Raw genomic sequence first — 69597 nt, forward strand, 5'->3', positions numbered from 1 at the left:
GTACATAAAGATTTGACACTCAAAATAAGTACACAAAAAACAACATTAAAAGGGTTATCTTTCACCTTTCATAATTTTTTTTTATAGTGCTCGTTATAGTAAGCACTATAATTTTATTTTATTTGTTATGAGATGAAGCACTATGATTTATAAGATTGCTTTTAGCATATATATAACGACTAATAGAATGAGAAAGGGTGGAACTTTTTTGTAACTTAAGCTTAATTACATTAATATTATAGATTAATTTATTATACAGAATTACAGAAAGTGAGAAGGTTTTCTACAAACCAAAAGAGTTACAACATAAAAGAAATATTGATAAGATTTTTTCTACAAATCAAGATAGTTACTATATCATAAAAGTTGACACTATCCAACTCATACATACAATTGTTAACCCTCTACATAGCAAACAATTATTATCATTAATTCTATCTTGTCATCATACATATTCATGTCTTCTATCTAGCTCAATCCAAAAAAGTCTGAAAAAAAGTTTGGAATGAAATTAATACCACAACAATATATCAAATTCTACAATTGTACAACTATATTTTTTAATTTTATGACAACTTGCTAAAGTTCCCGATGTCATAACTTGTATTCAAACATGCACCTGCCACTTCAAGCTTAAATGTTACCCTTTACATGTTGCGGTAGCAATCGACCACTCCATTTGCACGCCTCAGAAAGCTACACCAAACATGAATTGGTAGGTGCTTAAATTAAAATAGTAACATCATACGTTGATTATTATGAAAAAAAGGACACAAAATGAAAATACAAACCTTTGATTATTATTCTCCTGCAATACACACACCTCTCAAATTGAAAGTACACAAACTCATATCTACCAAGGGATTGTTCATAAGGCGCGCACACACACACACACACACACACACACATATATATATATATATATATATATATATATATATATATATATATATATATATATATATAGTCAATTAATGCCACGTTTTAATTTTTTGTGGGAATTGAAAGACTAAGAAGATTTTTTTATAGGAAAATAGTAAAAAGGTTGCTAATATTAACCACTCCATTTGCATGCCTCAGAAAGCTACACCAAACATGAATTGGTAGGTGCTTAAATTAAAATAGTAACATCATACGTTGATTATTATGAAAAAAAGGACACAAAATGAAAATACAAACCTTTGATTATTATTCTCGTGCAATACACACACCTCTCAAATTGAAAGTACACAAACTCATATCTACCAAGGGATTGTTCATAAGGCACACATATATATATATATATATATATATATATATATATATATATATATGTTCTGGTAAAAAACAAGGGGGTTTGTATTATTGATTAAATGGTGTGATTACACTCAGTTCAATCCCAACAACCCTGGGAGTTTAATAAGTCAGAATTCGATCCTCCTTTACAGATGAAAATATGAAACTATTTATAGACTATTAAAGTCTTCTTCTCCAAGCTAGGGTTCCTAAAAATCCGGTCTTTAGCATCTTCTTCGGAGGTATAGCGTGAAAATAGGGATGAAAAACCTTGGTCTCCAAGCTATGGCGGTTGCGGGGAGTTGGTTTCTTCCTTCCCAAGTCAGTTGCTAATACAGGGAAGGAAAAGATATTTATAATAATACGGGATTCAGCTTCTGGGCGTTGCCTCGCTATCGTTAGTCACGCCCTGGGCTTCGTGTCGCCTAATTGGGTGTTTGGGATTTATTTGATTTGGGCCTTGTTCCCTTTCTGGTATTCATTGGGCTTGTTGGCTATATCCTGAAGTCCATTGCCCGGTCCACAGCCCCCCAAGTACGAAGTCCGAAGGAGTGAAGTACTTAAGTGTTGATTCGAATTTTCCCTCTCAATACCCTGGCGCGAAATTACATCCTCTCCCACTTCTTGGCGCACGTTCCTCCGTTCGTGTGTAATTTTCATCAACCGTCTCCCCACTAACTACTGCCACGATGAGATTTCCTTACCTATAAATGAAGCGTTCAGCGCCCCGATCAATTCATCCCTTGTTGTTCGCTGATATTTTATACTTCTTTTCAAAATTATGTCTCCCAAAAATCCTCCTTTTGAATGCGGTCAGTCTCCCGCCTCTCCGGTTATCAAGCGGCTCCGTCGTATGCTGACCATAAATACTGAAGACCTGATGGAGGATTTTGGCGAATTTTCTGAATTCGTCAAGGAGCTTAACGACTACTGCTGGAGGTTGACCAAAGAGGAGAAACGCTTTCTCGATAGTGTCTTGCGCCTGGAAAAGGAGTTAAAAGCTAATGCCTCCTTTGTGATTGCTGTGGAGAATGTTAAGGAATGTCACTTTGAAGTCACCGAAGCTGTTGATAGCCAGATAGAGATCACGAAAGAGACCATGGGTGTGCAAGAGGAAATCTTAGGAATATGCTTTAACGAGGAGCGGAGAGTGGACGATCGTCTGGCGCTGCTGAACAAGGAGATGAAGCCGCTGGTGAAGAGGAAGAGGGCTCTCCAAGGCGAGATTAGGGACGATGTTGCTAAGCTGATTTCCAGGCGCCATTCTTTGATGGACCTTTTAGACAAGCAGAACGAGCTGAGAGAGGATCTGAAGCCCATTGAAGAAAACATGGTGAAGGCGAAGAGGGTGAAACGGGCGCTGGAGGAAATGCACCGTCTCGCCGTCGCCGACGCCGGTGAATTGGGGAGTTCTACCATGCCATGAAGTCTTTACTTATTTGCTCTTTTATGTCTTTTTCCTATGTTTGTAATTTGTTTCCGTATCTTTGAACCTTCGTTATTTTCATTCTGTTTTTTGTTTCCGTTGTATTGTCTACCTTGAAAAATTTGAATATTAAGCAATTTCCTTTCCTTACGTGTTGTTCTTTTGTTCCTTTTAGTACCGCCTCCCTTTGCAATCTTCCATAACTAAAATGGGTCAAATTTTTAACTCCTTGGAAACGTAAAGTGACATTTCTCGAGACAGTCAAAAGTTGGTGGTTACGACCGTCCAAACATTTATTGCTATCGTTAATAACGATGTTAAGGTTAAAAGTTGACTATAAATATCACCTGATAAAACTCAAATTTATATCAACTTGTTTTGAATCATCACGATGGAAAAGAACAATGCCAAAATACCTGCTACTGAGAAGTCTCAAACTCAGCGAAGGAAGAAAAGGGTAGAGGTGTCTACCTCCAACTCCACCCGCTCCCGAAGGTCTAAGGATGTCAAAAAGGTGGAGGTTATCGTTCTTTCCTCGGATACCTCCGATTCTGGTAGTGGCGATGAGGATTACGTTTCGTTTCTGGAGACCTATGTTCCTCCTGAGCTTCGTGCTTCTTCGCCCAGTGAGGAAGAGGGGTCCCGGGTCACCGTGGAATCCAAGATGACTTTCCCTGAGCCTGTGCAAAAGGATTCGGAGTCTGATTGATAGGATTTTAGGATTTTTCCATGTAGCCTTGGTTTCTTCTCGTTGTACTTTTTATTTGCTGCTAATAATAAAGATTTTCTTTCTTGCTTTGAGTAGAATGCATTACTTTTATTTTTTCTTGATTTTTTGGCTTCTTCTCGTTGGGCGTTGTTTTGGATATCTTCGCCGCGCCCCACGGGCGAATCAAACTTTTTCGGCGAGATAATTTGTCCTGGCGTGGCCCTTCCTTTAAAGGCGTTATAATTAGTCGTCTCGCCTATAGGCGTTGTAATTAAACATCTGACGATAAATTTTCTATGATTTACTCTTGGGATGTGCGCTTTGACACGTACGCGATCCGACGACTCGTATGACACTACTCGTTCGAACCTTATAACTTCGAATCGACGTTAGGACTGAGGTTTATAAATAGGGAGTTTTTGCTCTTTTCCTTCCTTCCATTCCTTTTGCAACTTCTAACCTAGTTCTACCCACTTGTCTTTCTTTTCGTAACTTCGGTAGAGCTTCTTTTCTTCCTCTTCAACCTTCGGTAGGGCTTCTCAATCGTCTTCCTTTAAAGACGTCCGTTCCTCTTGGCTTTGAAGTGTTACCCGTAAGGTATTTTATTTCGTACCTTTACTCTTTTTCTTGATTTAGTTTTGCTCAAAGGAGAAAAACCCTAATTCATAGGTTTAGAGAATGGTTATCCTGAGGGAGTTAGATGAGAATGAGGGGAGAATCTCGGCCTCTTCTCCTGGTTACTTTGAGTGGGCGCGACAAGTTCGCGCCCATTATACTAGGGCAAACGGCGTTCTTAATAGCCGGGGATTTTATTCGGAGTTGTGGGGTTTTGATGTTGGAAGCAGTAGCGATAGTGACAGTGATAGCGATAGTAGTAGCGGTAGTGATAGTGATTGTGTCATAATTTCCCCTTCCTCTTTCACAGGAAAGCGGAAAAACCCTTGCCGAGATCTGGTGGTTGCTGGCTATACTCCCGTCACCATGGAAGTTCCTTCAAAATACACTAGTGCGGAGATGGTGATGAGCTTTAGGAAAGCCGTCAGACTTACAGAGTCCAAACATGAGGAGTCTATCATCACTGAGCCTGTCCGAGAAGATGAGTTTGTCTTTTTTAAGAACGGCACCCCGCCGGATTACTTTTACCTCTACACTGGCGTGATCCAACCTCTAAACCTCTGGCTTCCTTTTACTTCTTTCGAGGCGGAGATGTTGAGGGTTCTTAATGTCGCCCCCACTCAACTTCATCCTAACAGCTGGGCCTTCGTAAAAGCCTTCGAGGTGATGTGCCTAGGTTTTGAACTGGTACCCTCGATTGGTGTTTTCTTCTGTTTTTACCATATCAAGAACCTAAAACCCCAGACTATGGTTTCTCTTAGTAGTCAACCCAATCATCGCCTCATGAGTCTGTATGCCTCCAACTTCAAAGGCTTCAAGGACTCCTTCTTTAGGGTTCGCAGTAGCGACCAACTTCCCGATCTAATGTATGATGAGATAGGAGATCCCTTGTTCCCTTTCTACTGGACTGACAACCCTAGGCTTATAAAGGGAACCATCTTTGAGACTTTGAGTGACTTTGAGCAGGACATTGTCCACTTTCTTGATTCTTTTGCTCTTATGGACACTGCTGATATCCTTAGATGTGAGGGTAATAGCGAAGCTTTGACAGAGTATTTACGTAAGTGATGAACTTGGCATATATGCATATTTCTTTTTATTTTAATGTTGATCTCGCCTTATTACTAACCTGTGTTTTTCTGATTCCTTTATTTTTCAGAAAGAATGAGGACCATTTCGAATGAAGAAAGACTGGCGTTCTTGGCGAAAGCTCGTCAACAAAAAGCCAATCCTGCTGCTGGCGTTGCCGACCCTCTGAAGCAGCTACAAGTGGAAGAGGCTGGAGTTAAAGAGGGACGGAGCAAGAGAAAGCATGATGGGCGCATCCCTGTTGAGATCCCAGGAAAGGCTGCTGCTAAAGAGGGTGTCGTCCCGCCTCCTAAAAAACAAAAAACTGAGAAGACTAGCCAACCAGCTGGAGATGCTGACAAAGGCAAAGGCAAAGCTTCCAGTTCTACTCAGCCTTCATCTGAAGATACTGAAGCCGCTGCTTCTCTTTCTTGGGCTTCCTTCGATCCCCTCGAGTTTATTGAGAGGGGGGTGACTATGGTTGGCGATATGACCCGATTTACTAACACTCCTACTGAAGACTTGAGGAGAAAAGCCTTGGAGTATGAGGTAAAAGGTACTCTTCTCAATTATTTGTTGACGAATCGGCAGGAGCAGGAGGTCCAAGAGGCGAAACGGAAGGTGAAAGTCGTTGATGACCATCTTGCTGACATTGAGAAGAAATATTCCGAGACCAAGACCAAGCTGGAGGAGGATATCAGGAAGCTGAAGGATAGCCAGGAGGGCGAGGCTGAGAGGTTGAAGAAGGAATATGAGGATAAGCTGGCGAAGGTGAAGGAAAGTTATGCCGCCTCCGAGACCAAGCTGAAAGAGAATGATGCTGCTCAAGATGAGATGATTTCTAAGCTTTCTAAAGAGAAAGATGCAGCGGTGTTCTCCGTGGGGACCTTGGGCGAAGAGAAGGAGAGGTTGGAAACTGACGTGAAGGAGCTTCAACTGTATGCTGCCAACCAGTACGAGGAAGGCTTCGCCTATGCCCTTGAGCAAGTCAAGCTTCTTTTCCCAGACCTCGACGCCAAGCGCCTAGCTGAAGCTGATGCGATGAACCAGATTATTGATGGAAAGCTTGTTCCCTATGTACCTCCTAGTGAATGATATGACCTTGTTTGTAATGAATTTAATTCTGCCCTTATGTGGCTTTTGTAACTACTTGTATGTCCCTTCGTGGTTTGAACAATTTACCCTTTATTGGGTTTCTATTAATCCCTTTATTTGCAATAATCTTCATAATTTTGCGGATGAATTTTGCATTACGTTGTGAGGTAACGCCTTCTGTCATTCTCACCTTGGAAACTTTGTCCCTATACCCGTTATAATAATTGTGAATCGATAGAAAATACTTTATACCTGTCATTTGGCGTTATAGTGAATTGCCTTGCTTTGGTTGTGTGTAAGCTTCTTCTGGCGGTGTTGATAATTTCGCCTTTCTTTGCTGTATCTTTTTCTGACGCTCCCTACGGGTAACGCCAAGGCCTTTCAACCTTGTTTTATTTTCTTTTTCTGACGTACCCAACTCGAAAGACTTACAGGTAACGCCAAGGCCTTTCAACCTTGTTTTATTTTCTTTTTCTGACGTACCCAACTCGTAAGACTTACAGGTAACGCCAAGGCCTTTCAACCTTGTTTTATTTTCTTTTTCTGACGTGCCCAACTCGTAAGACTTACAGGTAACGCCAAGGCCTTTCAACCTTGTTTTATTTTCTTTTTCTGACGTACCCAACTCGTAAGACTTACAGGTAACGCCAAGGCCTTTCAACCTTGTTTTATTTTCTTTTTCTGACGTACCCAACTCGTAAGACTTACAGGTAACGCCAAGGCCTTTCAACCTTGTTTTATTTTCTTTTTCTGACGTACCCAACTCGTAAGACTTACAGGTAACGCCAAGGCCTTTCAACCTTGTTTAATTTTTCTTTTTCTGACGTACCCAACTCGTAAGACTTACAGGTAACGCCAAGGCCTTTCAACCTTGTTTTATTTTCTTTTTCTGACGTACCCAACTCGTAAGACTTACAGGTAACGCCAAGGCCTTTCAACCTTGTTTAATTTTTCTTTTTCTGACGTACCCAACTCGTAAGACTTACAGGTAACGCCAAGGCCTTTCAACCTTGTTTTATTTTTCTTTTTCTGACGTACCCAACTCGTAAGACTTACAGGTAACGCCAAGGCCTTTCAACCTTGTTTTATTTTCTTTTTCTGACGTACCCAACTCGTAAGACTTACAGGTAACGCCAAGGCCTTTCAACCTTGTTTTATTTTCTTTTTCTGACGTACCCAACTCGTAAGACTTACAGGTAACGCCAAGGCCTTTCAACCTTGTTTTATTATTCTTTTTCTGACGTACCCAACTCGTAAGACTTACAGGTAACGCCAAGGCCTTTCAACCTTGTTTTATTTTTCTTTTTCTGACGTACCCAACTCGTAAGACTTACAGGTAACGCCAAGGCCTTTCAACCTTGTTTTATTTTCTTTTTCTGACGTACCCAACTCGTAAGACTTACAGGTAACGCCAAGGCCTTTCAACCTTGTTTTATTTTCTTTTTTTGACGTACCCAACTCGTAAGACTTACAAGTAACGCCAAGGCCTTTCAACCTTGTTTTATTTTTCTTTTTCTGACGTACCCAACTCGTAAGACTTACAGGTAACGCCAAGGCCTTTCAACCTTGTTTTATTTTCTTTTTCTGACGTACCCAACTCGTAAGACTTACAGGTAACGCCAAGGCCTTTCAACCTTGTTTTATTTTTCTTTTTCTGACGTACCCAACTCGTAAGACTTACAGGTAACGCCAAGGCCTTTCAACCTTGTTTTATTTTCTTTTTCTGACGTACCCAACTCGTAAGACTTACAGGTAACGCCAAGGCCTTTCAACCTTGTTTTATTTTCTTTTTCTGACGTACCCAACTCGTAAGACTTACAGGTAACGCCAAGGCCTTTCAACCTTGTTTTATTTTTCTTTTTCTGACGTACCCAACTCGTAAGACTTACAGGTAACGCCAAGGCCTTTCAACCTTGTTTTATTTTCTTTTTCTGACGTACCCAACTCGTAAGACTTACAGGTAACGCCAAGGCCTTTCAACCTTGTTTTATTTTTCTTTTTCTGACGTACCCAACTCGTAAGACTTACAGGTAACGCCAAGGCCTTTCAACCTTGTTTTATTTTCTTTTTCTGACGTACCCAACTCGTAAGACTTACAGGTAACGCCAAGGCCTTTCAACCTTGTTTTATTTTCTTTTTCTGACGTACCCAACTCGTAAGACTTACAGGTAACGCCAAGGCCTTTCAACCTTGTTTTATTTTTCTTTTTCTGACGTACCCAACTCGTAAGACTTACAGGTAACGCCAAGGCCTTTCAACCTTGTTTTATTTTCTTTTTCTGACGTACCCAACTCGTAAGACTTACAGGTAACGCCAAGGCCTTTCAACCTTGTTTTATTTTTCTTTTTCTGACGTACCCAACTCGTAAGACTTACAGGTAACGCCAAGGCCTTTCAACCTTGTTTTATTTTCTTTTTCTGACGTACCCAACTCGTAAGACTTACAGGTAACGCCAAGGCCTTTCAACCTTGTTTTATTTTCTTTTTCTGACGTACCCAACTCGTAAGACTTACAGGTAACGCCAAGGCCTTTCAACCTTGTTTTATTTTTCTTTTTCTGACGTACCCAACTCGTAAGACTTACAGGTAACGCCAAGGCCTTTCAACCTTGTTTTATTTTCTTTTTCTGACGTACCCAACTCGTAAGACTTACAGGTAACGCCAAGGCCTTTCAACCTTGTTTTATTTTTCTTTTTCTGACGTACCCAACTCGTAAGACTTACAGGTAACGCCAAGGCCTTTCAACCTTGTTTTATTTTCTTTTTCTGACGTACCCAACTCGTAAGACTTACAGGTAACGCCAAGGCCTTTCAACCTTGTTTTATTTTTCTTTTTCTGACGTACCCAACTCGTAAGACTTACAGGTAACGCCAAGGCCTTTCAACCTTGTTTTATTTTCTTTTTCTGACGTACCCAACTCGTAAGACTTACAGGTAACGCCAAGGCCTTTCAACCTTGTTTTATTTTCTTTTTCTGACGTACCCAACTCGTAAGACTTACAGGTAACGCCAAGGCCTTTCAACCTTGTTTTATTTTTCTTTTTCTGACGTACCCAACTCGTAAGACTTACAGGTAACGCCAAGGCCTTTCAACCTTGTTTTATTTTCTTTTTCTGACGTACCCAACTCGTAAGACTTACAGGTAACGCCAAGGCCTTTCAACCTTGTTTTATTTTTCTTTTTCTGACGTACCCAACTCGTAAGACTTACAGGTAACGCCAAGGCCTTTCAACCTTGTTTTATTTTCTTTTTCTGACGTACCCAACTCGTAAGACTTACAGGTAATGCCAAGGCCTTTCAACCTTGTTTTATTTTCTTTTTCTGACGTACCCAACTCGTAAGACTTACAGGTAACGCCAAGGCCTTTCAACCTTGTTTTATTTTTCTTTTTCTGACGTACCCAACTCGTAAGACTTACAGGTAACGCCAAGGCCTTTCAACCTTGTTTTATTTTCTTTTTCTGACGTACCCAACTCGTAAGACTTACAGGTAACGCCAAGGCCTTTCAACCTTGTTTTATTTTCTTTTTCTGACGTACCCAACTCGTAAGACTTACAGGTAACGCCAAGGCCTTTCAACCTTGTTTAATTTTTCTTTTTCTGACGTACCCAACTCGTAAGACTTACAGGTAACGCCAAGGCCTTTCAACCTTGTTTTATTTTTCTTTTTCTGACGTACCCAACTCGTAAGACTTACAGGTAACGCCAAGGCCTTTCAACCTTGTTTTATTTTCTTTTTCTGACGTACCCAACTCGTAAGACTTACAGGTAACGCCAAGGCCTTGCAACCTTGTTTTATGGTTCAGCGCTCACATCTGAGTTGATCTTTGATAAAGATTCAGAGCTCAAGTTTGAGATAACCATTTTCGTCGGTTCAGAGCCCGTATATATTTTTACATATGCAAGAAGATATAAACTACTAGAATTTTGAAATTCAATGAGCCTCGATAAAAACCCCAGTTTAAAGCAGGGGAAAAGAGTGTCTCATTGTCTTTTTATTCATTTATGAAAACGGTTCTTATACATCATTAAAAATATTGCCAAAAGAAGAGAATGGTTATACTTATTCTTCCACCGGTAACGTGATGCCCCGCGATTAGCTGTAGTAGAACTTTAAGTTTGCTATGTTCCACGTCCTGGGGAGGATTCTTCCTTCCAAGGTCTCTAGACGATATGCTCCTCCTTCGAAAGCTTCTTGCACCCGAAAGGGGCCTTCCCAGTTTGCTGCGAACTTTCCTCCTTTATCCTTTCCCATAGGTCTTTTCAGCACTAGATCGCCCTCTTGGAAACTCCTTTGTTTGACTCTCGTATTATAACGCCTAGCGGCCCTTTGCTTTATGGCGAATTCTCTGAAATGCGCTCTTTCTCTTCTTTCCTCGATCATGTCTAGGTTCTCTTCCAAAGCTCTGTCGTTCTCTTCCTGCGTCGTGGTTTCTCTGCGCCAACTAGGAGGATTTATTTCCACCGGGATCATCGCGTCTGAACCATAGACCATTGTAAATGGCGCTTCTCCTGTCGAGGATTGGGGAGTGGTGTGATACGACCAGAGGATGGGTGAGATATGGGCTACCCAGGCTTCGCCTTTGCTATCTAGCCTCCTTTTTAAGGCTCTTAGTATCACCTTATTTGCTGACTCCGCTTGTCCGTTAGCTTGTGGATGCTCCACTGATATAAAGGTGTTTTTGATTCCTTTGCTTCGACAGAATTCTACGACCTTTTCGCTGGCGAACTGTGTACCGTTGTCGGATACGATATATTTGGGCAATCCAAATCTGCAGATGATTTTCTTCCAATAAAAGATTTTTACCTGTTCCGCCGAGATGCTGGATACCGGTTCTGCTTCAATCCATTTTGTAAAGTAGTCCACGGCGACGATGATCCATCGCGCTTGTTTATAGCCAATCGGAAATGGACCAACGATATCTACACCCCACATGAAAAAGGGCCAGGGGGATAACACTGACTTTAGTGGCTCCCCCGGAACGTGATGCAGGTTGGCGTGTCTTTGACACTTGTCACAGTTTCTTACATACATGGCGGTATCATCATGTATATCTGGCCAATAAAATCCTGCTCTTAATATCTTTCCTGCCAATGCTCTTGAACCGATATGACTACCACACGATCCTTCGTGTACTTCAGACATGATGCGTTTGGCTTCTTCGGTACTGACGCATAAAAGGAGGGGGGATGCAAATCCCCTTTTGTATAGCTTATCACCTATCATTGAATACCATGCCGCCATTTTCTTCAATTTAAAAGCCTTTTCCCTTTCTTTCGGGAGCTCATCCTTTTGGAGGTACCGGATAATGGGCGATCTCCAGTCTTCTTCTTCTATTACCATCATCATCTCTTCCCCGCTGATGCTGGGGGTTTTTATAGTCTCTTGGATAACGGTTCTATGGCTTCCTGGTTTTTTTGTGCTCGCCAGCTTTGACAATAGATCTGCTCTCATGTTTTGTTCACGGGGAACGTAAACTAATTCGAAAGAATCGAAATGCTTAGCTAGGTTTTGAACTCTTTCCACGTATTTGATTAACTGCGGCTCCTTCGTTTGAAACTTCCCTGATACTTGGTTGGTTACCAGTTGGGAATCACTCATGGCCCTTGACTCTTTTACCTCCATATCGCTTGCTAACTTATTCCTGCTATCAAAGCTTCGTATTCTGCTTGGTTGTTGCTGGCTTTGAAGGCGAAACGTAGTGATTGTTCTATCATAACGCCATCTGGTCCTTCCAGTACTATTCCGGCTCCACTTCCTCGCACATTGGAGGCCCCGTCAACTGAGAGTGTCCAAGACGCCGTTTTCTCTGTTGTTGGCGGAGTAGACATTTCCAATACAAAATCAGCTAGTCTTTGTGACTTAATGGCCCCTCTAGGCGAGAAGGTGATGTCAAATTCTGATAATTCAACGGACCATGCTACCATCCTCCCTGCCAAGTCTGGCTTTCGGAGGACGTTCTTGATAGGGTAATCTGTTCTAACAACTACCTGGTGGCTTTGAAAGTACTGCCTTAATTTTCTGGCTGTGACAACTACCGCGAGAGATAACCTCTCTATTCTTTGATACCTTGTTTCTGCTCCCCTCAGGGTTCTACTTACGAAGTATATAGGTTTTTCTTCGCCCTCTATTTCCTGAACTAGAGCTGTACTCATGGCTCTATCCGAAACTGCGAGATATAGGTAAAGGGTGTTACCTGGTAATGGGCGTGTCAAGATGGGTGGTGATGCTAGGAACTCCTTTAGTTGTCTGAAGGCTTCTTCACATTCTGGTGTCCAGGAGAATCTCTCATTTTTCTAAGGGATGCGAAGAAGTGGAAACCCTTTTCGCCCGCGCATGATAGAAATCTGGATAGTGCCGCTATTCTGCCTGTCAAGGTTTGTACTTCTTTCACGGATGTAGGGCTCCTCATGTCTATGATGGCTTGGCATTTTTCGGGGTTAGCCTCTATTCCTCTGCTGGTGAGCATAAACCCTAAGAATTTTCCGGCTTGTACTCCAAAGGAACACTTTGCTGGGTTTAGTCTCATGTTGTACTTTCTTACTGATCCCATGATGTCCAACAGATCATCATCATGGCGACTTCCCTCGGAAGTTTTTACTACCATGTCGTCGATATATACCTCTAAGTTCTTCCCTATTTGCTCGGCAAAAACCCTGTCCATCAACCTTTGGTATGTTGCTCCCGCATTCTTCAATCCAAAAGGCATGACGTTGTAAAAATAGTTGCAGGTGTTCGACATAAAGGCTGTATGGCAGGCGTCTGAGGGGTTCATCTTTATTTGATTGTATCCGGAGTAGGCGTCCATGAAACTCAGCATCTTGCACCCCGAGGCGCCATCGATTAACCTGTCTATGTTGGGTAGGGGATATGGATCTTTGGGACACGCCTTGTTTAAGTCTGTGAAGTCCACGCACATTCTCCACTTTCCGTTGGCCTTTTTCACCATGACGACATTTGCCAACCATGAGGGGTATTTTATTTCTTCGATGAATCCAGCCTCCTTTAGCTTCTCCACTTCTTCCGCTATAGCGACTCGTCTTTCTTCTCCTACCTTTCTCTTTCTTTGGGAGACTGGTTTTGTGCTGGGTGATATTGAAAGTTTATGTGTTATCACCCCTTCGTCAATCCCTGGCATATCTGAAGGCTTCCATGCGAATAGGTCAGCGTTATCCTTCAAGATTTTGATGATTCGTCTCCTCTCCTCGCTGGGCAACGCTGTTCCCAAGCTGGTTGTCTGGTGTGGGTGATCGCCTATTTGAACCTGCTCCAGGTCTTCTATAGGGCTTACCCTTCGATCTTGAAATTCCTCCCTCGGATCCATATCTGCGCTCTCTATGATGTTTATGCCGCCTGGAATTGCGGCTTGTCTTCTTTCGAATTTTCCGCTTGCGCTGGAAGTTCGGTGTCGTATCTTTAAGCTAGACTCGTAGCATTTCTTGGCGAGAATCTGATCGCCCCTTACCGTCCCTACTTCCCCATTATCAAGGGGGTATTTTATTGCTAGGTATAGAGTGGACATGGCCGCCCCCAATGTGTTAAAGGCGGGCCTACCTATAATAATATTATAGGAGGTAAAGGGAGTTTTAACTACCAGGTATCGCACCTTGATAGTTTTGGCGTTGCTGCCTTCTCCAAATGTGGTGAGAAGAGAGGCATAGCCCATTACATCCACTTGTTCGCCAGAGAACCCGACCAGGGTTCCGGAGTATGGTTGCAATTGCTCCTCTGCTAATTGCATGGCCTTGAAAGCTTCCCAGTACATAATGTCCGCTGAACTCCCTGAGTCTATCAGTACTCTTTTTACATCGCAGTTCAAAATTTGGACTTGAATCACTAATGGATCATCGTCATGAGGCGCTACCTCCAACCCATCCTTTGCTGTGAACGCCAAATCTGGCACGTCTAATGGCTGGGGTTGACTCACGAGGTATATTTCCGAGATGGCTCGGCGTACATACCTTTTCCTTGCCGAGCTTGATTCGCCCCCACCTGAGAATCCTCCCGCTATTGTATTCACGGAGATTCTCCCCTTGGGAGGTTCTCTATTTGGCCCAGGAGGGTCCCTTGGCTCCTGTCGGGGGACTTTTGGCACGACAACCCGCCCTTGGGCGGCGTCGTCAATGAATTTGCGAAGGTGTCCGCTTTTTATCAGCTCTTCGATTAAATCTCTTAAGCGGAAGCATTTTTCTGTGGAGTGACCTCTACACCTGTGATATGCGCACCAGGCGTTATCGTCCAGCCCCATGGGGATGTTACTGGTTCTCCTTGGGGGGAGGTTTGCCAAACCAGTGGCCAGAATTTCGTTTAAAACGTAAACTTTTGAGGCGTTTAATGGCGTGAGGTCTTCATTGGCGGGATGGTTCCTGAATTCTCTTCTGGGCGGTTGGCGGTAGGGCTTCCCATGATGCCTCTGCCATGGGTCCCCTTGGTGGCCTCCCGTTTTTGGTCGTGGGTGTTCGGGTGCTCTAGTGGCACGGCCCACGTATTCCTTCTCCTTAACGTCTCTTTGTCTTTTCTCGGCGTTAATTTCTTCGCCCTTTATATAACACTCCGCCCTCTTGTTCACCTCCTGCATTGACGAGGCTGGCTTTTGGGCTAAGGACTCATTGAAATGTCCTGCTCTTAGCCCATTGTGGAAGGCTGCCACGAACATCTCCTGATTTGGGTTTGAGACTTTGATGGTGGCTTCGCTAAATCTGGCGAGGAAGTTACGCAATGATTCGCCATGGTTTTGGCGGATGGAGAAAAGACTGGTTGATGTGACTTTCACGTGTTTCGATCCAGCGAACTGGTGAATAAATTTTTTATGAAAGTCAGCATAACTCTCGATTGAATTCTTTGGAAGGTTCATGTACCAACGTAGGGCGACATCCTTGAAGGTGCCGGCTAGTAGTTTACACTTTAGATGTTCCGGAGCATTGATTATGGCGGTTTGTGTTCCGATTGCCATCAGGTGCTCCTTTGGATCCGTCTTTCCGTCGAAGGTAGGAAGGTGAGGAACCTTGATTGTTTCCACCACTTGGGAATCCCACAAGTGTTGTGCTAAAGGCTGTACGTCCATGACGCCCTCTCCCTCCTCCTCCTCCGAAATCAATTTCGCTTTCTCTTTTTCATTAGTTCTTTCGGCTTCGATGGCCGCAATCTGAGTTTGTAAGCGCCGTATTTCTACAACGGCGGCTTGCAGGGTGTTAACGCTAGAGTTGTCGTTGTTTTCGTGTTCTCCAGCCATGTGAAGATGTTTGATTTTTCGTCTAGTTGCTGTGATAGGCTGGGATCAAATGATTTTACCGCAGCCCCACGGTGGGCGCCAAAATGTTCTGGTAAAAAACAAGGGGGTTTGTATTATTGATTAAATGGTGTGATTACACTCAGTTCAATCCCAACAACCCTGGGAGTTTAATAAGTCAGAATTCGATCCTCCTTTACAGATGAAAATATGAAACTATTTATAGACTATTAAAGTCTTCTTCTCCAAGCTAGGGTTCCTAAAAATCCGGTCTTTAGCATCTTCTTCGGAGGTATAGCGTGAAAATAGGGATGAAAAACCTTGGTCTCCAAGCTATGGCGGTTGCGGGGAGTTGGTTTCTTCCTTCCCAAGTCAGTTGCTAATACAGGGAAGGAAAAGATATTTATAATAATACGGGATTCAGCTTTTGGGCGTTGCCTCGCTATCGTTAGTCACGCCCTGGGCTTCGTGTCGCCTAATTGGGTGTTTGGGATTTATTTGATTTGGGCCTTGTTCCCTTTCTGGTATTCATTGGGCTTGTTGGCTATATCCTCAAGTCCATTGCCCGGTCCAATATATATATATATATAGTCAATTAATGCCACGTTTTAATTTTTTGTGGAAATTGAAAGGCTAAGAAGATTTTTTGATAGGAAAATAGTAAAAGGTTGCTAATATTAAAAGAGTGTACCGTTTCAAAAAATTTACAACTTTTCATATGATTTAGGCCATAAAAGTTAATGAGAAAGTTATTTGGGAGTTACAAACATGCAAGAAACATAAGAGTATACACAATGACAATGTATGTATGTATGTATATAAAAAAAATATGAGTTTTATAGAGATGACACATAAGCATAAGAGTTTTTGTAGAGATGACACATCAGCAAAAAAAAGTTTGCTTTACAATTATATATATATATATATATATATATATATATATACAATTGCTAACCCTCTACATAGCAAACAATTATTATCATTAATTCTATCTTGTCATCATACATATTCATGTCTTCTATCTAGCTCAATCCAAAGAAGTCTGAAAAAAAGTTTGGAATGAAATTAATACCACAACAATATATCAAATTCTACAATTGTACAACTATATTTTTTAATTTTATGACAGCTTGCTAAAGTTCCCGATGTCATAACTTGTATTCAAACATGCACCTGCCACTTCAAGCTTAAATGTTACCCTTTATATGTTGCGGTAGCAATCGACCACTCCATTTGCACGCCTCAGAAAGCTACACCAAACATGAATTGGTAGGTGCTTAAATTAAAATAGTAACATCATACGTTGATTATTATGAAAAAAAGGACACAGAATGAAAATACAAACCTTTGATTATTATTCTCTTGCAATACACACCTCTCAAATTGAAAGTACACAAACTCATATCTACCAAGGGATTGTTCATAAGGCACATATATATACATATATATATATATATATATATATATATATATATATATATATATATATATATATATATATATATATATAGTCAATTAATGCCACGTTTTAATTTTTTGTGGGAATTGAAAGGCTAAGAAGATTTTTTGATAGGAAAATAGTAAAAGGTTGCTAATATTAACCACTCCATTTGCATGCCTCAGAAAGCTATACCAAACATGAATTGATAGGTGCTTAAATTAAAATAGTAACATCATACGTTGATTATTATGAAAAAAATGACACAAAATGAAAATACAAACCTTTGATTATTATTTTCCTGCAATACACACACCTCTCAAATTGAAAGTACACAAACTCATATCTACCAAGGGATTGTTCATAAGGCACACATATATATATATATATATATATATATATATATATATATATATATAGTCAATTAATGCCACGTTTTAATTTTTTGTGGAAATTGAAAGGCTAAGAAATTTTTTTGATAGGAAAATAGTAAAAGGTTGCTAATATTAAAAGAGAGTACCTTTTCAAAAAATTTACAACTTTTCATATGATTTAGGCCATAAAAGTTAATGAGAAAGTTATTTGGGAGTTACAAACATGAAAGAAACATAAGAGTATACACAATGACAATGTATGTATGAGAAAGTGAGAAAGTGAGAAAGTGAAAGTGAGAAAGGTTTTCTACAAACCAAAAGAGTTACAACATAAAAGCTCACATCATACAAAACACAGATACAATTGTTTCCCCTCTACATATAGTAAACAATTACCAGACTATATAAGAGAGATTGAGAAGATTTTTTTCTACAAATCAAGAGAGTTACTACATCATAAAAGTTGACACTATATATCCACCTCATACATAGAATTGCTACCCCTCTACATAGCAAACAATTATTATCATTTTATGTTGTCATCATACATATCTAGCTCAATCCAAAGAAGCCTGAAAAAAAGTTCTGGAATGAAATTAATACCACAACAATATATCAAATTCTACAATTGTACAACTATATTTTTAAATTTTATGACAACTTACTAAAGTTCCCGATGGTATAACTTGTATTCAAACGTGCACATTCCACTTCCAGGTTAAATTTTACACTTTATGTGTTGCGATACCAATCAATCACTCCATTTGCACGTCTCAGAAAGCTACACGAAACATGAACTGGTATGTGCTTAAATTAAAAGAGTAACATCATCCGTTGATTATCATGAAGAAAAAAGGACACAAAATGAAAATACAAACCTTTGATTATTATTCTCCTTCTACAATACACACATCTCTCAAATTGAAAGTTCACACAGTCATATCTACCGATGAATTGTTCATAAGGCACATATATATAGTCAATTAATGCCACGTTTTAATTTTTTTTTGTGGGAATTGAAAGGCTAAGAAGATCTTTTGATAGGAAAATAGTAAATGGTTGCTAATATTAAAAGGGTGCACCGTTTCAAAAAATTTACAACTTATCATATGACTTAGGCCATAAAAGTAAGGGATTGAAAGGTTAAGAAAAATAAGTTAAAAAAAAATAAATTAAAATAACATTAAAAGGGGTGATCTTTCACCTTTCATAACAATTTTTATTTATAATAATAATGCTCCGTTATTAATTATTAATTAGTAGGTGAATCATTCAATTAATTAGTATGTGAAGGAAACAAAAGGAATGTACATAATATTTAGAAAAATTTTGAGTTTTGTGAAGATGACACATAAGCAAAAAGAGTTTCGTCGAGAAAGACAGGCACACCATCAGGTATGACTTCCTTAATCCTACACAAATGGAAAGAACACACAATAAGTATAGCACACTTAAATGTGGCATCATAAACAAATTTATAAAAAAAGGGAAAAAATATTTTACTTTTTGAGACTATTTTCAGCAGGTGACATGGTGGAAAATGGAAGAGGATATCACTATAATAGTCAAATGGAGCAAGGCAATATGCATGGAATGATAGTGAAATGTGTCTAGCTTATAAAGGTGCAAATTGTTTAATGATGTGTGTTATGTTTGGAGGAATGGGAAGGGGCAAAATATTTGATGAGAATGTCAATTAAAATTGATACTTATTTTGTAACTGATATTAGGAATATAAGTTATTTTATTTTATTATGTTAATGATAATAAAATAAGTTACAAAAAGTTATATGAGAGTTAATTACGAAGGATATAAATATACACATAATAATGAATAATAAGTAAGTTAATTGAGGGTTATAGTACACATAAGCATGAATGTAATGAGAGAAGACACATAAGCATACACATAAGCATGAATGTAATGAGAGAAGACACATAAGCATCAACTCTTGCTTAGAAAAAAGAAAAAAATGAGGAGCTTTGTAGTGACGACACATTAGCAAAAAAAAGTTTGCTTTACAATTATATATAGATATTGATAAGGAAAATGCTAAACAGTATCCCGGACACTGTTTAAAAGTGTTATTTTCAATTTAAAAATTTCATTTTTTGGTTTTCTTAACCCGCGTCCCGGGACTATTTATCCATCAACCAATGAAAACAAACTATATAATATAAGGTTTTTTTTTTTTTAAAAAAAAACTGCTCCGATTAATAATTTGGGGGTATTTTCTAAACTATCCCTTCATAAAAGTTGGTTACAAGTTAGTCGTGGGTAGCACATGAAAATCTATTTATCTCACTTATTCTCATTGGTTTATGAATAAATATCCTTAAACTATGAAGAGGTAGAGTAAATCTCAACGTAATATAAGTTTTAGCTAAAAACATGGAACTTTTAGATGTGTCGTGTCGCACCCCAACTCATGAATAACTCCACCTTGAACTCGTATCGTTTTTCCCATGAAAACGTGAACTTTTCCTATAAAATTATAGGGGAACAAATCATCTCCGACAAGAGTGGGCATAAAAACCAAAATACCAAACCAAAAGATTCCAAAGCAAACCAAACTAAATCATCTCCGACAAGGGTTGACATAAAAACCAAAAAACCAAATCATCTTTAACAAAATAAAAAAATAGTTTGGTTCAGTTCACATGCAGTTTTAGTTTTAAACCAAACTTTGCCCACCCCTAATCTCCAACATACATTGTCTAGGGTAAAAATTGTTATTGCGGATGGCTGAAAACTAATTAACCGGAGGCGTGTAATCACTGAACTAAGGAATTATTCGCAAATATTGCGCAACTCCCCCAGAATACAACCGGTTCTTTTCGACGATAAACATGCCGAGGCTATCAAGACACGGGAATATCAACAAGATTGGTAACTCAGGCACTTATTAGAAAATACTTTGTTTTGAGGATTAGATATATGAAACACAATGAGTTTAGGGATATGCATTCATCACTTAGTACTTTTTCCTCTGTTTTTATATATCACATACATATATATTGACCAAGTTATAAAGCATTCTTCTCATGTAATTAAAACAAATCAATTCTTTTTTAATTAGTATTTTCAAAACGGTTATCAAAATAAATAGGCTAATTAGTTGCTATAAAATAGGAACATGTGATGTGAATAGGTTTAAGGTTCCACTAAAAATATGGTATTAGTTATACATGATGCAATGTCCAAAACTAATAAGATATATATATATATATATATATATATATATATATATATATATATATATATATATATATATATATATATATATATATATCCTATTAATGATACCTTATCAAATAAGTAACTAAAATAATTCCCAAGTCAAATTAAATTAATAAATTATAAAAATAAATAACTTTTGAAATATCTCAAATATCCAACAAATCTCAATCACTAATGGAGAGCCAAAATTTTCACTTGACACTCTTCGGTGAAACATATGCTGGGAGAATCTGTTCCAAAATTATAGAAGCAGAGCAAGACTTTAACGTATAATAAAAGCTCAGAAATGTAACAAAGCAATGTCGTTTGTTTTTTCCATTCTCTCCAATCTAACCCAATTTATGTGCACATAAACATTTCATAATTTTCAGGTATTTTGATTTGGCCTTGTTATGCGGTTCCTTGTCCTGTCCTTTATGAATTCATCCATATCAAATTAGAGGCATTGGAAAATGCACTAAAGTAAAAGTGAAGAAAGAAAAAAAAAAGAAAAAAAAAGGTCATGACTCATGAAACAGTGGGCATTTTCTTTTGCTTTTTGGGTAGCCGCGGCATAAAAAAAAAACATAGTACTACACACACAACTAATTAACCCCAAAATAAAGGGATTTTGTCTAAACAAATTGATAGGTCTCTCACCATGCCGCAAGTAAGGCAATTATTTTTGAAACGTTAGATAGTAATGTTTCATAGATCTTATCATATACTGTCAGTATCTAATACTTATCTTTTTAATTCAATCCACTTTCCCTATTCTCTCTCCTCTCAAATCAGATCTGCAACAACAAGATGTGAGGAGAGGAACAACCAAGAAAGCTAAACCACTGCACTGTCACCATGATAATAAGCTCCTGGTTCCTGATGACCCAACTCTTTGACTAATAGAAAATTAGTGCTTCACTCTTTGATTATTGAAAAAACTTAATTTTTTGTTGTGATTTTAGTGGGTTTTGTCTTGGTTGCACATGAATTGTTCTCTCTTGTATAGATATATGAAAGTTTGAATTTTTGTTTTACTGTAAAGCATTTTCTCATTGTAGATTCAAAAGTTTTAGTGTTATTCATTTATAAGTTTTTAGAGCCTCGTTTTTTTTTTTTTTGATAAGCAAAATAAAATATAAGTTAAGAGCCTCATGAAATCACTTAGTTAAGAGTAAGGGTTAGATTGAAATCCAATGGTGAAGGGAAAAAATCGATATTTTCATGGCTAGAGATCTGCATCAAATAGAGATGATATTATGAAAAAACAGCAAAGAATGAAAGTGAAACCAGAACAAGGAGATATGAAACTCGTGAGAAGAAAACAAATGGGAAATAATCAAATGTACCGGTCTGAATTTGAACTTGTAATTTCACATTTCTCCACACTTAAAGTATATGAATTTAGTCATTGGACAACAATTTACAAAAAAAAATAATACACTACTATAAAAGGTCATTAATGTCATTTTAATCAATAATAAATAAAAACATATTCACTAAATAACTTTGTGATTATATGTCAAAAAAAAAAAAAAAACTTTGTGATTTATACATGGAGCACCCTACAATAAAGTTTACATGTTTGGAAGTGGGAACAGGAAAAGTATAAGTACCTGGAAACAAGGTGACAAATTAATTGTCAAGATGTTTTGTCTTAATTTTTTCCTTTGGAAGACCAAACAACATCAACATATAAGAGTAATGGGAAATGGAGAAAAATGATAAAGACGGAAAGGAAAATGCAAGGCAGCAACAAACAAAGGAGAGTTTAGTCAACAACTAAATCAAACCTTTCCTGAATACTAGTACTATATTTTCCATTCAGTGAATTGAGGTATCTTTTGAATGGCCAAGTGCAATGTCATTTTCACATTTTAATTTTACTTCATTAATTGTGGGATAAGGATTATCAAAACCCTGTGAGAAAGAACTCACGTCTAAGTGCACTTATTCTTTTCTAATCCGAGTAGTATAATAGGGACTTTTTTCTCACTACAAGAAAATATAGGATTAGCTACGATGGATTTTGTAGTTAATTCGTAGCTAATCGCTAGTAAAACAGAGTTAGCTACAGATTTGTTGTGAATTAGCTGTCGTATAGGTCGTAGCATGGATTGGGCGGCAAATCACCTATCAAAATATTTCCTAGCTAATTTGCAACTAATATAAAGAATATTCTAGCTAATTCCCAATTAATACCTAGTTAAATAATGTTCAAAAGTTTGTGTTTCCTAACTAAATCGCTAGGATATTGTCACAACGATTTTGCAATAAATCTCTAGCTACGTATTCCTAGCGATATCGCAGCAAAATCCAAGCATTTTAGAATTTTTCTTATAATTAATAAATTTCTTCTAATCAAAACTGATTAGCTAAATTGTAGACTGCAATTTAATCATATATTATCAGGCCCTTTCATAAATTTCTTCTAATAAAAACTGATTAGGCTAAATTGTAGAGTGAAATTTAATCATAATTAATACAACTCGAATGATACTTCCACATGCCAAATCTATTTCTAACATGAATACATGAGGTCTAAATATTTTCAGAGGGTTTAGCATTAAGACGCAACAAGCCCTTGCATAATTTTGTAATCAACCTTGTGTGATATACTGAAAGTTCGCTATTCCTCTAGATACTACTTCAAACAACAACATAAGGATATAAAAAGGTATCTACAAAGATTTGTTTGTTGGCTTGACACCTTTAGGCTTTAGCAGTCAACACTTCTGATGTCTTGAAATAAATTCCTGGAAGTAAACAAATGAAGTATTTTAATAAGTGAACCTATATAGTGAGAAAGAGTTATTAACTGATTCATTTAAAATTAAAATACCAAGATGCAAACCTCGCTAAAACAGGTCTGGAGCAAATCTGTCATCAGGACCACTATGATATACAAAGTTAAAAGCACATAGTGAGAAAGAGCTATTGACTGATTCAACCATGCATGATTTAAGCATTTCAATTGCAATGGTTCGTCAAAAAAAAATTGCAATGGTTGTTACTATACCAGTCCATTGAGTTCCTATGAACACGATGAACATTACAAGTAAAAGTTAGTATTAAAAAAAAAATCAAATAAACAGCACTTTGATTTCATTGATTACAAATCAAAATACATCGAAGCAGCAGATGAAATAAATGAAATGAAATGCAGAGCACCTACCATGAACTGAATATAAAGTTTAAATATTCTTTCAACCCAGCATTAATAAACATACCATAATTCAGTCACACAATAGAACCTAAAACCACATATTTACTCAGAATTCATGCCCCTATTCAATCATGACCAATTTCGATTAAGGGTAAATTACCAATAAGAGAAACATAATCAACCATCTTAATTAAGGACCTATTTCGATTAATAAGAGAGTGTAAAAGTGGAATCTTATCCCATTTGCCCTTATTCAATCCTGACCAATTTCTAATATCTAGGACTAGCATAATTAGATTTGCAAAGGAACCTTATGCTTGTTTTATTATTAGTTCAGTTTTTTCTAATAGTATGACTTGCATGAATAATTTCACTGCTCTCATCTTATCTATGGTTAGAGTAATTGCAAAATCAAAAACACAAGATAAGTCATATGCAAGGAATTATTAGGTGATGCCACAGTTCCCACATCTCTAAAAATAACACAACAAAAGTATCTAACTAGATAATTCTTATTTTCTCAAATTAAAAACTATTAACAACTATGTCAAAGATAACATTTTAAAACTACACTAAATATATACAAACTTAGTAAATTGGCCGCCTCTAAAGATGAAACTTTTGAATATTTTCTAGTTAATTCTGTCAGATGCATATCCCTACAATTGCAAGTGAAAATAGGTAAACAAGAAAATTAAACTAAAAGAAGGCCAAGTAACTGAAACACATACCGAGGTGATTCTCTGGTAGTGGGACGAACTATCTTATACATAGCCGGAGCAGAACTGGAACAGAAACAACAAACATAATGATATCTACAGATTCAGAAATCGAGAGACTAAATAAATCCCAGATGCAAAATACACATAAAAATAACTTTAATTTCTCTGATCCTTAGTATCTATTTTAGTAAGAAATTTATCCCTTTCAGCCCTTATCCTTTTATCTCTGGTAATCAAGGGTCCAATAAATACAATAACAAAGAAATAAAGATACATGTAATGTATAGGATTCAAGTGAGGCAAACAAAATAGAGCAATACTTCAAGTGTAATTTTATGTTTGTGACAGAAAAGAGCCACTCAAGCTTACAGCAAGTTCCAACTATAAAACATACAATGTTACATGGGACTAAATGTTGGGCAATAAATAGTCAATGGGAAAGAGATTATATAAATGCTGGACAAAATAAACTTTCATTCATTGAAGTCAAATCATTATATAAACAAGTACGGAAAAAACCATAAACAATACCTTTGAAATGCTAAAATTACATGACGTTTTCCCAACCATTCCCTCTTGGACTTGTAGAAGCCATCACCATATGAGCCAAATCTAGCTTTCTGCTTCTCATTCAGCATGGTATTTTCCAACTGAAGCATAAATGATATCAGCAAAATATGTATGTAAGAGTAAAGCAAAACTTAGTTAGGACATCTGAGAAAGCATATACACCTCCCATGAAACCCCACGATCCAAGATGAATGTGTACAGAACAGTTGAAGCCCCGTTCATTTGATCAACATAGACATTCTGCACCAAAGGAAAGTTATCTTCAGTCTTAAATATTCTATACAGTAACATATGAAAATAAGTGGCAGCAAGAAGTTTAGGACATAAATACATACTTTTGGAGTCCTTTTCAGTTTAATGACATTAGCTTTCAAGTCAATAATGTCTGTGTCAAGGTTACCTTCAATCCGAGCTTTTTGAACAAGAAGATCCAAGATATTCACAAATAACTCAAATAGCCTGTTGATACAGCAAAAGATAGTGTATAGAACAAAATGCTGAAAGTAGAATAGAAGCATCAAATCATTTCATTCACAAAATACAAACCTATTCTGAGTCTCAGGAGCTATTCCCAAAATCCGGTTGAGAAGAGTGAAATATGGCATAGAAACAAAAATTATGCAATGTGAACTATGGCATGCTTCACATAATCTAAACTAAATGTATTCTAATATTCTAGTAGTATGTTTATTAGATATGATAGATGACCCAAGCTGAAGTGCAAGCTTCAATACCATGTCATGTTACAAGTTATTTCAAATGCTAGAAAATAATTTATTGCACAATTAGAAAAACTACAAAACTATTAGAGCACAATTGAAAAATTAAATGAAAATTAAAGCACAAGTTTATTTTATGGTTGCAACCTTAGCTAGGTTATCTCTTCAACATAAGTTGTCTCCGCCATATCTTCGTCGTATGATTCTCCTAACAATGATCAACAACCAAGAACAAAATAAAGTAATACAGTAATACTGACAATTTCCCAAACCTGAATGGAATAAAAAAGCACGATATTAAGCAAATTGGAAATAGAAATCCGAAAATTAAAAGAGTTCAAGCTAAGAAAGTACCAAAAACATGTTCAATCAAAGAAAAGTATCAAGTTAAAAATGATAATCTGAAATTAGGGTTCAGAATTGGGCAAATTTATCCAATTTTGTGAATCAAAAGTACGAGAAAGGAAGAATGAGAACGTCAATACCAGTGAGATTTACCACGAAAGCTATGGAGAAAGGAAGAATGAGAACGTCAATGTGAGATTTGAGAGCTTGATGATGATACAGTGTAGATCGAAAGCTAGATTAGATCGAGAACACTTTTAAATCCGGTGAGATGAGCCACAACGGTGGTGCACGATTCACAACGGTGGTGAGATGAGAGACGACAACGGCGACAACGGAGAGTAATCGGCGACGGCGGTGACAACGGAGAGCAATCGGCGACGGCGGTGACGAATGACGATGGAGAGCGAGCGCAATGTTGGTGGAATCGAAAACGGTTAGAGAGAGAGAGAGAGAAATTTGGGGAAAAGGAAATTAAATTAATGAAAATATGTATTTTATTATTATTTATTATTTATTTTGAGGAAATGTTATTTTTTTTAATTTATTTTGCCAAAAAAATACATTACAATGTTTTTTTATTATTGGAAACTGTCATTCCGGAAGGAATGAATGGATGAAGGGAAATTTGTGGCTAAGTAACTACAAGTTAACTTGAAAAGATATCTATAGCAAGATTTTGGTAGCTAATCTGATATTTTCTTGTAGTGTCTTATTCTTGTTTTCCACATGAAATTAAATTAAATTACCATTTTATCATTTTCCCTCATCGTTAGACTGTATGGTACTGCCACCGATCTTAGTTGATGGTTGAGATTAATTTATTGTTTGAAATTGTCTATATAAGTTAAATTGTCTAATATCAAATTAATAGCCGAAATTGTGAAATCGACAGGATATTGCATTATAGTATATGCAGGGGGTCGGGGTTCGAACCTCCATCATCCTACTTATCCACCTTAAAATGAATTTTTTTGCCACTAGACTATTTAACTGGAAAAAGAAACTATGGCAGATGTTCTTCTAGTTTTTTTTGGAAAATGTTCCTCTAGTTTTTATTACAACCGAAATACTGCTATTCTTTCTCTTTTTTTAACACAAAATACTACTACTTTTTTTGTATTGCAATCAAGATTTTTAATGGTGCCTATATATTTTTAATGGCATAGAATACTTTTTTTTTATCACTAGACAATAGACATGTTAAATTATATGTGTATTCTTACTTTATTCTTTAAATTATACTCCTCTCGAGGAACATCTGCTGTAGTAGTTTACGGCAGATTGAAATGATACTAACAAAATAGAAGGAAAGATAATGATTGAAATATTATTTCTGTAAGAAGAAGGATCACTTCAATAGAAGGATCTAGTACAATAGAAAGTAACATAGAAGAATAACATAATTCAGAGAGAGATAGAAGATGACTAATCACCAATTACATATTCAATTACATATTCAATGTCCTATTCACTTACTTTCCTTAAATTATATATGCATAACTCATACCTTGATGTTTCATTCTTGGGCCAAAGTTAACTCACTTATTTTTGGGCCTTCCCCATTTGGTAGATCCATTACACAGATGTTCCTCTAGTTTTGATACTCCTCGACAATAGACATGCCGAGTCAACCTCTCCTCGTGTCTACGCCCTCGATGTTTTAACATCGGCGATTGAAAGGGAGTAGGAGTACATTCTCTCCATCTCAATTGGAAAGTCTATCGCTCTCGGTTGCAGCAATTCCTTGGTGATGCTCTGATCCTTATAAAAAAGAATATATATATATATATATATATATATATATATATATATATATATATATATATATATATATATATATATATATATATATATATATATATATATATATATATATATATATATATATATGCATTGTAAATATGCTCTAGAGGATGATTACCTTACTAATCCGAAAAACATAATAACATATTTTCTTCGCACACTACCAATAAACATAATAAGTATTAAACTTTTTTTTAGAGAGAATTTATAATTTTAGTAGACCTTTTTATGTAAAATTTACTCTTAACAATGTAGGTTTTTAAGAAAGAAATTAGTATCTTCAATCCACAATAGTAGGCATGTTCACTTTCTCAAACATTAAGTTCGTTCGCTTTTATGTTTGTTCCGCAAAAGTGTAATCTGCAAGTCTGACCAATTCTAATGTGACCAAGTAACTTAGGTCTTGCACCATGCAAAGATAAATCGCCTTTAAATGGTAGTAAAAATATCATATTTATAACATGGTAATATAAAAATGGTATGGCAAATCTGTATCCTAAAAACACGTGTTAGGAAATTCAAAAGTAGAAATTGTACATTTTGAAAAACAATTTTTGTAGATTTAGAAAATTGTTACGCAACTTTTGAGACAAAATTATTATATGTAATTTCTTAACATGTACCTTTATACATATGTTAGGTGGTGTTTTTCATAAAAAATGTGTAAATTTGCTATTGTTACACCAAATTTAGTTTCTAAAGATTAGTTAAAACGGATGGGGTGAGAAGCATGAAAGTGAAAAAGTGAAAGTGAAAAAGTGAAGTGAAAAAATTTGTAAAAAATACTAAAATTATTCATACAAAAAACAGGAGAACATTGGTGATTTATTTTCTATTGTTATTCTTTGAGGAGTAGATGAGCAGATATATTGGGGTACATTTAACAATTTCTCAGCTAGGTTGCTCTCTGTGGCCCAAACCCACTTTATATTCATTACGGCCTCTTCTGATTATGCGTGTTGGGTAGGAATATTGACATTTTTTTTTAAAGGATATTTTTGCTTCTTGATTATGATTTCTTCGAATTGGGTGTTACTAGCAAATTCTTAGGATGTCTTGTAATGCATATTTATTTATAAAAAGTTTGTTTAAATTATTTTACTAATTTACTTTTTTGGATTTTGTCTAACTTGATGGCTAGCTAGCAACTAGACTATTTATCTGTAAATATGCATGGATCACAATCATTGAATCGTATAAAATGTGTGTGTATATATATATATATATATATATATTGTTAGTGGGTTAATTAATTTATTTTTTTTGACAGGTGTTAATTAATTATATGATAATAAAATTACTAAAATCTAAAAGATGAGATGTTATTAAGAAAGACTTCTTTTCATGCTACATTAGATATGCTATTAGCACCGTCGTTAGCTAATAAAATTTTTAAACTTTTTTAAAAGTGACTCTTGATACAACAAGATAAAATTGATCATGTGAGAAAAACACTTATTAATAGTCATTGCAAATGAAACCACTAATAGAAATTATCTGTTTTTTTCGTCAAAAAATAAAATAAAAATAAAAAATTATCTGCTTTGAAACTTGAATGGAATTCTAGTATCAGAAGGTTTCAACGACAATTGAGGTATAACAACCTTATCACCAACGTTATTTTCTGATATCACATTTCCCTCAAGAACATCTACCCCTTTTTGTAATCGCCAATCGAACCATTGTACAAGCATGCAAATTGGTCAAGGTTTCATAATAAAATAACTAGCACACCAACCTTCAATTTTATGATATGATTTGGAAGTCTAGATGACGTAATTGCGTTTAAGAATTCCGTAGTGTGAACATCAACAACATCTGAGCTCCTTAGATACTATGCTTCGTATCCTTGTAATTGAACCAAAAGAGTATCTGCCACCAAATTAGGCATCAAAATTTCTTTTATAGTTACACATCAAAAACAGTACATGTCACCAAAGAAAAATGATGTTTTCTCTCCCGACCCCCCTCATTTCTTTTATACCTCCCAAAAATCCAAATTTGCCCTTTGCGGTCTGAAACGTTTTTGCCAAAAAACTTCGGTTTATATTCACCGAAGCCAAATATTAGACCATTTCGGTAACTGCGAACCGAACATTAGCGTTTTCGGTACACAGAAAACGAACGTCAGCTTGTTCGGTACCTGCGAACCGAAATGTGATAGATTTCGGTACGTTGGTCGCTGGAATTAGGCCATTTTCGGTAGCAGTTTACCGAAATAATTGTTTCGGTACCTACGAACCGAAATGTCCCAGATTTCGGTAAGTGGTTACCGAAATTTATCAGCATGTCATATTATTTCGGTTCGTATAAACCGCAGTACCCCCAAGGACAAAAATGAAAATTCAGGGGGTAGAAAAGAATTGAGGGGGGTTGGGAGAGAAAACATGAAGAAAAATATAGTTGGCCAATACCAAATTGTGTCCATTTGAATCTTGAAAGCATTCCATAACATATTAAATTATATGCATTCTCTGAATAGTTTATATATATATTTTTTAAGCAACTCTAAATAGTTTACATATGAAATTCGATTAATATTATGTCAGTTACTTTTAATTGAAGAAATAAAATATATTTATAAAACACACTAGTACAAATATGACATATTACTAAAGAGTTTTACATCAGTGGAAGAGATGTCAGATGTGAAAAGTAATATGGAGTACTTTTTACATCTGGTTTCAATTGTACTTGATGTGAAAAATACATAGACAAAACTTATTACATCAGATCAAAATATCCCCAGATGAAAAGCTAAACGCGGTGGCAATACTGTAATTATGGTGAAAATTGTCTAAAATATGTTTACATCTGGCCCATTATATGCTTTGATGTAAAACGTCTTAAATGTAATTTTTTATTTTATTTGAACGGAAATTAATATAAACTTCACACAAAAAAAAAAAAAAACTAGAACTCGTTCTCTCTCTCACACTCTCTCGAACCCTAGATTTCCCTCAAAACAAAACCCAGATCCTCTTCCCTGCCATAATTTTTCTTCGCCCTAGCTCTTCTTCGCCTTTGTTCGTCTTCGTCGTAGCTTCTGCCACCGCAGTTCCTTTTGTCGCCGCCATATCTCTTCCTCAACGAAGGTTTCACCGCTCTCTCTTTCTCTCCCTCTCTCCCTGTGTCTTCAATTTTTAATTATGTTAATTTTTGTCTTCCATTTATGGAATCTTCTCTTGTTAATTTCTGGATTCTTCTCTTGTTTGATTTTGAGTTTATGTGTTCAATTTCCATTTCCATATTCTATAATTTAGGGCTTTTGAGTTCAGTGGTATAACATTGTTCTATTTGTGTTCAATTTGTATCCATTAATCTAGGTTTTTGAGTTTAGTGGTATTGTTCAATTTTATTATCCTCTGCCTTAGTTTGCAGTTTATATAGATCTAGGTATGTCTGTGCCTGCTTTACTGTTAATTGTGATTTTAACAAGTTTTATTATCATTGTGTGTTTTAATTTCTCTAATTTATACAGGGCAGCAATACTCTATTTTCACTTCTCATAAACCCATAGTGCTATCTCAAAGTTTTTTATGCTAAGGAAGTGTCAACTTGGTAGGAAGTGTCAACTTTGTTTTGCTGGATTTCTTCACATAATTGAGGCTCTTGCAGGTATACTTAAAAATCATATATGTGGTTGTTGGTTTTTCAAAATTACTATTGTAATTCCTATAGTTATATAGTTATATAGTTATATTTTTCTCCCAAAATCACAGAATCTATGAGACTTCTCAAACTCTTGCGATTCTCCATCAATTCTTCACGGAGCATTTGTGACGATCTTCAAAAACTCTCGTGATTCTTCGATGGGAAGACATAACTCTTGGTGTCCTTCCTTTCCAATCGAATTCACTCATTAACAATTATATAATATATTACTAGATTGTTATAGAATATTATAAATGAGTCAGTTTTGTTTTATATTTTTTCTCATTATTGAGCCTAATTATGATTAAGTTTGTTTCTCATCCTTCCCCTTTTTCAATATTGAATAATTGTTTTTCCTGTTTAGTTAAATATTGGTTATATTGCCTCATGCTACGCTTGAAAATATAAAAGTTTTCGGGGCGCAGCGCCAAGGCACGGGCAATATTTATTGCGTTTATGGGACTTTCCAACACCACTTGCTCAAATCTACCCCTAAATTAATATTGTGTAGGTAATTATCTTAGTCTTAAAGTTGTCATCACTTGTAGTTAGACTTAGATGATTCCGTGATATATACTACATTTAGCTATTAGGTGATTATCACAGTTTGTCTTAGGAGGGAAACTGACAGTAGCATAGATTTTCTGATTTCCTTCACAGCAGTAATACACTAGTTATATGTTAAATAGTTATATGTTATACCAGATATTGTCATTATCAAAGTGATTATACCACCTCGTAGAGACAATCAGTTCATTTTACTATAATTGTTCTCTCAGGAGGCTTAAAAAATGCAGCCTCAGCAACCTGGGTATAACAGTTCGCGAGTTTACCTTGATCTTCTTGCCGATCTGCCCTGGCAGAAGGCCAGCGACGAGATTGAAATGGACTTAAGAGCTGCATAAAAGCGACTGGACAGTGATCACTATGGTTTAGTGAAGGTCAAACAAAGAATTATTGAATACCTAGCAGTTCGCAAGGTTGCTAAATACTCTGTTACTGTGCCTGTCAGTATCTACTGGATTGTAAAATTTAACGTGTTTCTAATTTTAGTGTTTATGCATCACAGCTTAAACCAGATGCAAGGGGTCCAGTGCTGTGCTTTGTTGGGCCACCAGGTGTCGGGAAAACATCATTGGCATCTTCTATTGCTGCTGCTTTGGGAAGAAAGTTTATCCGCATATCCCCTGGTGGAGTCAAGGATGAGGCCGATATTAGAGGACATAGAAGAACATATGTTGGAAGCATGCCTGGACGGCTTATAGATGGATTAAAGGTTAAATTGCACTTTATAAATTTTGATAATTGCATGCCTGGACAGCGGCTTACCTATGAAATATTGATGTTTTCATTCTCACTTTTTGCTTTGTTCTGATTTTTTTTTTTTGTTGTTATTTTTAGAGGATTATGGTTTCTGCAAAGGTGTAGGGAGGGACAACAATTACTATAAGATAATTGCAAATAGAATTTCATGCATGTCCATTATATGTATGATAAAATTTTAGCGTCATTAACTTTGTTGTAATGTTCTGCAATGATTCTGACTTATTTAGTTTGTTTTTTGCTTCCTCCATTTTTGTTTCCCCTTGCAGGTCTCTATAGTTATAACTTATAACTTATTATCATGCATTCATAAGACTTAATGTGTCAATTTGATTAATGTGTCAATTTTTTGTTTGTTAAGACTTAAGAATGCATACCTTACCTATTGGATTCTGTTTGTTTTAAACTTTGAATGTTCTCAACTCTAAGATGGATCCTTAATAAGACTTAAGAATGCATACTGTTAGGGATGCTGAAGTGGGCCTTGATGTGAATGATAATAAGCCCAAAGTGTGGAGGTTTTATAGGAGGAAGCATAAAAGATGCTGAGGTGGCAGCTATGTGATGGATACAATCAGAGTTAGTTACTATATAAGGGGAGTAGGGGAGTTAGTTACTATATAAGGGGATTAGGGTCAGGTCTTTACGCAAGAAAAAGAATTAAGATCACACTTTGTGATAGGGAAGCCGTTAGAGCTTTTTAGGGTTGACAGCCGTCGCTATCAACACATTCTATTTTCCTTTGCTTGTATTCCGTTCTTTTCACAGTAATACAAACCTCTTTATCGTTTATTATAATTTTATTCACACAAAACCCATCAATTGGTCCGACCTACCGGATCAAAACCCACACTGTTCTGATTGTAGATGACAAAAAAGTCTAACAAACCAACAATGGGAGATCGTGTTGACGTATTAGAAGGACGCATTGATGAAGTGCAAACTACCCTGCAATCGTTGGTTGCGCAGATGCAGACCCAGAGTCTTGCAATCAGTGAGATGAGCAAGCAATTGGGAAAACAGAGAACCTCACCGGAGAGTGAAACATCCATTGGAGGTTCGTCTTACAACGAATCACGCTTGGCTGGTAAGAAGGTGAAACTACCAATTTTTGAGGGTGACGATCCTGTGGCATGGATCACAAGGGCAGAGATCTATTTTGATGTGCAGAACACTCCTGATGATATGCGTGTTAAGCTTTCACGTTTGAGTATGGAAGGAGCAACCATACACTGGTTCAATTTACTTATGGAAACAGAGGATGAACTATCGTGGAAGAAGCTAAAAAAATCCCTGATCGCGCGCTATGGTGGTCGTCGTTTGGAGAATCCGTTTGAGGAGTTGTCTACTCTTCGCCAAACCGGATCAGTGGAAGAATTTGTTGAAGCATTTGAACTTCTCTCTTCTCAGGTTGGTCGTTTGCCTGAAGAGCAGTACCTGGGTTACTTCATGAGTGGTTTGAAGGCTCCAATTCGTCGAAGAGTCAGAACCTTGAATCCTCAGAATCGTATGCAACTTATGAGGGTGGCGAAGGATGTGGAAGACGAATTAAAGGAAGAAGACGATGACGGTACACGTCATTACGGTAAGAATAGAATGGGCCAGACTGAAGCTAATGGATTCTCTTTCAAATCGCGAAATGGGCCGAACTCTACCCATAAGGATTTGACCCGATCCAACCCGGGTTGGACTAATCCGTCTCAGAAATCGGGTTCTATTGGATCTAGCCCAAATTCCACCTTATCAATGAGTTCTACAGGACGTAAAAGCGAAAACGACCGACGTTCTTCTTCGTTTTCTCGATGGAAGGGAGTTCGGAGCATCCCAAACGATGAAGTGGAAGAGCGAAGAGCGAAGGGACTGTGTTTTAAGTGCGGGGGAAAGTTCAACCCTACACTTCATAAGTGCCCGGAGCGTTCAATGCGTGTTTTGATACTTGGTGAAGGAGAAGAAGTGAACGAAGATGGAGAAATTGTGTGTCTCAAAGCTACTGAGATTGAAGGAGATGAGGAAGAAATCGAGGCAGAGTGTAAGCTTTTGGGTGTGCTGGGCAGTATGGGTGAATACCACACAATGAAAATTTGTGGTAAAATAGCTGGGATTGAAGTGGTGGTGTTGATTGATAGTGGTGCTAGCCACAACTTTATCTCCCCAGATGTCACTACTGCTTTGGGTTTACCTGTGACTCCAACTATTGCTAAATCCATTAAGCTTGGTGATGGTCATAGAGTTTTTTCTCAAGGAACTTGTGAAGGAGTTCAAATTGCTTTGGGATCAGAGTCTTTTGAAGTGGATGCATTGGTCTTGGATCTGGGTGGGTTAGATGTGGTCTTGGGTGTGTCATGGCTGAGTACTTTGGGCAAGGTTGTCATGGATTGGAAAGATTTGTCTATGCAGTTTATACATGAGGGCAGAACAATCAGTTTGCAGGCTCAAAGTAAGATGCAAGATAAGCAGAGTTGTTTAAACTCTTTTCTGGAGGATAAGCACAGAGGTGGAAGTGACGAGTGGTGGTGGACTAATCACGTGGATGTAGCTGTGGAACAGGCAACTGGGCAGAAGGAAATGGCTAAATTGTTGAGTCAGTTTTCTGAAGTTTTTAAAGAGACCATTTCTTTACCACCCGAAAGAAGTCAAGTGCACCAAATCAAGCTAATCCCGGAACATGGACCTGTGAATGTTAGACCATATCGATATCCCCATCATCAGAAAGAAGAGATTGAGAAGCAAGTAACAGAGTTGCTAGCTGCTGGTGTGATAAGGCCAAGTATGAGCTCTTTTTCAAGTCCTGTGATTTTGGTTAAAAAGAAAGATGGCTCTTGGAGGATGTGTGTGGATTATAGAGCCTTAAACAAAGCCACTATACCAGATAAGTACCCTATTCCTATTGTTGATGAATTATTAGATGAATTGTTTGGAGCTACAGTGTTCTCCAAGATAGATTTAAAGGCTGGGTATCATCAAATTAGGGTGCACCATGATGACATTCATAAAACTGCTTTTAGGACTCACAATGGACATTATGAGTACCTAGTCATGCCTTTTGGGCTGATGAATGCACCAGCTACTTTTCAAGCAACAATGAATGATATTTTTAGGCCGTATTTGAGACATTTTGTGCTGGTTTTCTTTGACGATATCTTGGTTTACAGCAAATCTGAAAAGGAACACTTGGGACATTTGAAAGTAGTGCTAGCAGTATTGAAGTCACATTGTTTTGTGGCAAATCAGAATAAATGTAAATTTGGTTGTACACAGGTGGATTATTTAGGGCATGTGATTTCTGGGGAAGGTGTGGCTGTAGACCCTGATAAAATTAAATGTGTGTGGGAATGGCCTGAACCAAAAAATGTCAAAGGAGTTCGTGGATTTTTAGGACTCACAGGGTATTATAGAAAATTCATTAAGGACTATGGCAAGATTGCAAAGCCCTTAACTGAGTTGACTAAGAAGAATAATTTTAAATGGGGACCTGAAGCCATGTCTGCTTTCAATCGCCTAAAGAAAATTATGACCACACCTCCAGTTTTAGTATTGCCTAATTTCGACATACCATTCGAGGTGGAGTGTGATGCTGCAGGCAGAGGCATTGGAGCAGTGTTAATGCAGCAAAAGCAGCCAATAGCTTTTTTCAGCAAAGCCTTATCTGAAGGGAATTTGACAAAGTCTGTGTATGAAAAAGAGCTTATGGCATTAGTGCTGGCAATTCAACACTGGAGACACTATCTTTTGGGCAAATCTTTTGTGGTCTATACAGATCATAAAAGTTTGAAACATTTTCTACAACAAAGAGTAACTTCTCCTGATCAACAATGCTGGTTAGCAAAGCTCCTGGGGTACCAATTTGAAGTGAAATACAAACCGGGCTTAGAGAACAAGGCAGCTGATGCCTTATCCAGATGCCATGGTGATGAGGAATTGAATGCACTGGTGTCTTATCCCACGTGGTTAGATGGAGAAAAACTATTGCAAGAAGTCAGAACAGATCCTCAATTACAAAAAATTGCAGAAACTGTATTGGCAAATCCAGGAGAGAAGTCAGGCTATAGTGTTCAACAAGGAGTATTATTTTATCATGGGCGTTTGGTGTTATCTGCTAACTCTCCTTCCATTCCTTTGTTGCTGAAGGAATTTCATGAAACACCAATGGGAGGACATTCTGGGTTTTTAAGGACTTATAGGAGGCTGGCAACAAATATTTACTGGCCTGGTATGCAGAGAAGGATCAGAGATTTTGTTAGAGCATGTGACATTTGCCAAAGACAAAAATATGCAGCTACGTCACCAGGTGGTCTCCTTCAACCTTTGCCTATTCCTAATGCCATTTGGGAGGATCTCTCTTTGGATTTTATTACTGGTTTGCCCAAATCTAAAGGCTTTGAAGCTATATTGGTGGTAGTTGATAGACTATCCAAGTATAGTCATTTCTTGTTATTAAAACATCCTTATACTGCAAAATCTGTGGCTGAACTGTTTGTGAAAGAAATTGTCAGGTTGCATGGTGTTCCTTTGTCTATCATTAGTGATAGGGATCCTTTATTTGTCAGTCACTTTTGGATGGAGCTTTTCAAATTACAGGGAACCCAGTTGAAAATGAGTTCAGCTTATCACCCAGAGACAGATGGACAAACTGAGGTCACTAACAGAGGGTTGGAGAGTTATTTGCGCTGTTTTGCCTCTGAACAGCCCAAAACATGGTCGCACTGGATCTCGTGGGCAGAATTTTGGTACAATTCCTCTTACCATATTTCCATTGGCAAAACTCCTTTTGAAGTGGTGTATGGCAGGACACCACCTACTATCATGCGTTTTCTGAGTAATGAAACTAAGGTTGCAGCAGTAGCTTTAGAACTTAGTGAAAGGGATGAAGCTTTAAATCAATTGAAAGCTCATTTGTTGAGGGCACAACAACAGATGAAGAAGTATGCAGACAAGAAGAGAAGAGAGGTTAAGTTTAACATAGGAGATTGGGTTTTTTTGAAGCTAAGACCTCATAGACAAGTGTCTGTGGCAAGAAGAATTAATCCTAAGTTGGCTGCCAGGTTTTATGGGCCTTTTCAAATCATTGCTAAGATGGGAGAAGTTGCTTACAAGTTACAATTACCTGCACAATCTCGTATACATCCAGTTTTCCATGTCTCCCTACTTAAAAAGGCCATTGGAGATTATTCTGTGCAGGGAGAACTCCCACAGGAGTTAGAAATTGGTCCTGATGATGATAATTATCCTGAAAAGGTTATTGGTGCTAGGACTATCACACGTGGGGGAGTATCTGTGTCTCAGAGTCTTATTAAATGGAAACACAAATCCAATGATGATGTTACTTGGGAGGACGATGTGTTTCTCAAAGGACACTTCCCTGATTTCAGTCTTGAGGACAAGACTTTTATTGAGGAGGAGGGAATTGTTAGGGATGCTGAAGTGGGCCTTGATGTGAATGATAATAAGCCCAAAGTGTGGAGGTTTTATAGGAGGAAGCATAAAAGATGCTGAGGTGGCAGCTATGTGATGGATACAATCAGAGTTAGTTACTATATAAGGGGAGTAGGGGAGTTAGTTACTATATAAGGGGATTAGGGTCAGGTCTTTACGCAAGAAAAAGAATTAAGATCACACTTTGTGATAGGGAAGCCGTTAGAGCTTTTTAGGGTTGACAGCCGTCGCTATCAACACATTCTATTTTCCTTTGCTTGTATTCCGTTCTTTTCACAGTAATACAAACCTCTTTATCGTTTATTATAATTTTATTCACACAAAACCCATCACATACCTACTGCATTTTGTTCTTTATTTGCAATCCCCTGGTGTGTGTCTGTGTTCATTATTTGCAATCCCCTGATAATTTTTTTAAAGGAATGATAGGTTATATTTCCTTAAAATTTTAGCTTCATTTTGTGTGTTTATTGACAGGCCTAAAGTGTTAGCTTCTAACTATCATAATTGTGACCTTCATGCTATCAGTTTAAAATTAGATGATTATATATTGTAGAAGTTTATTCATGGATATATGGTTGCATTTGCAGACTTGGGTTAGTTCAATTGAGGCTGCTCAACAATAAATATCATAATTTCCAGGAAGTTTGGATTACCGTGTTACGGAGGAAATTTTGATGGATCGCGTAGCTACCAATATGCATGAAGCATGCCTGCAGATTGACAAAGAATGCAGGTTAGTGTAAAAGTTGTTTGGTCTCTCCTGCTGCAGCCTTTTGTTTCTAGTTCCATTTCTTTATTCATCAAGTTATTGAACATGAGTGTGGATGTTAGAGTTTCACAAAAGTATTTGTAAAACTGAAGCAATCAAAATCATGATACCTCTCTTTCATTCATCAGGTTCTTTAGGAAGTGTATTGTGATTTTGTTAGTTTTATATGTGTAATTACTTATTGATTAATCAAAAGCATGATATTCATCGGGTTTGTGATTTTGTAAAACTAAAAATATTTGCAGTATCATGTTCTTGATTTTTAATTTAGGATTGGATGTATCAGTTCTTGATTATTGTATGTTGTGAAGTTATGTTTTGGATGCTGGCCTGTGGGTTGGATTTTAAAAAACAAAAATGCAAGATTTTTAATTTTTTTTTTATAAAAAAGTGACGATTTTACATCTGTGGAAAGCTTGGCCACACGAAACAGAGGTAAAAAGTGTTGATTTTACATCTGGCGTAAGTCAGATGTAAAACGCGTAAACTTACTACTTCTCGTGCGTCTACATCTGACAGGCTTCAGATGTAAAATGGGTTTTTGGCCAGATGTAAAAAGTGTTTTATGTACTAGTGACACACGCATAGTCACACAATTGGTATTATAAGATCAATATTTTTATCATACAACCTCAGCTAGGAACAAAGTACAAGACCCCAAGCTTAACTCCCAACACTTTGGGCAACTAGAGTAGAAAGTGAGCAAGTTCGTGTACCCCCAGAACAAGTGCAGTAACAAGGACTCCAGGAAGGCCATCCTTTAACAAATTCAGATTGTCAACAGTTGATCTTGGAACATCAATTATATGAAATAATAATATTGAAACCTCAAAGCGTATTTCTCTACAAACATTTGAGATGTTGTATGATTTATTCCTATGGAAGGTGGAACATAATTCATTAATAGCTAAAGCATTTACTGAGAACATTATATTCTGTTAAATAAACAGAGCCTAAAAGATCAATAGTGTTGTACATGAACAAGGTATTTGTGAGGACTGTTCTCAGCATGTTACTTGAAGAAAGAAGTGGATGAAGCTAGATCATGTTAAAAATGTAATTCATCTTGAATTAGTTAGTTAGTAGTTGAATAAGAGTTAGTTACAACTAACTTGAGTTGGTTAGTTTGTTAGAAACTAACTATGTTAGTTAGTAGTTTGTTAGGCCTAGTGGTTAAGCTTACTTGTTGAACAAGCTAACCCTATAAATACACTAGTGTGTATTCATTTGTAAATACTTTTCTTTGGCCCATTAAGGATGAATAAAATTTCTATTTTTCCTTAAGTTTTCATAATCGCTTTTCACCAAAACTAATCAAGAATAGCTTCATCTTGTTCAACACAGTTTTTGCAAAACTGTGTGTGTGCTCAAGCTCAAGCCTTCCTCGCCTATGAGCTTGCCTTGCCTGTGCCTGCATAACCAAGCCTGCTGAGCCTGCTGAGCCTGCTAAGCCTGCAGTGAAATTCTGGTATCACTAGAATAATGTTGCCTAAGATGTCCCAACAACTACTTTGTGAATAATGTTGTTTTCTTATTGTTGGCACATCTTATATAACATAAAAAAAACTGACAGAGAATAAATAAATGACACAAGTAATTGTTAACCCAGTTCAGCCAACTGCCTACTCTGGGGGATACCAATCCAGGAAGGAAATCCACTAATAGCTCTAGTTACTAAGACCTCCAGCAAACCCTAGGATTTACGCCTTATACTAAGACCTCCAGCAAACCCCTGGTTTACGCCTTATAACCTCGACATTACTCATGCAACTTCTGCCTAGGAACTCCTAGAAATGAGATCCCATCTCACTTCCACTCACACAACACAACCTGTGTTGATTATACAATGTTAAGAATGATGTGGCGACAACTTGCCAAGACAACACTTCACTTTTGCTTAAAAGCTTCAAGTGAATCACACACGGTAAACTCCGTACTTCAAAGCTTAGGAGTAACCTTAAAATAATAAACTTACTTCTTAACTCGTGTTATAGAATCCACAAGCAAGAATTACAATCAAACAATAAAAGACTCAACAAAGACTCAATATGTGAACTAATATTTTTTCAATGAGATGCTTAGTCTTGAGCTTGGTCTTCGTATATATAATGATCTAGCACGCTCCTCTTACTTCACAAATGCTCAGACGCTCCTTGAGAATCATAAAGTGTGATCTGATGCTTTTTCAATCTTCATTAAGGATATATCAGGACTTTCCAAAAGTGTTTGAGGACTTTATAAGATAGGATAAGTCATCCAGCTATTTCATTAAGTTTGTCTTATCCTTAAAGCTCCTGATCAGATCAAATCTCCATTGAGCGTGCTCTTTAAGTGGATTTCCATATATAGCAGATGCTCTCATAAATGCGCGAGATTTCCTTGAATAAATATGATGTTGTAACGTGTTTTCCAACATCTTGTTAGTATATTTGTTTTAGCAAAATTAAGCCAATTCAAATATCCAACATGCAGCTTGTGCTTGATTGAACCAAGTCTTGTGCTTCTGCTGCGCCAACAATTGGCATCAAGAGCCTGGTTCAATCACATGAAACAAGAGTGAATTGTGAAGGAATCAATTAGAGAAACACTAAGTGAGCTGTGTAGATTGATTTCTTGAAAGATTCAAGATGAACACTCAAGGTTTTGGTACGAACATTCTGATTCTTGATGGGAAGAATTGGGACAGATGGAGTGCAGTGATGAAATCTTTATTTGGAGCACAAGAGTGTCTTGAGGTTATTCTAAATGGATACGATGAGTTGGGAGCAAATCCAACTAATGATCAGAGAAACACATACAAAGAAAATAAGAAGAAAGATTGTAAGGCTTTGTTCTATATCCAGCAGAATTGTGATGCACAACATTTTGAAAAGATTTCAAAATCTACTAAGTCCAAAGAAGCTTGGGATATACTTGAGGGTTACCATGATGGTGGTTCCAAGGTTAAGAAGGTGAAATTGCAGGCGTTTAGAAGGCAATACGAGTCTATGGTGATGGAAGAGGATCAAAAAGTAAGTGATTTCTTCTCAAAACTGCTTGCACTTGTACATCAAATTCAAAATTGTGGAGAGACTGTCACTGATGAAATGGTAGTAGAGAAAGTGCTCAGATCCTTAACTCCAAACTTTGATAATGTAGTAATAGCTATAGAGTATGTGAAAGATACAACTACTATGAAAATTGAGGAATTACAAAGTGCTTTGGAAGCACATGAGATCAAAGTACTTAGTAGAGGTTCAGAAAAGGTGAATCAACAAGCCCTGCAAGCTCAAACCAACAAGAAAGATGATAGTAGCAAGAATTATAAAAAGAAAGGGAAAGATAAATCAAAGTGGCTTAAAGATCAGAGTTCAAAAACTGATGACAAAGCTGAATCTTCTAAAGGAGGAGGTTTTGTCAAAGGTAAGAACAAGAAGAAGAACTTTGATAAAAGCAAGGTGAAATGCTACAATTGTGAGAAGCCTGGTCATTTTGCAGATGAGTGTTGGTACAAGAAAGATCAACAAGAGGCTAATGTAGTAGAAGAAAGTGATGTCAAGTCAGTCTTGATGATGGCTACTATAGGAGATGAATGTGAGAAAAATGAAGAATGGTTTCTTGATTCAGGGTGCTCAAACCATATGACACCACATAGAGAATGGTTAACCAATTTTGATGCAAGCAAAAGGTCTAGTATAAAGCTAGCTGATGGCAGAAAACTTGCTGCTGAAGGTATTGGTAACATAGTGATCAAAAGCAAGAAGGGAGGCAAAGTGATCATCTCTGAAGTGTTATATGTCCCTGGTATGAACTGCAATCTACTCAGCTTAGGTCAATTGGTGCAAAGAGGGTTTTCTGTGAGCATGGAGGACAATGCACTGAAGCTGTTTGACAAAATGAAGAACTTGATCTTGATGTGCAGCTTGTCAAACAACAGGACCTACAAGTGTAAAATCTCAAGTGTAGATATGATGTGCATGTCTACCACAGTGATTGATGAGATTGAAGCACTTTGGCACAAAAGGTATGGACACTTGAACTATAGAAGCCTCAGTGATTTAAATTCTAAGGAATTAGTGTATGGTTTGCCTAAGATCAAGACAAAGAAGTCCATATATGAGATATGTGTGAAGAGTAAGCACAGTAGAAAACCTTTTGTAGCTGAGATGCCTAAGAGAGCTAGTGCTGTATTGCAAGTTATTCATAGTGATATCTGTGGTCCATTTGAAGTTGCTTCATTAGGGGCAAGCAAGTATTTCATTACATTTGTTGATGGATACAGCAGAATGATCTGGTTATACTCTTTGAAGTTAAAAAGTGAAGCTTTAGAAGTGTTTAAGAAGTTTAGAGTCTTAGTTGAAAAGGAAAGTGAAAAATCAATTAAGATCTTGAGAACTGATGGTGGTGGAGAGTATACCTCAAGAGAATTTGAGAACTTATGTACTAATCAAGGCATCACACATGAAGTTACTGCTCCATATACACCACAACACAATGGACTAGCAGAGAGAAGGAACAGAACATTGTTAGATATGGCAAGAAGCATGATCAAGCAGAAGAATTTGCCACACAAGTTCTGGGGTGAGGCTGTGCTCACAGCAGCTTACATCTTGAATAAATGTCCAACAAAGAGACTGAAAGTTGTGCCAGAGGAAGCTTGGTGTGGGAGGAAACCAAGTGTGAAACATCTCAAGATATTTGGCTCACTATGTTATAAGCATGTGCCAGATGCTAGAAGAACCAAACTTGAAGATAAAAGTGAAATAATGATACTTATAGGGTATCATCCAACTGGTGCCTACAAGCTATACAATCCAGTTACTCAGAAGGTTCACATCAGCAGAGATGTAATTGTGAATGAAGAAGAGAAATGGAAATGGGAGAAAGAACCAGTGTATAGCAGTGAATTACAATCTACATTCATTTATCCAAGTTCAAGTGATGAATCTGATGGAGGTGAAGAAAGTGAACCAGCTGCTGTCATTACTTAGAATCAAGGTACAAAAAGTGATTGTAATATGAATCTCTCAAGTGATGATGATTATAGAATTCATATGATTGCAAGAACTCAGAGAACCAAACGTGTACCAGCTAGATTGAATGACTGTGAAGTTACTCAAGACAATGCAGTGAATGATGAGGGTGATCTCATTCACTTAGCATTACTAGCTGATTATGAACCATTGAATTACAGATATGCTTTAAAAAGCAATGTGTGGAAGAAGGCTATGGAAGAAGAGCTTAAGTCAATTGAGAAGAATCAGACTTGGAAGCTAGTTGCCTTGCCAGACAAGAAAAAGAAAATTGATGTGAAATGGGTGTTCAAAGTGAAATTGAACCTTGATGGCACAATTTCAAAGCATAAAGCAAGGTTAGTTGCTAGAGGGTTCTTACAGAAGCATGGAATTGACTACAATGAGGTGTTTACACTAGTTGCTAGAATTAAAACTGTAAGGATGGTTGTAGCATTGACTTGTAAGAACAAATGGAGCCTGTACCATCTAGATGTAAAGTCAGCATTCTTAAATGGTCCACTGGATGAGGAGGTATATGTGTCACAACCTCCATGTTTTGAAGTGAAAGGGAAAGAAGCAATGGTGTATAAGCTGTATAAGGAACTATATGGCTTAAAACAGGCTCCTCGAGCATGGAACAAGAGGATTGATGACTTTCTGATTCAGATAGGGTTCAAAAAATGTGCAGCTGAGTTTGGTGTATATGTACATTGCCCTAAAGATGAAGATATTGTCATAATCTGCTTGTATGTTGATGATTTGCTCATAACTGGAAGTAAAAATGTTGAAATTCCAAAAGTGAAAGATAAGCTCAAAAGTGAATTTGAAATGTCTGATCTTGGTAAACTTTCATTCTTTCTGGGAATGAAATTTATGAGAAGAGAAGATGGTATAGTAATGCACCAGCAGAAGTACATTGGTGAATTACTTAAAAAATTTGAAATGGAAAGCTGTAATTCATTGTCAAATTCATCAGAGACAAATACAAAATTTGATGAGTGCTCAGATGAAGAGAAGGTTGATCCAACTGTGTTTAGGCAAATAGTTGGTTCATTGAGGTATGTGTGCAACAGTAGGCCTGATATATGCTATGCTGTTAGTGTTATCAGCAGGTTTATGCATGATCCAAGGAAGCCTCACATGATAGCTGCTAAGAGAATCCTCAGATACCTTAAAGGTACTTTGGAACTTGGTTTGCTATTCCCTATTGGTACAAATAGTGCAGGGAGTACTTTGATAGGGTATTCTGATAGTGATTGGTGTGGAGACATAACTGATAGGAGGAGCACATCAGGGTATGTTTTCAAGTTCAACAATGCTGCAATATCTTGGTGTACAAAGAAACAAGCTGTGATTGCACTCTCATCATGTGAAGCTGAGTATATAGCAGGCACATTTGCAGCATGTCAAGCAATTTGGTTGAATTCAGTAATGAAAGAGATCAAATGTGAACAAGTGAAGCCTCTAGTCCTTAGGATCGATAACAAGTCTGCTATAAGTCTTGCTAAAAATCCAATCTCATATGGCAGGAGCAAGCACATTGCTACCAGATTTCACTTCATCAGAGAGCAAGTGACAAATGGTATGATTGAGGTGCAATATTGTCCAACAGAGGTACAACTTGCAGATGGTTTTACAAAAGCAGTAAAACTAGACAGGTTTGAGTTCTTAAGGAGGAGCTTAGGTTTGGTTGCTTGTAATTCAAGTATGAATTAAGGAGGAGTGTTAAAAATGTAATTCATCTTGAATTAGTTAGTTAGTAGTTGAATAAGAGTTAGTTACAACTAACTTGAGTTGGTTAGTTTGTTAGAAACTAACTATGTTAGTTAGTAGTTTGTTAGGCCTAGTGGTTAAGCTTACTTGTTGAACAAGCTAACCCTATAAATACACTAGTGTCTATTCATTTGTAAATACTTTTCTTTGGCCCATTAAGGATGAATAAAATTTCTATTTTTCCTTAAGTTTTCATAATCTCTTTTCACCAAAACTAATCAAGAATAGCTTCATCTTGTTCAAGACAGTTTTTGCAAAACTGTGTGTGTGCTCAAGCTCAAGCCTTCCTCGCCTATGAGCTTGCCTTGCCTGTGCCTGCATAACCAAGCCTGCTGAGCCTGCTAAGCCTGCAGCTTGTGCTTGATTGAACCAAGTCTTGTGCTTCTGCTGCGCCAACAGATCAGTACAGAAAACAAAATTTCATGACAAAGATTGTAGGGAAATACGCTTCATCTAACAGATAATATTGTAGGATATTTTATATCTTAATTTATTTTAAACATTATTTTATATTATTATATATGTTAATTATTATTAAATTTCTTCTGACCAAGTAATGTATATTACTAAATGCATGGTGATGGTGCAAGTTTTCTTTTATTTCATATTGTAACGTTTTATGCTAATCATAATCCTGATAACTAGGCTTTTATGGTTAATAATTTTTCAAGAGTATCCATGGACTTTGTGGTTATAAGAAAGGTACTAAGAAGAAGAAGAAAGAGAGATATATGGGTTTGAGAATGTGAGGAAAATATAGTGCAACGTGAAGAAGAGAGAAAACATATATGATAAGTAATATAAACTAAGTTCCCTTAAGCATCCAAAAAGTAGTTCTATGAGACCTTGCTAATTCACGTGTAGTGCTAGCAAGAAGTGACTGTTGTATCCTGGAGGGTATTAACTATGAGACCAACTGCACCGGGTAACTTACCTGTGGTGGCGAAATACTCTTAAGCCCAGTGTAATTTGCACGCCTCAGTCAATAATGCGATAAGTTCTTCTTGTTCTATAATTTTATTTTATTATGTATCTTATTTTATTTCTTCTTGTTCAATAATTCGATACTGTTATTTTATTTATTCTAATATTTATTTGATTTATATTAATGAAATAATTCTATGTGTTATATTTTTCCAACAAATATATAGTATGAAATGACGAGAAAAGGTACAAGAAAAATGCTCACAATAAATTTGATTGCAAATCAGGAACATTGCGAAGCAGTAAGGTAAACACTGTGACCAGTCCAAAAGATGCAGCAGCAAACCACTCAGGTAAAACTACAAAGATAAACAATAGCATTAAGTACAATCATGAGGATCACTATTTGCTAAAAATAAAAAAGAACACGATGATCGACGATTTTGAAGGAGTTAAATAAGTACGAGTTGTCTCTGGTTGTAAGGTAGTTCTTGGAATGACAACTGCCACACTGGCTTATCATCCTCAGGATTGACTAGAAGGAAAAGCCTGTATTCATCTCCAAATTTATCCTACAATAATTGTTTTTACAGAAATCTAGTTCAGGTGTTATTGCAACATGGAATGACTCCCAAATAAACTTATGAAATGAAACAGAAATAAAACATACTTGCAATCCCTTTGACATATTATCATAACTTTTAGGGCTTGTTTGGTGCGCAGGATATGATAGTGACAAGATAGGATATACAACAGGATAATGATATGATAAAATAACAGCAGGATAACAGTTATCATAAGTTATCCTATCCTGTGTTTGGTGCACACGAGATAACAAACATGATAACTATTATATCATATTTTTAAAAACATACTTGCTCATAACAATATGATAAGATACATAACATATTTAAATGACAAAAATACCCTTGTAAAACAATTGTTATTTTTTAAAAATTATATTGCAATACTTTGAATTTTATAAATAAAAATATAAATAGGTAATCAAATAACTTTATAAAATTTTAATTTTTTTTGGATGAACTAAGAGCATAATGACATCAAAAGATCCAGAAGAACTCCCAACTAGGTTGGTACTTCCCGTTGGCCTTCAACCTAACTCAAGTGCTCATAATAATATATATAAAAAAAGGAAAAAGAGTAGCTACAAGATGGGGGCTTAACCAAACCCATTAGAAGAAAACACACAAAAACATCAACAAAAATGGAAAAAATAAAATAAAAATCATGAGAAAATAAACAAATTAATTTTTTTATATGAATCATGATCAAATAAATAACTCTATTATACATGTTAGTTAAGCTAAATAAATATATGATATATCTCATATGTAAATAATAAAACTATCATTGCAAAAGAATTATATTTAATTTGTTATAAAATTTAAATTAATATCCCTATTTTGCAATTTTTTAATAATTATTTTATTAATTTTCAGTTTCTTATTTTAAAATATATTTTATAGAATAAAAAAAAAAAAAATTCTTATCCTATCTTGTTGGTAACCCATCTTAAATTCAAGATAAGGATTTTAACTAAAGAGGCAAGATAGGATAAACTTCAGGATTAACTTATCATATCCTGTTGTGTCACCAAACACTGAATTGAGACAGGATATGATAAAGTTATCATATCCTATCTCTTATCTTGTGCACCAAACGGACCCTTAGAAGATTGCCCCCGCAGGTTTCCTATGAACAACACTCAGAACCGGTTTTGAGCCAGGGCAACCAGGCCCCCAGCCCAGGGTCTCCAAAATATTGGGGCTTCAAATTTTTTTTTCAAGTCCATCATGATAAATATGAGTTATGTATATGTTTCGGAAAAATAATTTCATGAAGCGTTGCCTGGTCTAGTGGTCCGCGCATGAGGGTGGTTTGTTCGAATCCCACTTGTGATAGTTTTTTGATTTTATTTTAAGTGATCAATGCATAGTAAATACAGTTAATTTTAATTTAATATTATTTATAGTTCATATTGAATATGACAAAAATTGTTTCCTTTTATAAAATAATAATGAGTTTATTATAAATAGAATTACTCTATAGATTAGAAATAGTTTTACTATTTTTTTTTAAAAAAACTATATTTTGTTATTTCTTTGAAAATAAATAAATAATTTTTAAAATTAAGTTGTAATTTTTATTAAAACATAAGTTTTTTTTTACAAGATTAAAAACACTATCATTTTTTTAAGGTGTATTTTGTTGTTATTGATTAGAATATGACATTTTTTATATTATTGATGTTTTCATTTTCTTTAAAAAAAGTTACTCTCTTTTAAAAATTGCATTTTTTTTAAATAAAAAACATTAATTTTACTAAATTTATTTTATCTTTATAGGGTTTTTTTATCCAATTTATCTAGGAGCTCCAAATGTATTGGGACGGCCATATGCTATTTTCAATTTAAATAGATGATGTTCTTTTAAAAAAAAATTGGAAAAAAAACTTATTAGGGGTCCTTTTAATTATTTGCCCTGGACCTCCAAAATGTCGGAACCGGCCCTGACAACACTCCACCCTAGCAGAAAAAACAGAATCCAATCTTCTTGCAACAAGACAATTGTGTATATGCAAAAAGAAATAGAGGAAAGATAGGCACACACCTCGTAAGGATCCTGGCTTGTTACAAAAAAAGTATCAAAGCCAAACACTTGATCTTTAAGGATATCGATTGTTTCCTTGGGTATTTTTATTACGTCATCCAGCTGCTGCGGCTGTTTGGGGCATATAAAGGACAGACAGAAACACATAAGAGGAATACAAAAAAAAAGGAGAATCAGAATGGCTCAAATATAGTACGAAACACTGAGCATAATTCAGATAAACACAACCTTATCACTGGAAGTACCCTACCAGAGGAGCTACTACCTGAAACAAGAAATATATTGTAAAATAATAACCAATCGTAGAGGAGAGATTCAGGCACAGTGGCAGCATTTAGAAACTCAACCTTAGTTTCAAACTAAAAATTAAGTTTACAATTACAGTGGTCAGTCCTGCAACTACCTCTCCAGCAACAGCAACACTCATAAAATCAAAGGAATAAGAACACTAGTATCTGGCATTGGGTTGTATATGATCACAGAAACAGTTGCATTACATTCCTTTTAAGCACTGTAGTTCACTTGATTCAAAGTATGAACGAATCTTTCATCTAAATTCTTTAGGAGGTATCTTAATTAGTCCTCAAATTCTAAGAAAAGAAATCAAAGATAATGAATGCATAATATATATGTCCTTCACCTTTTTAGGGATTAATACAAATTGATTGATTAAGCTGTTCACTGCACTTAAACCCTGATTGATTAAGCTGTTCACTGCACTTAAAACCCTTCATAAGCCTTGTAATAGCAACACAAAATATACCTTCATGAATCTCCGGTACCTTTGTCAATCACAACAAACATCGTCAAATGAATTCTCCAAAACTGCATAGTTATTTCAAGTCCTAACATAAGCAGATTATGCTTTTAGGAAGTAATAAAAAAAAATGCTACGTTTAAGAGACACAAACCAATCAAACTTAAGAATAAGTTCAACTGTATACACACCTTTATCTCACACACACAAATTAAAGAGAACTAAAACTAATGAATTTAATTATACAAACTAGCTAAAATATCAACCCCAGAATCCCCTCCAAAATATTAGCAAGTTAATTAGAGATTCAATCGGATATAAATACCTTGTGAATCGCCAGTACCTTCAGAGATTAAATAAAAATGATGCAGAGATTTAGGGTTTGTACGCTTTAGAAATTTGGGGAGAAGGGGTTCGAGGTATATTTAGACCATCTCCAATGGTGTAATAACTATTAGCCTATTAGGTAATTATGGTACTTATTATGTACTATCATTGGAGTACCACCAATTTGAGTACCTATTAGCAATGTTTTAAAACCCGGACCGGTGATCGACCCAGCCAAGATACTGGGTCACTGGTTCACTGGTCGGACCAGTGGGTCACTGGTCAGACCGCATGACTATTGGCCCGACTTATAATAAAAATTTAAATATATTGACTTCAATTTCATAAAATAAAATTTAATAAAAAACATTTCCTTTGAAACTTGTTTTCAATAAAATTTCATGTATTTAAAAGAAAAAACACGATTATGCTATAATAATATTTTAAATAAATTAAAATATTTTATTGACTAAAATAAAACGATGAATTTATATATATATATATATATGTATGAAAATCAAATTTAAAATAACAAGGAAAAAAATGATCAATGCATTTATTAATACATGTCATGGTGTTTCTTAAATAATATTAACTATAATTCAATGATATAAATTATCACATAAATTCATGTGGCCAAGTGGTTCTTGAGATGTTTTCCTATGTAAAAGGCTTGGGTTCGATTCCCATGTGCAACATATTTGAAATTTTTTTGAAATTAATGTTTATTCTCTCCCCAAAACCGGTTCGGTTCGCGGGCGGGTTTCAACGGTTCGCGGTTCAACCGATGAACCGGCCGGTTCAAGGCGGGTTACCGTGGGTCATTTGTAGAACCGGTTCTGCAGCTTATCCGGACCGCTCATGCTACCGGTTCCCGGTCGGACCGGTCAGACCGGCCGGTCCGGTCCGGTTTTTAAAACTATGCCTATTAGGTACCACTTCTAAAATAACAACTCTCTCCTCTTGGACCCATCTTATTTTTCATTAAAATATTCTTTCAATGGGACCCATTTTATTTTATATATTCAATTTGAATTAATGAATATTTATAAAAAAACACAATTTTTTTTGTACATCATAAAGGCACAATTTTTGAAATTATGTAATGTCATTTTAAATTATTTTTTAATTGTATAATTCTTAAAATTTGGCAATATTATTTTAAATTAAATTTCGAATTTTAATTATTTTTTCGAATTATAAAAAAAAATAGTACATACTAATTTTGTAATTTTATCATTCAATCAATTTATATTATAAAATAGATAATTAAATAATAAGTTATTGTAATGATGTGAGATTATTGATGGGACCCATTTTAGAACTTTTTAAGAAGTGCTCCATTGGAGGGGTTGAGTACCTATTAGGTACTGTTATTAAAAAATAATAAATTAGTGATGTGTCTATGTGGGACCCATTTAAGTACTCAAAGTTAGAGTGCTCCATTGTTGATGCTCTTAGGGTTTTTGGATTCTGAGAAAAGGGTTCGTTAAACAAGGATTCGAGGGTCTCTAACATACAATTTCTAAACGGTAAAGCTATCTTATAGGTGATAGCTGAAAAACTAGCTTATTGAAATTAAAGTGTTTGGTAAAATTAGTTTTTAAAGTGGTTAATAAATATAAAATGACATAATTGATAGTGACTAGTTTCTTTTTGAGAGGGGTAGTTATTAAATTAAAGGGTAAAAATGGAATAAAGTGTAAAAAGCTATAAGCTATAAGCTCAAACGCTACTTGAAACAAGCTATTAAGCTTGTAAAAAAATCTTGTTACCAAACACCTCTAATTCTTTGAAACAAGCTTATAAGCTCATATAATAAGCTATAAGCTAGCTTATTTGTGTTACCAAACACACTCTTTAGGGTTTCTGCGTGAGAGAGGGTGTTATTCCCTTTAAAGACTTTTTACATCTGTGGATATAATGGCTAATGGAAAATTACAAGATTGTCACCGTGTTGACATTTCACTTCAGCTAAGGTCAAAATCAAGGTAATCAAAACCGGACCGGATGTTAAACCGGTGGAGTCACCGGTTCAAGGTTCAATGGTTCGACCGGGGTCAGACCGGGATCGAACCGTTATTAATTAAATATAATATAAAAATTTAAAAATAGTATATAAAATAACAATACATAAAATTTAACAAATTAATTAGTAAAAACAAAATATAAATTAAGTTTTCATATTTTAATACCAATTAAAAATAGTACTTTTTAAGTTTCAATTTTCAATATCCATGAATAAGTATAATTAAAAAAAAGTAGAATAAAAGAAATGTGTTGGATTTGATGTTTAATGTGGGTTGTTTCATGTGTGGGTGGTTTTCTAATGTTACTTTTTGTCCAAGCCCACTTGTCCTCCTAACCCTAAAATGTTACTAAATGAAAATGAGAAGCAAATAACAACAGCAGTAGAGCGCCGCCAAGCAGCCAATTAGTGGTCACCACAATCACACTGCTCCATATTCTCTCAAGTCTTAGGGGGTGTATTGGATTAGGATTTCATAGGATTTTAAAAGACTTTTTTATGATAAAAAAATTTTGTGGTATTCAATCAAGACTTTTAGAAAAGTTAAATAAATCTTGTGGTATTCAATTAAAATAATTAAGATTTTTTTTTCAGGGCAACAAAATCTGTTGGTATTCAATTGAGATTTCATACCACTTTTAAAATGTCTATTGGTATCAATGTTTTAAAAACCGGACCGGACATCGAACCGGTGAGGGTACTGGTTCACTGGTTCATTGGTCGAACCACTGGGTCACTGGTCGAACTGCATGACAAACCGGATTAAACCGAATTAAATCGGTGGAATAAACCGGTCTCTATATAATTATTGAACCGGCTGCTATATAGTTAAAAAAAAATCATAAATTATATGAGTACAGACCCCACCATATACTTTTTTTTTACAAACCCCCACCATATACTTGATCCCACCAATTTATATTTTTTTATTTTCATTTAATGTTAATAAATGATAAATATAATATAAAAAATTCTAATACTAAACTATGGTATTATAATGTAAAATCGTTTCCCATTTGCCTTTGAACAACAAGCTCTACACATTCTTTTTCTTTCTCAGGAGAATTCTAGAACCCCAAAAGCAAACACTTTCAACTTTCACCCAATCAAACATGCTCCATACTTTCTTTCTCCTTAGTAAAATTCAAACTTTCACCTCAAAACAAAACACCATATATCAAATGCTCCTCTCTTCTTTAATCTGAGTATCACAACAAAATGAGGCACTCGTGCAACGACACCGGAGACCTGATGGGATGACGACGTATATGCAACAGCACGACAAAGAGATGGTGACGAAGATGAATACAGATCTGGATTTATCTTACCTTTCTCCATTTTCATAGATCTAAGAAACGAGAAAAAAATATATCAAAGATCTGGATTTATCTTACGTTTCTCCATTTTAATAGATCTGGATTTATCTTACCTTTCTCCATTTTCATAGATCTAAAAAAATGATATCTTGAAAAAGAAAAAAATATACAACAAAACGACATCGTTTTCGGCTAAAAAAAAAGGGTGTAATCAAACCGCCGGTTCAGGGAAACCGCCGGTTCACCGGTTTTCCCGGTTTTCCCGGTTTTTTCCGGTTTCCACCGGTCCAACTGCATGGCCGATCCAACGTATGAACCAGACCGGATAGGCTCCGGTTCCCGGTTCAACCGGTCCGACCGGCCGGTCCGGTCCGGTTTTTAAAACACTGATTGGTATTCAAAAGTCTATGGATTTTGATGGATTCTTCTTTGCAATGGATTTTGATGGACTTTTTAGTTGAAAATACACACAAAACACTCCTCCAACAATCTCACCCAAACCCATGAGACTTTTTATAATATTTCAAGACTTTTCTTTTTCCTATCTACAGAATAGAACATTATCAATATTCTGATTTTCTTTTCACCATCAACTCCGGTTCAATCTCTTTCAAATTTCTTCATGGCTTTTGAATGACAATGGACATGCATACAAGTGTACTCAATATTGTTTATATATATTATTGCCCATCGATTTTAATTTTTTCAATTCATTGTTGTTTTCTTTCTTATACATTATGAATCTATGATCGATTTTAATTTTTTCAATTTATTGTTGTTTTTTTTCTTTCTTTCTTTCTTTCTTTCTTTCTTTCTTATATATTATGAATATATGATCCATTCAAAATTTTTTTTCCCCTGTATCTCCAAATCAAAGGAAGGGATGTACTTGTTTTTTTCACGTTAATTATCATTCAACTGGTTTTTTTCACGTTAATTTTTTTTTTCATTCACTTCTTTTTCTTTTTCACCAAGAATGGAAAGTTTTTTTCAATATTAAAAATTCATAAAGTCAGTTGAAATCTTAAAAATCTGTATTATAAAATCCATTAAAGTCTTTTAAAATCCAAATTGGAAAATCCTGATTGTAAAAAAGTATTTTAAAAAGTTTTAAAAGTCAATACAATCCTATAAAATCTTTTAAAATCTTCAAGATTTTTTTTGTTAAAATTGTCCGTCAAAATCCTAATCCACTACAAGAAAATATCAGATTAGCTACCAAAATCTTGCTATAGATATCTTTTCAAGTTAACTTGTAGTTACTTAGCCACAAATTTCCCTTCATCCATTCATTCCTTCGGGAATGACAGTTTCCAATAATAAAAAAACATTGTAATGTATTTTTTTGGCAAAATAAATTAAAAAAAATAACATTTCCTCAAAATAAATAATAAATAATAATAAAATACATACTCCCTCCGGTCCTTATTATAAGGAACACTTTGAAAAAATCACACAGACCAATGAAACACATTTAACATAGTTATTTTCATTTAATACTCTTATAAATTTTAATTTATTCCATGTATACCCTTATTTAATTACTCTTTATTCAACTAACTTACTTATTTTTAAATTCTCTCTCATAATAAATAAGGGCATAAGTGAAATTGAACATTTAAAAGATTTGAAAATTGGTCAAAGTTTCTTATAAAAAGGACCAAATTTTTTGCCCTAAGTGTTCCTTATAAAAAGGACCGGAGGGAGTATTTTCATTAATTTAATTTCCTTTTCCCCAAATTTCTCTCTCTCTCTCTCTAACCGTTTTCGATTCCACCAACATTGCGCTCGCTCTCCATCGTCATTCGTCACCGCCGTCGCCGATTGCTCTCCGTTGTCACCGCCGTCGCCGATTACTCTCCGTTGTCGCCGTTGTCGTCTCTCATCTCACCACCGTTGTGAATCGTGCACCACCGTTGTGGCTCATCTCACCGGATTTAAAAGTGTTCTCGATCTAATCTAGCTTTCGATCTACACTGTATCATCATCAAGCTCTCAAATCTCACATTGACGTTCTCATTCTTCCTTTCTCCATAGCTTTCGTGGTAAATCTCACTGGTATTGACGTTCTCATTCTTCCTTTCTCGTACTTTTGATTCACAAAATTGGATAAATTTGCCCAATTCTGAACCCTAATTTCAGATTATCATTTTTAACTTGATACTTTTCTTTGATTGAACATGTTTTTGGTACTTTCTTAGCTTGAACTCTTTTAATTTTCGGATTTCTATTTCCAATTTGCTTAATATCGTGCTTTTTTATTCCATTCAGGTTTGGGAAATTGTCAGTATTACTGTATTACTTTATTTTGTTCTTGGTTGTTGATCATTGTTAGGAGAATCATACGACGAAGATATGGCGGAGACAACTTATGTTGAAGAGATAACCTAGCTAAGGTTGCAACCATAAAATAAACTTGTGCTTTAATTTTCATTTAATTTTTCAATTGTGCTCTAATAGTTTTGTAGTTTTTCTAATTGTGCAATAAATTATTTTCTAGCATTTGAAATAACTTGTAACATGACATGGTATTGAAGCTTGCACTTCAGCTTGGGTCATCTATCATATCTAATAAACATACTACTAGAATATTAGAATACATTTAGTTTAGATTATGTGAAGCATGCCATAGTTCACATTGCATAATTTTTGTTTCTATGCCATATTTCACTCTTCTCAACCGGATTTTGGGAATAGCTCCTGAGACTCAGAATAGGTTTGTATTTTGTGAATGAAATGATTTGATGCTTCTATTCTACTTTCAGCATTTTGTTCTATACACTATCTTTTGCTGTATCAACAGGCTATTTGAGTTATTTGTGAATATCTTGGATCTTCTTGTTCAAAAAGCTCGGATTGAAGGTAACCTTGACACAGACATTATTGACTTGAAAGCTAATGTCATTAAACTGAAAAGGACTCCAAAAGTATGTATTTATGTCCTAAACTTCTTGCTGCCACTTATTTTCATATGTTACTGTATAGAATATTTAAGACTGAAGATAACTTTCCTTTGGTGCAGAATGTCTATGTTGATCAAATGAACGGGGCTTCAACTGTTCTGTACACATTCATCTTGGATCGTGGGGTTTCATGGGAGGTGTATATGCTTTCTCAGATGTCCTAACTAAGTTTTGCTTTACTCTTACATACATATTTTGCTGATATCATTTATGCTTCAGTTGGAAAATACCATGCTGAATGAGAAGCAGAAAGCTAGATTTGGCTCATATGGTGATGGCTTCTACAAGTCCAAGAGGGAATGGTTGGGAAAACGTCATGTAATTTTAGCATTTCAAAGGTATTGTTTATGGTTTTTTCCGTACTTGTTTATATAATGATTTGACTTCAATGAATGAAAGTTTATTTTGTCCAGCATTTATATAATCTCTTTCCCATTGACTATTTATTGCCCAACATTTAGTCCCATGTAACATTGTATGTTTTATAGTTGGAACTTGCTGTAAGCTTGAGTGGCTCTTTTCTGTCACAAACATAAAATTACACTTGAAGTATTGCTCTATTTTGTTTGCCTCACTTGAATCCTATACATTACATGTATCTTTATTTCTTTGTTATTGTATTTATTGGACCCTTGATTACCAGAGATAAAAGGATAAGGGCTGAAAGGGATAAATTTCTTACTAAAATAGATACTAAGGATCAGAGAAATTAAAGTTATTTTTATGTGTATTTTGCATCTGGGATTTATTTAGTCTCTCGATTTCTGAATCTGTAGATATCATTATGTTTGTTGTTTCTGTTCCAGTTCTGCTCCGGCTATGTATAAGATAGTTCGTCCCACTACCAGAGAATCACCTCGGTATGTGTTTCAGTTACTTGGCCTTCTTTTAGTTTAATTTTCTTGTTTACCTATTTTCACTTGCAATTGTAGGGATATGCATCTGACAGAATTAACTAGAAAATATTCAAAAGTTTCATCTTTAGAGGCGGCCAATTTACTAAGTTTGTATATATTTAGTGTAGTTTTAAAATGTTATCTTTGACATAGTTGTTAATAGTTTTTAATTTGAGAAAATAAGAATTATCTAGTTAGATACTTTTGTTGTGTTATTTTTAGAGATGTGGGAACTGTGGCATCACCTAATAATTCCTTGCATATGACTTATCTTGTGTTTTTGATTTTGCAATTACTCTAACCATAGATAAGATGAGAGCAGTGAAATTATTCATGCAAGTCATACTATTAGAAAAAACTGAACTAATAATAAAACAAGCATAAGGTTCCTTTGCAAATCTAATTATGCTAGTCCTAGATATTAGAAATTGGTCAGGATTGAATAAGGGCAAATGGGATAAGATTCCACTTTTACACTCTCTTATTAATCGAAATAGGTCCTTAATTAAGATGGTTGATTATGTTTCTCTTATTGGTAATTTACCCTTAATCGAAATTGGTCATGATTGAATAGGGGCATGAATTCTGAGTAAATATGTGGTTTTAGGTTCTATTGTGTGACTGAATTATGGTATGTTTATTAATGCTGGGTTGAAAGAATATTTAAACTTTATATTCAGTTCATGGTAGGTGCTCTGCATTTCATTTCATTTATTTCATCTGCTGCTTCGATGTATTTTGATTTGTAATCAATGAAATCAAAGTGCTGTTTATTTGATTTTTTTTTTAATACTAACTTTTACTTGTAATGTTCATCGTGTTCATAGGAACTCAATGGACTGGTATAGTAACAACCATTGCAATTTTTTTTTGACGAACCATTGCAATTGAAATGCTTAAATCATGCATGGTTGAATCAGTCAATAGCTCTTTCTCACTATGTGCTTTTAACTTTGTATATCATAGTGGTCCTGATGACAGATTTGCTCCAGACCTGTTTTAGCGAGGTTTGCATCTTGGTATTTTAATTTTAAATGAATCAGTTAATAACTCTTTCTCACTATATAGGTTCACTTATTAAAATACTTCATTTGTTTACTTCCAGGAATTTATTTCAAGACATCAGAAGTGTTGACTGCTAAAGCCTAAAGGTGTCAAGCCAACAAACAAATCTTTGTAGATACCTTTTTATATCCTTATGTTGTTGTTTGAAGTAGTATCTAGAGGAATAGCGAACTTTCAGTATATCACACAAGGTTGATTACAAAATTATGCAAGGGCTTGTTGCGTCTTAATGCTAAACCCTCTGAAAATATTTAGACCTCATGTATTCATGTTAGAAATAGATTTGGCATGTGGAAGTATCATTCGAGTTGTATTAATTATGATTAAATTTCACTCTACAATTTAGCCTAATCAGTTTTTATTAGAAGAAATTTATGAAAGGGCCTGATAATATATGATTAAATTGCAGTCTACAATTTAGCTAATCAGTTTTGATTAGAAGAAATTTATTAATTATAAGAAAAATTCTAAAATGCTTGGATTTTGCTGCGATATCGCTAGGAATACGTAGCTAGAGATTTATTGCAAAATCGTTGTGACAATATCCTAGCGATTTAGTTAGGAAACACAAACTTTTGAACATTATTTAACTAGGTATTAATTGGGAATTAGCTAGAATATTCTTTATATTAGTTGCAAATTAGCTAGGAAATATTTTGATAGGTGATTTGCCGCCCAATCCATGCTACGACCTATACGACAGCTAATTCACAACAAATCTGTAGCTAACTCTGTTTTACTAGCGATTAGCTACGAATTAACTACAAAATCCATCGTAGCTAATCCTATATTTTCTTGTAGTGATCCAATACACCCCCTTATCTTCAATTTCTTTCTATATTCTCTCAATTTGGTCCCTTACGTTTATTTTAGGTTTCAATTTAGTCCCTTACGTTTAAAAAGTATCAATTTGGTCCCTTACGTTTATTTTGAGTTTCAAGTTAGTCCTTTCTGTCAATTTTGTCACTAACACCGTTTGAACAGTACATGTGTCAGTGTGTCCAAGTGCCACGTGTCAGTCCACATGTGCAAATTGACTGTCACACGTGTCAGTCCACATGTGCAAGTAGGTATATTGGAACATTCTTTCAAGGAATGGAGTCAACATGATAAAATATATGAATGTGAAAAACTCTACAAAGATGTTGGCATGTAAAATTCTCGTTTATCTCTAGTCAGCATTTTGGCGTGGCTTCAACATTTATATCAACTAATAATTTGTTTATTCCAGCAAAGCTCACCGAACCTTCACGAGCCAACATGCTTTTCACCTAATGACCTAAAAAAGACACCGAAATTTCACTATTTCTTGTTAAATTTAGTCTTAAGAATAGTATAGGGCATAATGCATGGGAAATTCTACCTCAACGTAAAATTTATTGTTTGTTACCTTAGTCAGCATGATGTGTTCTCGCCATAAGCTATAATAGAGGGATTCAAATTTTGTATTATTAAAATATGTCTACATAATCTACCAAAAAAAAAAAAAATATGTCTACATAAAACTCTCAACTTGTAACCGATAGTTAGTTGGTTTAGTGGTGATTGAAATAAGACTAAAATCACTTGATATCAGAACTAACCCCCGAACTCAATTAAGCGGTCTAGTGGACCGAATAACACTGATGGTGAAAAAAAACTCTCAACTCGTAAGTAAGTAACACTGCTAAAGGATTCAAAATTAGATTAAAATCTCCACTACATAGATGACACTCGACTTGTAAATAAAACTACTAATGATTTCATTGCATTTTTTTTAATGGCGTCGTTGGCTTTTGTATATATCAATAGTTTGGATCACATAATTAAGTTGTTCGAGTAACCACAAGATTTTAGTATTATTTAGTAAATAACATAGTATTAGTAAAAAAAATAGAAGGGTAAATAACATAGTAATTTTCAATTAGAATTGGATTCTTGTATTCACAATCGTACGTATGACGTATCTACACAATCGGTATATTAATGGTTGTTGGAAATAGAACGAACAATCGTACATATGTACAAAAAAATAGTGTTTTATTTTTTATTTTTTATGCAAAAAAATTGTGTATTTTAATTTTGAATAACCGTAAAAAACCTTTGATCATTGTTGACCATTATTCTGATCATTGCAGAAACCACCACTCTGATCACCATTATGGCGACCACAAACCACCACTGATGATCACCATCAATCCGCCTTCGATCATCACTAACCACCACCGGCCACCACACCAATCAGGCAATCACCACTTTGCCATCCATATGCTGCCGCCACTATACGTTATTAAAATTATTACTAATTAAATTATAAACTTTCATTATTATTGGTTTCAACCAGGTGTGATTCCTTGTCAAGGAAACCACAATTTGTGATTTTTTACCAAAATAGTGTACTTTTTATATGATATTTTCAAACAAGTGCACTTTTTTAAATTATCTACCAAAAGGTGGTAAGTCATCACTTCATTGACGACTTATCCACCAATTCTATTTTTTCTTCCAGTTTTTAAGCAAAGTCGTGGATTGCAGCCATGACTTTGATTTTTTTAATTTTTTTTATGAAAGTCGTCACTGCCATTGACGACTTCCTTTTTTTTTTTTTAAAATATGTAGGTGGCATATATCACACGTACAATAAAAGCATATATTTTTCTGGAATTCAATAAAAGCAAATAAATATTGCGCACTTTCATAATTTTTAAGACTTATAAACTATATTTTACTAGACTTAAAAATTATATTTAAACATTCACTCTTTATGGGGACATTATTTATTTTATGTCCCTCAGTGCGACATAAACCACATTTCTTTGTTGTTTTTGGTACAACTACATCTATCTCGTCATGTATTCTTGTTATATTCGATCTACTCTTTCAATGTTGGACATGAATACGAAGTCCAATAATCTTTGCTTTCAAGAGGATGAAATTGATGCATATAAACTTTATAGATGTAGTCCAGTGTAATATGCTACAATATTTCGAACCTTACATATACAACTTAGTACATATTAAAAAAAAAAAAAATGAAAGTCGTCAATGACAGTGACGACTTTTGTAAACAAAATTAATAAAAATCAAAGTCGTGGCTGCCATCCACGACTTTGCATAAAAGCTGAAAAAAAACTGGTTTAATTCAAAAAGAAAACTGAAACTCAAAACTGAAATTATATTTTATCTTTTAAATCTTCAAAATAGAAATGAAGTAAACCCAAGAACGGGGACATTGTTTGTGTTTTGTACTATTCATCAAAGGCACAAGCTTATGTAACACGATAGTTCCCGAGTTTCACATTAAATGTCAATTAAGGAAAAAACTACATCTGATGTTAGGGCACATGTTAATTATTTAAAAATAGAGATATTTTTTATTGTAATCGGTGCATCTAATTCAATTTTTAAAACTTTTCACAAATTAATTGTAATTAAAATCTAAAAATAATCAGAAAACAATTAAAAATAAGATGATACTAAGAGTAACTTCTCAAATAATAGATTGAGAAAATAAGTGTTAAAACGTGAAAGTTATTTTATAATAAAAATATCATTTTTTAAATGTTTTATCCAAACAAGTTAAATATTATTTTATTAACCAATCATTAGTTGGTTTAGTGGTGATTGACGCTGAACTTGGTAGGAAGGACCGCGGTTCGATTCCCCGCAACTGCATCGGGAGGGGGCTGAAACCACTTGACGTCAGAACTGACTCCCGAACCAGATTCAACGGATGGTGAAAGCCAAAAAAAAATTATTTTATTACAACAAACAAACAAAGTAATCTCTAATATTCTATAAAATCTCTAAAAATTAATCTCTAAATAATTGAATATCAAAATTACTATTTTTTTTTAATTTATATCAAACAGACCCAAGATCAATAGTTATTTGAACACTTCATGCACATCCTGATGTGAGTTGCAAAACGTGAAAATTTTTACTCCACCTATCCTAAAATAAATGATATAATCAACTAATTTACATTTGTAAATACACAATTTTAATCTTTAATATTTTTATTTATCTATAAAAAAGTTATAAAATTTGAATATTTTAAAAATACTCATCAAAAGTTATTTTGAAACAGGTAGAGTATTTCTGTAATCATTGATGTCTTCGGGCAAGATGACCCCCAATTTGTCATTTTTGCAAAATTATATTGTTCATTTTGTTGAAAAAAAAAATATCCCGGCAAATTTTTCTCATTAATTTGTTAGCTAGTGGGTTTTCTTATTCTTAGTAGCATAGGTCGAATTTTGAACCTTCCCTTCCACCAACTCATTTTTACTTGTCATTAATCTTATATATAAAAATATGGCTTAAATATGCAAAAGATCCCTGCACTTATGAGTCATTTGAGTTTTAGTCCCTGCATTTTAAAATCCTTTCATTTTGCCAATGCACTTTTATTTTACTTTAAAAATGGTCCCTGAACCCATTTTTTGTTGAAGTGACACATTTTTTTATGATGTGTCAATTTTATTTTACTTTTAAAAAATTACTTATTTAAGAGTATTTTGATCGATTCACTGCAAAATTAAATTAGTCATCAACTCTAAAGTTCAGTCAACAGTGACAGATCAGTAAAAATGTGTCATTTCAACAACAACAAAAAAGGTCTGGGGACCATTTTTAAAGTAAAATGAAAGTACAGTGGCAAAATAAAATATTTTTAAAATACAGGAACTAAAACTCAAATGACTCGTAAGTATTTTCCTATTTTTAAAATAAAGTATTTTGCTTTGATTATTTTTTTTTTTAAAAATTTCCTATTTCATCAAAAACTTGTTTACTTATTCTAATATTTTCAAATTTCGCAACAATTGTAAAACGGTCATTTATACTACAATTATGATAATATAATTTTCCCTTCCCATTTTTTTTAAAAAAATAATATAAAATTTTGAAAACAATATATCTTTTTTTTTTTAAGTAGAGAGAAGTGACGAATATAAGGTTCAAATTGTATTTTTAGTTAATACTAGTGTTATTTATGCAATGTGACTCCACATATATCGTATTATCGTCTTTATATAATCAATTTATTAAACTACATCAAATATAAAATTAATAAGACTAATTTATAATACTAATGAGTATTTTAAGAGTATTGACTAAAAAACCAAAATAAGTAATTTTGTATTAAAAAAAAGTTATAATTATATAAATAATAACTTATATTTTTTAATATTATAATTTTGACCCAACTTATTAAAATTTCTGGATCCGTCCTATAATATAAATTAACTTTCAATCAATGATATATTTTATAAAATTCATATTTATTATAATATTATTCATAACTTGTGTATGCACCACTTAAACCACTATTTTTTTATTATATATATTATTATTATGAGATATAGGTTCAGGATAAAAATGTTTAGGGGTGTCAATTTAGTTGGGATATCTACTCATTTCTTGAAGTCTAGACGCTCTTAACTTATAAAAAAAAAAAACTTAAACCACTTTTTCACATGAGACAAAACCATCATCATATCATATATAGTACAAACTTACATTATTCAGTTTTCATCTATAAATAGGATAACAAACACTGCATATTAAATCAAGAGCAATTTGTTTCTAAAAAATTACCTCACTGCATAGAGTAACTATGTTCTTCAATATATCAACCTTGCTTCAATATCATAAATTATTGTCTCTCTTAGTATGTTTAAAATTAATTACAACTTTTGACAATCTGCAGGGATATAACCATGGCAATTCAATCATCTCAGCTAGCCATTGAACAACTCAAGAACCTTCTCAGGTTAATTATTTTTCTAACAAGAAAAACAAAAAAATGCACACACATGTACATGATTTAATTTAATGATATACTATAAATTATAAACTTTTTGGTTACAGAGAGAAGGAGGAACTTAATGAAGTGGTCACAACAAAAATTGAGGAGCTTATAGTTGAGTTGCAGGGATGTCATCCTCATCCAATTGACCCTGCTCAACAGATCATTGATGGTTTTACTTACTTCAAGTTCAACAATTTCGAGTAAACTTGCAAATAAAATAAATTTTTAATATCATGCATATAGTTTGTTCATATTCAATTATAAAGTATTTTATAGCCGAAGTCATAGACAATGAAGTGTCCACTCAATATTAAGGTATCGTTTGGCCTAAATTTTTTACTGTCTAAAAGTTACTTTAAAATAAAGTTTAAAATAATTGCTTTCAAAATAAAGCGAAAGTTGTTTGGTGATTTCATTTTTAAGAAAACTCAAAATAAACTCTATTTCAAAAATTGTTTTTTTGGTTTATAACCCTCTCTGGTTCATAGGGGAAAGCGGCCCTAGTAGTTCAGACTAGAGTTCGGCCGCAAGGTAAGTAAAACCCGGCCAAAAAATTGTTCCATCCAGGTAAGAGTTCAAAAATTGTTTGATAAAATATTTTATAAAAGACAATATTATTAAAAGATCACTTAATTTTTTTGCAATATTTCATCTTAATTTTGCGTGTTAATAACATGTAAAATAATTTGCACAAAAAAATAACATATAAAATAATTTGAAATTTTTGTAAAATTTTATATGAATGATACAGACGATATAAACTTTCAATTTAATTTGAAGTTTATAAAATTTATATTTGTTAAAACATTATTACATAGTGTAATATATATTACCAGTGTAAATTTATCCACCCATATATATAGTTGAATATGATCTACTTTGAAGTCTGAAATAAGTTAGGTCAAACAGTACCTAAGAATTTAATTTTATAAATATCAAGGAACAAAGTTGAAACCTCATATATTTAATTAATAAATAATTTTTTTATACCTCAATTTTATTTATATTGCAGCAAGAACCCGGAATTGTATGAACGACTTGCTAAGGGACAATCCCCCAAGGTGATTAATTAGAGCTTGATTTATACAAAATATAAGAAAAAAAATATATGTTTCTCATTTTTGTGTTCTTTAATATTAATCTAAATTTAATCAATTTCATTTTTATATCATAGTTTATGGTATTTGCTTGCTCTGACTCTAGAGTGAGTCCTTCTGTTATCTTGAACTTTCAACCTGGTGAAGCTTTCGTGGTCCGAAACATTGCTAACATTGTCCCTGCATTTAATCAGGTCTACTTTTGTTTGAAGTGATAAATTTCACTGTCAACATTTCCACACAAAAAAAATTGATATATACATTATTTAATAAATAAATTTGTATTCCATCCACAGTTAAGATACAGTGGAGTTGGTGCAACAATTGAGTATGCTATTACAGCTCTAAAGGTAAAGATTAGTGTATGTTCATAAGTGATTGAAAATTATTCCGCGACCGCAATTTAGACAGTGAAAAAGCAGGTTTATGATGTCTTTACAACCTTAACGCGACTTGGATTGAGAGTGCATCAATATTCATAATTTTCTCAAAGACAAAATTAATTACTTTTTTAGGTTAAGAACATTTTGGTTATTGGCCATAGTCGTTGTGGCGGAATATCAAGGCTTATGAGTCATCCTGAGGATGGTTCTATTCCATTGTAAGATTTAAATTTTGCATTAACAATAACACATAAACATGAAAATTGTGAATGTTAATTCTATTTTTATGTTTCAATTGAATCGTGCAGTGACTTCATAGATGATTGGGTGAAAATTGGTTTACCTGCCAAAACCAACGTCATGAAAGAATATGAAGGCTATGATTTCAAAGAACAATGCAACTTCTGTGAATTGGTTAGCTAATTAAATTACATTTATATATTTTAATTTCTACTCCTAACCTAAGGGTTGTCGACACAACTTATTACTCGTTTGCATTTTATTTGTTTTCCATTTATATTCCATTCATGTATATATAGGAATCGGTGAATAACTCATTGGTGAACCTGCATACATATCCATATGTTGATAGAGAAATAAGGAACAAGAATTTAGCACTATTGGGAGGTTATTATGATTTTGTGAATGGAGAATTCAAGCTTTGGAAGTATATGTCTGTTGTTACTAAACCCATTACCATTCCCCTCAAAACCAATGAAGGATTCAAGCTTTGAACCGGTGACTAGTTCTATTGTGCTATGTACTTTTAAATCCTAATTAAATAAAGTAATGTCTACCCTTGACATTCCAAAATTAATGTATTTTAAGTATTTCTAAATTTCAGGTTATCCTCAATAATAATAGTATAGTTTTGATGCTAATGCTAAGTCATTGATATATTTGAGAGGAAAAATAATATTAAAAGATCATGTATGTTATTGAATTTTCAGATATCAAGGATGCCAAAACCATTGTGATCAAGAATGTAAAGAGTATGCCTAAAAAATGTAGTGTATGTTAAACTTCTAATATTCACCTTTTTCAAATAAAACTTCAAATATGTATAATTTTGTATTTGTATTTGTTCTACTAAATAGATGAATCATTAATTCTCGCAAGTGTATAAATCCTAGCTTAACTGACAAATTCCAATATTGCAAGGTTGAACGTCTTCGATTGGGTCCGAATATAGAATCTCGCAATTGTGTGAATTACTTTCAGTGCTGCTTGTTATTTAATCTACAGATAAACTAATAATAATAGATCTAGCAATGAATAAGCATGCACGCTATTGTATCAAAATGGCGAGGCTCAGATTACGAGTAATTTTCCGATTCTTATACCAATGAAAATTAGTCACATATCTGAAGTTCACAAAATATATAGCTATGTTATTTGAACACAGTTTTTCCAAAAACGTATTTGACAAAAGCTCACATGCTAGGAAGATTGAGTCTATGCCTGCATACCGAGACAAATTAAAATAATTTTGAAAATAGTTGAATCTAGCAACCGACCATACAAAAATATGGTGCCCTAACTGTGTTTGTCTCAAATTGTGCTCAAATATCTTTTTTTGCAAAATATAAAGTGCTTTCAATTCTATAATAATGAACTCAGATGAGCAATTTATACGTATTAAAATATTATTTAAATGATAGAGTTGTTTTACTAAAGTACTATTATCATGTATTTGCGTATTCACTTTTACCATCCAATTTTACCCTTTCATTGGACATTATAAGACTGAGAAGTTTTGAAAATGTCGTGTGCTACTTAAGTAGCGGACCTATCAAAGGTTAGGTCTCTTACCTCAGGCAAAGGTTTGCCCTTCTCTTCTCTTCTCGTTCTTCTCATTTCTTATGTTTTTTCCATTAGTTTTAATTTTAGCTTTAGTTATAGTTAGTTTAGTTTATAAACGGTTGTATAGTCCGTCATCGGCTATTCATATCGTTTTCACTGGTGTTTTTTAGTCATCATGGTTGGGAACCGTATAGTAATCGACGAGGGACTTTTTGTGGCCAAATTGAGAACAATATGACTAGCCGAAACATGTCCTACCAGTAGGCTTGCCAATGGGGCGGGTCGGGGCGGGTTTTGCCTTTCCCAAACAATCCATAAATTTCGGATTTTCCCAAACCCGTCCAAATTCTCAATGAGTATGAAAAGTAGAATCTCATACCAAACGGGGTTCGGATATCCTCGTGGCATTTGGCTATCCCCATTCCGCCTTGCTTTCATTTGAACTTGGTTAAGTTTTGGTTATTTTTTTATTAAAAAAAGCGTAAAAGTTGAAAACTAATTTTTTCGACAATATGATTTTTTTAACCAAAAAATATAAATAGAAAAAATAGCTGTATTTAATACCCAACTTAAAAATAAATACAAACATATGAATATAATTTAAGACTTTATTTAAGCGTTTATAATTTAAGAGAGATAAAATGTAATTAGATTGTACCAAAAAAAAAAGTAATTAGATTTAAGTGGGGCGGGTTTGGGTTGAGTATCAATGTCCCGATTACCCGCCTTACGCACGTCTTTTAAAATCGGGGAAAACCCAAACCTAGTCAATTTGGTTTTCCTCGTCAAAATCGAGTCGGGGCGAGCGGGTACCCGCTGGTTTGGGTTATATTGTCATGCCTACCTACCAGGATACTTGAGTTAGGCGCGTGGGACTTTCCCTACACAAATGAGATTGTCATACCTATCTAAACTTTTCGGTTCAGATCAACTAAGTGGTTTGTTGTCTAACGTGTAATGTTTAATTTCCCTCGAGGAAGATTCCACACGCTTTGAAATTGAAACACTTGATAAAATGTATATATATATATATATATATATATATATATATATATATATATATATATATATATATATATATAAGTCGATGTATTTTTTTGCATAATTTATAAAATTAAGACTAAAATATGATTTTGGTCCTTACAAATATATATGATTCATTTATATTTTAGTCCCTATAAAAAAATTGATTTATAGCCTTGCAAAACTAAAAGAACACCGGAACTCCCTCCAATGTTGAGAAAAACATGCATAGAGAAAATAAAAGAACACAATCACAACACAAGAATATAACGTGGAAACTCCAAAACCGGAGAATAAACCACGGTCGTTGTCAAAACCGACAACCAGAAAATATTACTATGTGAAAATTGTTACAACACATAGACAACCTTCAACCTCCCACGACCCCCAATACACTCACAAAGTCACACTCTCCAAAGCAAATACCTAACTACATCTCACAACACTCTAATAAAAGAGTACAAGAGAAGAAAAAAAAGTCACATATAAACTTAAAGTGCTACTGACTGGTGCATTGAAACAAAGAACTTGAGGTCTCTGTATATAACACTATGCTCCTCCACTCTTCACTTTTATAAGCAATGTGAGACTTCTGAAATATAATTTCTTTGACCTTTTTATTTTTCCTTCATAGCAATGTGAGACTTACATTGCAATCAACCCCAACATCACCCTTTCTCTTCAATAAATCATTTCTCTTCACTTGTGGTGTTGGTTGTTGTTATTGTCTAAGAAGGTTGAATTTGTGTTTTTTTGTTGGATTTGTTTTTTTTTAAAGAGGAATAAAAATGTAAAAATGGTGAAAAAAAACTCTTAACTTTATATTGGGCTTCTGCAAGTGGACGGTTTCCTCGGATTACTCGGT

At 35.0% G+C, this 69597-nt stretch overlaps 4 protein-coding genes and 1 long non-coding RNA gene across 35 annotated transcripts; 2 read left to right on the forward strand and 3 right to left on the reverse strand.

Annotated features, from left to right (window-relative positions):
- Positions 1-6343: 6343 nt before the first annotated feature.
- LOC123914911 lies at positions 6344-14764 on the reverse strand. Its single transcript, XM_045966071.1, has 2 exons — positions 13478-14764; positions 6344-6394 (listed from the first exon to the last, which is right to left on the reverse strand). The coding sequence occupies exons 1-2, from the start codon at positions 14762-14764 to the stop codon at positions 6344-6346; spliced, it is 1338 nt and encodes a 445-aa protein (XP_045822027.1).
- Positions 14765-22954: 8190 nt separating this feature from the next.
- On the reverse strand, positions 22955-26459 carry LOC123917890 (protein FORGETTER 1-like). 16 transcript variants are annotated; one of them, XM_045969791.1, is made up of 8 exons: positions 25452-26459; positions 25241-25364; positions 25068-25145; positions 24867-24985; positions 24345-24428; positions 23467-23481; positions 23302-23342; positions 22955-23203 (listed from the first exon to the last, which is right to left on the reverse strand). In XM_045969791.1, the coding sequence occupies exons 1-7, from the start codon at positions 25508-25510 to the stop codon at positions 23306-23308; spliced, it is 516 nt and encodes a 171-aa protein (XP_045825747.1). In that variant the 5' UTR covers positions 25511-26459; the 3' UTR covers positions 22955-23203; positions 23302-23305. The 16 variants fall into 16 exon arrangements, 13 of the variants coding, with proteins under 13 accessions (XP_045825747.1, XP_045825748.1, XP_045825754.1 ...); XM_045969792.1 differs by having other exon boundaries at positions 23290-23342; XM_045969798.1 differs by lacking the exon at positions 23467-23481 and having other exon boundaries at positions 24345-24398; positions 25452-25896; positions 26123-26457.
- A 13203-nt stretch (positions 26460-39662) lies between these two features.
- On the reverse strand, positions 39663-47159 carry LOC123913163. The gene is made up of 3 exons (XR_006811586.1): positions 47113-47159; positions 46914-47007; positions 39663-39746 (listed from the first exon to the last, which is right to left on the reverse strand). It is a non-coding gene; the product is annotated as an uncharacterized LOC123913163 (long non-coding RNA).
- Positions 47160-55430: 8271 nt separating this feature from the next.
- On the forward strand, positions 55431-58921 carry LOC123917888 (protein FORGETTER 1-like). Of its 16 annotated transcripts, none has more exons than XM_045969782.1 (8): positions 55431-55753; positions 55980-56424; positions 56512-56635; positions 56731-56808; positions 56891-57009; positions 57478-57531; positions 58534-58574; positions 58673-58921. In XM_045969782.1, exons 2-7 carry the CDS (start codon positions 56366-56368, stop codon positions 58568-58570), a joined length of 471 nt encoding a protein of 156 aa, XP_045825738.1. In that variant the 5' UTR covers positions 55431-55753; positions 55980-56365; the 3' UTR covers positions 58571-58574; positions 58673-58921. The 16 variants fall into 16 exon arrangements, 13 of the variants coding, with proteins under 13 accessions (XP_045825738.1, XP_045825737.1, XP_045825731.1 ...); XM_045969775.1 differs by adding an exon at positions 58395-58409 and having other exon boundaries at positions 55441-56424; positions 57448-57531; positions 58534-58586; XM_045969774.1 differs by adding an exon at positions 58395-58409 and having other exon boundaries at positions 55441-56424; positions 57448-57531.
- A 5244-nt stretch (positions 58922-64165) lies between these two features.
- On the forward strand, positions 64166-66857 carry LOC123916125 (carbonic anhydrase 2-like). Its single transcript, XM_045967501.1, has 9 exons — positions 64166-64225; positions 64325-64387; positions 64486-64626; positions 65439-65487; positions 65601-65717; positions 65820-65873; positions 66039-66124; positions 66215-66320; positions 66446-66857. Exons 2-9 carry the CDS (start codon positions 64335-64337, stop codon positions 66638-66640), a joined length of 801 nt encoding a protein of 266 aa, XP_045823457.1. The 5' UTR covers positions 64166-64225; positions 64325-64334; the 3' UTR covers positions 66641-66857.
- The last annotated feature ends 2740 nt before the right edge of the window (positions 66858-69597 follow it).

Source organism: Trifolium pratense, linkage group LG3 (assembly GCF_020283565.1).
Source record: "Trifolium pratense cultivar HEN17-A07 linkage group LG3, ARS_RC_1.1, whole genome shotgun sequence".
Classification (NCBI taxonomy): domain Eukaryota; kingdom Viridiplantae; phylum Streptophyta; class Magnoliopsida; order Fabales; family Fabaceae; genus Trifolium; species Trifolium pratense.

Excerpts from the sequence above, each read along its gene's own strand:
- LOC123914911 (XM_045966071.1), bottom strand. The coding sequence starts at position 14,764 with ATGCAGGAGGTGAACAAGAGGGCGGAGTGTTATATAAAGGGCGAAGAA. Across the intron at positions 6,395-13,477 it reads AGGAATTTCAAGATCGAAGG|GGACAAAGTTTCCAAGGTGA; the intron begins GTAAGCCCTATA and ends TAACGGGTATAG.
- LOC123917890 (XM_045969789.1), bottom strand. The coding sequence starts at position 25,510 with ATGCCATATTTCACTCTTCTCAACCGGATTTTGGGAATAGCTCCTGAG. Across the intron at positions 24,986-25,067 it reads ATCGTGGGGTTTCATGGGAG|TTGGAAAATACCATGCTGAA; the intron begins GTGTATATGCTT and ends TTTATGCTTCAG. Across the intron at positions 24,429-24,866 it reads GTAATTTTAGCATTTCAAAG|ATATCATTATGTTTGTTGTT; the intron begins GTATTGTTTATG and ends CTGAATCTGTAG.
- LOC123917888 (XM_045969772.1), top strand. The coding sequence starts at position 56,366 with ATGCCATATTTCACTCTTCTCAACCGGATTTTGGGAATAGCTCCTGAG. Across the intron at positions 56,809-56,890 it reads ATCGTGGGGTTTCATGGGAG|TTGGAAAATACCATGCTGAA; the intron begins GTGTATATGCTT and ends TTTATGCTTCAG. Across the intron at positions 57,532-57,603 it reads ACTACCAGAGAATCACCTCG|GGATATGCATCTGACAGAAT; the intron begins GTATGTGTTTCA and ends TTGCAATTGTAG.
- LOC123916125 (XM_045967501.1), top strand. The coding sequence starts at position 64,335 with ATGGCAATTCAATCATCTCAGCTAGCCATTGAACAACTCAAGAACCTT. Across the intron at positions 64,627-65,438 it reads TTCAAGTTCAACAATTTCGA|CAAGAACCCGGAATTGTATG; the intron begins GTAAACTTGCAA and ends TTTATATTGCAG. Across the intron at positions 66,125-66,214 it reads GAGGATGGTTCTATTCCATT|TGACTTCATAGATGATTGGG; the intron begins GTAAGATTTAAA and ends TGAATCGTGCAG.